The 69,483-nt window shown below is 46.0% G+C and overlaps 4 protein-coding genes across 16 annotated transcripts; 3 read left to right on the top strand and 1 right to left on the bottom strand.

Moving 5' to 3' along the window:
• Positions 1–21,210: 21,210 nt before the first annotated feature.
• On the top strand, positions 21,211–28,100 carry atp1b1b (ATPase Na+/K+ transporting subunit beta 1b). Its single transcript, XM_026159337.1, has 6 exons — positions 21,211–21,454; positions 23,292–23,420; positions 24,756–24,911; positions 26,169–26,353; positions 26,493–26,576; positions 26,666–28,100. The coding sequence occupies exons 1-6, from the start codon at positions 21,361–21,363 to the stop codon at positions 26,924–26,926; spliced, it is 909 nt and encodes a 302-aa protein (XP_026015122.1). The 5' UTR covers positions 21,211–21,360; the 3' UTR covers positions 26,927–28,100.
• A 1,495-nt stretch (positions 28,101–29,595) lies between these two features.
• LOC113016762 (cyclic nucleotide-gated channel cone photoreceptor subunit alpha-like) lies at positions 29,596–41,034 on the top strand. Of its 8 annotated transcripts, XM_026159856.1 has the most exons (10): positions 29,596–29,851; positions 30,847–30,942; positions 31,693–31,776; positions 32,034–32,273; positions 35,055–35,141; positions 35,715–35,771; positions 36,620–36,814; positions 38,359–38,460; positions 38,540–38,646; positions 38,741–41,034. In XM_026159856.1, exons 5-10 carry the CDS (start codon positions 35,068–35,070, stop codon positions 40,093–40,095), a joined length of 1,890 nt encoding a protein of 629 aa, XP_026015641.1. In that variant the 5' UTR covers positions 29,596–29,851; positions 30,847–30,942; positions 31,693–31,776; positions 32,034–32,273; positions 35,055–35,067; the 3' UTR covers positions 40,096–41,034. The 8 variants fall into 8 exon arrangements, with proteins under 8 accessions (XP_026015641.1, XP_026015647.1, XP_026015644.1 ...); XM_026159862.1 differs by lacking the exon at positions 30,847–30,942 and having other exon boundaries at positions 29,596–29,760; XM_026159859.1 differs by lacking the exon at positions 30,847–30,942.
• Positions 41,035–42,633: 1,599 nt separating this feature from the next.
• Positions 42,634–54,966, bottom strand: LOC113016196 (ubiquitin-protein ligase E3A). 2 transcript variants are annotated; one of them, XM_026158834.1, is made up of 11 exons: positions 54,643–54,966; positions 53,995–54,039; positions 52,977–53,281; positions 51,648–52,897; positions 51,353–51,497; positions 50,414–50,619; positions 50,088–50,252; positions 48,968–49,123; positions 48,813–48,886; positions 46,243–46,386; positions 42,634–45,663 (listed from the first exon to the last, which is right to left on the bottom strand). In XM_026158834.1, exons 1-11 carry the CDS (start codon positions 54,717–54,719, stop codon positions 45,543–45,545), a joined length of 2,688 nt encoding a protein of 895 aa, XP_026014619.1. In that variant the 5' UTR covers positions 54,720–54,966; the 3' UTR covers positions 42,634–45,542. The 2 variants fall into 2 exon arrangements, with proteins under 2 accessions (XP_026014619.1, XP_026014620.1); XM_026158835.1 differs by having other exon boundaries at positions 54,695–54,809.
• Positions 54,967–60,754: 5,788 nt separating this feature from the next.
• On the top strand, positions 60,755–68,731 carry ddx4 (DEAD (Asp-Glu-Ala-Asp) box polypeptide 4). 5 transcript variants are annotated; one of them, XM_026159395.1, is made up of 23 exons: positions 60,755–60,816; positions 61,438–61,468; positions 61,557–61,608; positions 61,725–61,772; positions 61,853–61,906; positions 63,048–63,068; positions 63,147–63,206; positions 63,464–63,508; positions 63,589–63,618; positions 63,701–63,745; positions 64,076–64,111; positions 64,187–64,222; positions 64,309–64,350; positions 64,434–64,576; positions 66,312–66,464; positions 66,540–66,694; positions 66,785–66,914; positions 66,994–67,160; positions 67,252–67,397; positions 67,499–67,598; positions 67,929–68,199; positions 68,294–68,401; positions 68,475–68,731. In XM_026159395.1, the coding sequence occupies exons 2-23, from the start codon at positions 61,448–61,450 to the stop codon at positions 68,559–68,561; spliced, it is 1,950 nt and encodes a 649-aa protein (XP_026015180.1). In that variant the 5' UTR covers positions 60,755–60,816; positions 61,438–61,447; the 3' UTR covers positions 68,562–68,731. The 5 variants fall into 5 exon arrangements, with proteins under 5 accessions (XP_026015180.1, XP_026015177.1, XP_026015181.1 ...); XM_026159392.1 differs by having other exon boundaries at positions 63,147–63,212; XM_026159394.1 differs by lacking the exon at positions 60,755–60,816 and adding an exon at positions 60,848–60,954 and having other exon boundaries at positions 63,147–63,212.
• The last annotated feature ends 752 nt before the right edge of the window (positions 68,732–69,483 follow it).

Below are 69,483 nucleotides of genomic sequence, written 5' to 3'. Positions count from 1 at the left end.
TGGAGAAGGCATTCGACCGTGTCCCTCGGGGCGTCCTGTGGGAGGTGTTGCGCGAGTATGGGGTGTCTGGCCCATTGCTACGGGCCATTCAATCCCTATACAACCGTTGCAAGAGCTTGGTTCGCATTGCCGGCAATAAGTCGGACTCGTTCCCGGTGGGTGATGGGCTCCGCCAGGGCTGCCCTTTGTCTCCGGTTCTGTTCATAATTTTTATGGACAGGATTTCTAGGCGCAGCCAAGTGGCGGAGGGCTTTCGCTTTGGTGGCCTCAGAATCTCATCTCTGATTTTTGCGGATGATGTGGTTCTGTTGGCTTCATCGGGTGAGGGCCTCCAGCTCGCACTGGAGCGGTTCGCAGCCGAGTGTAACGCAGCGGGAATGAGGATCAGCACCTCCAAATCTGAGGCCATGGTTCTCAGCCGGAAAAGGGTGGAGTGCCCACTCCGGGTCGGGGATGAGTTCCTGCCCCAAGTGGAGGAGTTCAAGTATCTCGGGGTCTTGTTCGCGAGTGATGGGAGAAGGGAGCTGGAGATCGACAGACGGATTGGGGCTGCGGCTGCAGTAATGCGGACGCTGCACCGGTCCGTCGTGGTGAAGAGGGAGCTGAGTGTAAAAGCGAAGCTCTCAATTTACCGGTCGATCTACGTCCCTACCCTCACCTATGGCCACGAGCTGTGGGTAGTGACCGAAAGAACGAGATCGCGGATACAAGCGGCGGAAATGAGCTTCCTCCGAAGGGTGGCTGGCCTCTCCCTTAGAGATAGGGTGAGAAGTTCGGCCATCCGGGAGGGGCTTAGAGTAGAGCAGCTGCTGCTCCACATCGAAAGGAGCCAGCTGAGGTGGTTCGGGCATCTGGCAAGGATGCCCCCTGGGCGCCTCCTGGGCGAGGTGTTCCAGGCATGTCCCACCGGGAGGAGGCCCCGGGGCAGACCCAGGACACGCTGGAGAGATTATATCTCTCGGCTGGCCTGGGAACGCCTTGGTATTCCCCCGGACAAGCTGGAGGAGGTGGCTGGGGAGAGGGAGGTCTGGACCTCTTTGCTTAGGCTGCTACCCCCGCGACCCGACCTCGGATAAGCGGATGAAGATGGATGGATGGATGGATGGATTTTTAAAAAAAAATATTACTCATGATATAACATTGTGCAGACATGCCTGGTAAGGACATGAGGAGGAAACAGCAGGAGCTGTGTGAGGCTACTAAAGGCAGGGCTATAACATTTTTCTGTCATCATTTAGATTAAGTGCTGGAGTTGTTAGGTGTGGATAATTAGATTATAGTTTATTGCAATAGCAAGTTGTGCCTTGTTCTCAGATAGACAGCAAGTGGAGAGTGATATATGAAATGATGGGATGGAAGGAAGAAGAGAAGCAAAGAGTGATTCACAGGCAGAGCCTAAATTATTTCTCACAGTTTTTTGTTGCCTTATGGTTCCAAGTGCTGTCACCAATCTTTGCATTTTGTTATTATCTCATGACACTTGTGTAATCAGCTACCATCTCTCCTGTGGACTTTTTAATGTCTACAGTCTCAGATCAGCACAGCCCTGCCCTTCCCATATTAGATTCTTGATGAATGTGTGTTGTTGTTATTCAGCCTGGTTCAATGTGCCCCTTTTTAACTTTGAGCACCCGCCCCTTTAAACCTCTCTGCACGGCCCTGGTTAGTGTGTAGTTAGTGTGTAGTCAGTGTGTAGTCAGTGTGTAGTTAGTGTGTAGTCAGTGTGTAGTTAGTGTGTAGTTAGTGTGTAGTCAGTGTGTAGTCAGTGTGTAGTTAGTGTGTAGTTAGTGTGTAGTCAGTGTGTAGTTAGTGTGTAGTTAGTGTGTAGTCAGTGTGTAGTCAGTGTGTAGTTAGTGTGTAGTTAGTGTGTAGTCAGTGTGTAGTCAGTGTGTAGTTAGTGTGTAGTTAGTGTGTAGTCAGTGTGTAGTTAGTGTGTAGTTAGTGTGTAGTCAGTGTGTAGTCAGTGTGTAGTTAGTGTGTAGTTAGTGTGTAGTCAGTGTGTAGTTAGTGTGTAGTTAGTGTGTAGTCAGTGTGTAGTTAGTGTGTAGTTAGTGTGTAGTCAGTGTGTAGTCAGTGTGTAGTTAGTGTGTAGTCAGTGTGTAGTCAGTGTGTAGTTAGTGTGTAGTTAGTGTGTAGTCAGTGTGTAGTCAGTGTGTAGTCAGTGTGTAGTTAGTGTGTAGTTAGTGTGTAGTCAGTGTGTAGTTAGTGTGTAGTCAGTGTGTAGTCAGTGTGTAGTTAGTGTGTAGTCAGTGTGTAGTTAGTGTGTAGTTAGTGTGTAGTCAGTGTGTAGTTAGTGTGTAGTTAGTGTGTAGTCAGTGTGTAGTTAGTGTGTAGTCAGTGTGTAGTCAGTGTGTAGTCAGTGTGTAGTCAGTGTGTAGTTAGTGTGTAGTCAGTGTGTAGTTAGTGTGTAGTCAGTGTGTAGTTAGTGTGTAGTCAGTGTGTAGTCAGTGTGTAGTTAGTGTGTAGTCAGTGTGTAGTCAGTGTGTAGTCGTTTTGTAGTCAGTGTGTAGTTAGTGTGTAGTTAGTGTGTAGTCAGTGTGTAGTTAGTGTGTAGTCAGTGTGTAGTTAGTGTGTAGTCAGTGTGTAGTCAGTGTGTAGTTAGTGTGTAGTCAGTGTGTAGTTAGTGTGTAGTTAGTGTGTAGTCAGTGTGCTAGTAGTTAGTGTGTAGTCAGTGTGTAGTCAGTGTGTAGTTAGTGTGTAGTCAGTGTGTAGTCAGTGTGTAGTTAGTGTGTAGTTAGTGTGTAGTCAGTGTGTAGTTAGTGTGTAGTCAGTGTGTAGTCAGTGTGTAGTTAGTGTGTAGTCAGTGTGTAGTTAGTGTGTAGTTAGTGTGTAGTCAGTGTGTAGTTAGTGTGTAGTTAGTGTGTAGTCAGTGTGTAGTTAGTGTGTAGTTAGTGTGTAGTCAGTGTGTAGTCAGTGTTAGTAGTGTGTAGTAGTGTGTAGTCAGTGTAGTGTGTAGTCAGTGTGTAGTTAGTGTGTAGTTAGTGTGTAGTTAGTGTGTAGTCAGTGTGTAGTTAGTGTGTAGTCAGTGTGTAGTTAGTGTGTAGTCAGTGTGTAGTCAGTGTGTAGTCAGTGTGTAGTGAGTGTGTAGTGAGCGTGTAGTTAGTGCGTAGTTAGTGCGTAGTCAGTGTGTAGTTAGTGTGTAGTTAGTGTGTAGTTAGTGTGTAGTCAGTGTGTAGTTAGTGTGTAGTTAGTGTGTAGTCAGTGTGTAGTTAGTGTGTAGTTAGTGTGTAGTTAGTGTGTAGTCAGTGTGTAGTTAGTGTGTAGTTAGTGTGTAGTCAGTGTGTAGTTAGTGTGTAGTTAGTGTGTAGTCAGTGTGTAGTCAGTGTGTAGTTAGTGTGTAGTTAGTGTGTAGTCAGTGTGTAGTCAGTGTGTAGTTAGTGTGTAGTCAGTGTGTAGTCAGTGTGTAGTTAGTGTGTAGTTAGTGTGTAGTCAGTGTGTAGTTAGTGTGTAGTCAGTGTGTAGTCAGTGTGTAGTTAGTGTGTAGTCAGTGTGTAGTCAGTGTGTAGTCAGTGTGTAGTTAGTGTGTAGTTAGTGTGTAGTCAGTGTGTAGTTAGTGTGTAGTCAGTGTGTAGTCAGTGTGTAGTTAGTGTGTAGTTAGTGTGTAGTGAGCGTGTAGTTAGTGTGTAGTTAGTGTGTAGTCAGTGTGTAGTCAGTGTGTAGTTAGTGTGTAGTCAGTGTGTAGTTAGTGTGTAGTCAGTGTGTAGTCAGTGTGTAGTTAGTGTGTAGTTAGTGTGTAGTCAGTGTGTAGTCAGTGTGTAGTTAGTGTGTAGTCAGTGTGTAGTCAGTGTGTAGTTAGTGTGTAGTTAGTGTGTAGTCAGTGTGTAGTTAGTGTGTAGTCAGTGTGTAGTCAGTGTGTAGTTAGTGTGTAGTCAGTGTGTAGTCAGTGTGTAGTCAGTGTGTAGTTAGTGTGTAGTCAGTGTGTAGTTAGTGTGTAGTCAGTGTGTAGTCAGTGTGTAGTTAGTGTGTAGTTAGTGTGTAGTGAGCGTGTAGTTAGTGTGTAGTTAGTGTGTAGTCAGTGTGTAGTTAGTGTGTAGTTAGTGTGTAGTTAGTGTGTAGTCAGTGTGTAGTTAGTGTGTAGTTAGTGTGTAGTCAGTGTGTAGTTAGTGTGTAGTTAGTGTGTAGTCAGTGTGTAGTTAGTGTGTAGTCAGTGTGTAGTCAGTGTGTAGTCAGTAGTGTTGTTGTGTGTCAGAACAATGAGGCGCCTGCTGAGTGTTACAGGTGTTACAGCAGTGACACATCTGCTGCTGTCAGGCCTGCAGGTATCAGGCTGTTGTTCTCCTTCATCTCATAGTGGACACAAATTATTTTTGGAGCGGCACAAATAATTTGTGTGGCATCAGATTAGATGCAGAACAGCTGATTGTTCTGTAAATAGTTTGAAATCTTTATTTAAAAAAACACCTTGGCTGCATTTTTAGGTAAACAGCTGCAAAACTTTGTTGTTTGCAAAACTCAGTTACTTTTCTGAAGAAGTAACTATATCATTAACTGCCCAACATTGGTCATTATTTACTGTATTTGCAGACAGAGTTACAGACTCTCTCCCAGACCACAGACTCATCATACAGTCAGAGCTTTATTTAAAAAATAAAGAAAGTTGTGTTTTCAAAATTGGAGTTGAAGTTATTTTTACTTCCAACAGTGTTAACATGCTGCAGGTCAGGAACAAGATTCTTTTTAATTTTCATTGTAAATGGGCTAAAGCAGTTAATTAAAAGTAGTCTAACATAAATGCTGTAATTTGATTATTTTAATAAACATGTGACTTGTGTGTGTTTTAGGGGTGAATGGTAAATAATTTCGATGAACAAACCTTTCTTGTTTAAACGTGTGTGGTCTCTGTTTACTTGTGACTTGTGTACTCAGTGCTTCTCTGATGAGAGGTGAAACGTCTTCAAGCAACTTAAAGAAGTCCAGACGCTTTTCTTTGCAAGCTCCTTTGACTACGATGACCTGGATGACTGTGAACCTTCACAGACATACTCAGTGCTGAGGTGAGGGGACGGTCTCCTTGTGGCATCATCTCCTTGAAGCCCACCTCATGGCCTGTCTCTGACATCCTCTGTTATATGTGTCACAGAACACCACACTGAAGTTGTCCTGTGGTACGTGCCCCAAGCATGTGTCAGACACATACTACACACTACTGACTGCTGCAGCAGGGTCCATGCTCACAGATGATGCTGATCAGGTACCTGACTGTCAGCACCTGGTGTCACAGGATACTGTTTCATGGTGTAATCAACCTGCCACTGATTGTCCACAAATAGCTCTTCTAATTTATATATTAATGCTTGAAAACGAAACTGCTATAAAATGTTTTGCTGCTAAAAAGCGTGTTTAGGAACCTGCATTTCTTCCTGATGCTCATCTTCCTGTCTACACACAGAGCTCAGAGACGAGGCTGATTCTGAAGACTTGATTGGTCAGTGGATGGTGAATCCATTCCTGCATTTGTTGATCTGTCACAGCAGAAGGTTAGCAAAAGTCACATGTTAGAAGACAGCCAATTAAAAAGCTGGGTGACTTGTGTGTTTATTCTTCAGTGCTTAGAGCAAAACTTCAAAAACTTCAATACTTCTCAGCCGGACTGAAATACACACACACACACACACACACACACACACACACACACACACACACACACACACACACACATTCATGCCTACATGATGTTTTAGAGTACAGTGAGGAAGCGTTTTACATACAAGCATGGGTGCTAAAACATAGGAAGTGCATTTTGGTTCTACACAAGCATTTATATGAAGCTCCTGGTACTGAAAACTGCGCTGTGGTCGGATTAAACCAGCCTGCAGCACCTCGGCAGCAGCTGTACAGGTGTAACATGCAGAGCCTGCTGATCACCACTAGGTGGCAGAAACACTGCGGACTAGATCACTTTGAAGGCACACATGCACGCACACATGCACGCACACATGCACACACACATGCACACAAGCAGCCCTTGCTTATCTGATGAACTGTCGGTAATAAAGTGCACCTGAAAGCATCATCATCTACTATTGGACTGGTTGCTCGAGTCACACCTGGAAACTGAGATTGTGGAAACATTGTGGCCTTTGATTGTGTTACACAATCAGTCCACAGGCTCTGTTGTAGACCTTGAAATGAAGAAGCCTTCAGCTTTTATGATGAGTGAAGGTTGCAGACGGAGGAGACTCGAGTGCTGATAGGTCTCTGTGAATCCCTCCCTGACAGCTGATACTGGACTGTGTCTCTAGTATTTGGTGCAGAGAGCTGTCACAATTCAATAAAGAAATATTTTACCCACTGTTATCAAGAAGCAGTCATACACTGCACTGATGAACAGTTGTGTAAATGGGAGGTTTCTGAGCCTCTGGATTCTTGACATTCCCCTGTGAGAGTTCAGCTCTATCTGATGGGACCAAAACCCTGGTTAACCAGCACAAACTGAGAGGTGTGGGTGCTGAGTATGGACTCTTCAGATGTTCACTTTAGACTGAACCAGTTTGACATGAGCAGTTTTGGTTCTTCTCCAGGGAAGCTCTGCTAAACAACCTTGACAATGTCACTGTGATGTTAGCAGCTCAGCTCTGCTTCAGACCACAACACACAGTCTGTGTGGACGTGACAACAGAAAGACTTGGCCAGTGTGAGCTGCATGATGAGAGCTGTAGCATCGTGGAGGATGTCTGAATCACAGTGCTTGCAGTTTAATTAAAGCGATGTCTCAGGAGAGACAAATGGTCCTGGTGCGTTTGATGAGACGGCGCCTCCAGCGTGACTGAAGGAACAAGCCTGCAAACACAGCGCCGGGTACACAGCAGCTGAAACACTGTCAGCACTTTTTCCTCTGGGCAGAGAGAGCAGAGAACAGGAGAGCAGATAGCAAAGTGAAATGAGGACAGGTTCATCGTTTAATCCCTTCTCCCGCAGAAGGATGTGAGGCTCGGCCGGGCGCGACTCTACTTTTCCATCGCCGGTGACATCTGGAGGGCACATCCTCTTTCTTGAACGCCCACTGCAATGTGATATTGTGTCTCTTACCTGCCTTAGCACTGTGTGTGCTCCATCTGTACACGGAAATGTTTTGTTGCTACTAACAACACTGCTGATGCTGGTAAAAAATGGCCCGTGTGTGTCTTTACTACAGTGATTACACTGATAGTACACACTGTACTCAGACTTAATGCCACAGCAGATGATGAATTTCACTCCACTGCGTTGTGCTCTGTGCTCTCTCTCAGTTGTGCGTCTGCTCGCACACAAACAACACTGCGTTTGGCAGAGAATCGACCTATCAGACGCTCTCCTGTGATCTGCAAAGAATGTCGTGTCACAGAGCTGAGACGATCTAAAGTTGAAGGTGATGGAAGGACACTTGACTTGCTGCAGTCTTTATTTCCTGTTTCACTGCTCAGGTGATCTGAGGGGGCGGGGTTTACTGCAGCTCCACTTCTGGTAAGACCGGCAGGGAAAAGTGGCTCGTGGCTGATGTTCCACGGTACGTCTAACCTCCAGAGGTCAGTGCAACCTACATGGAAAGTGCTGAGCCAAGAGGAGTTGAGCCAGTCAGCAGACGGTGCAGGTGTAGCAGCTCTGTGTGTGCGTGATGTAACAAGGAGGTAGTAGTAAGAAGGGGCCGGACAGAGAGAGACAGGAAGAGGAAGACAGGAAGAGATGCAATGTCCTGCAGGCCCAAGGTGACTCCTGTGCAGCACGGGTTACTATGAGGAAACACCACCTCAGTCAGAGGGCGTGCTCACACTACGCTTTATTTAGCTGTGAGAAAACACTGCAGAGCACCAAATCAGATTAATCCCATGCTCACACAGTGGGAATGAGCGGAGTTACAGACAGGCCGGGAAGGTCAGAAATCCACCAAGGATGTCATTACCTTTGGATTCAAGGGCAAAGTTAGCACAGTTTAGCATAAAGACCAAGGAGACTGAGCGGGTCCAAAGTTCAAAAGTGAACCTAAAGAAGTTTGCTGATTAACACGCTGTGATTAAGTGTACGCGGAGCCTTTGTGGTGTTTCTGAATTCTGGACACACACAGAGCCCAGCAGCCTCGCACAGCTGGGCTAAGCAGACACTCACTGGCTTGATGCACATTCATGACTTCCACTTCTGACTGAGCAGACAGAAACAAATAATAGAAGAAGAAGAATCCTTTAATTGTCCCACAAGGGGAAATTTGGTTGTAACAGCAGCCAGAAAGACACATATACAACAAACAGGACACAGGACAGAAACATACACAACCTTTCTTACATATTTACATCAAGGACAGTGGCTACTATATACAGAGAGTACTGTACAGTTATTCAATTACATAGAAATAGCTACAGATAAGAGGCAAAGCAGGTTGTAGTGCGAATCGAATCGAATGGGACTATTTGCATTCACTCAAAAACACACTTTGCATTTCTCATGTCTCCCATGAATAACAGAGCTGTGGGCAGCTAAAGGAAAGAGTCCAGAGGCGCCGATGTGATGCTTTAGCACTGAACGGAGGATCACCTGCTGTGATGTGGATGCAGCTGCGTGTCCTGTCACTGACAGGTGTTACAAACCGAAGCAACACAAGTTGCTCAGATAACACACAGCTGTGATGACACATTTGTGTAGGCCTGCAGTCTCACTTACTGTTAGCGCTGCAGAGAGCTGCTGAACCGCCTGCTGTAGTTTTCCTTTTAAATGCAATGGCACAGACTTATGCATGAGCAGGCGGCCACAGCTGGGGTCACTGACTCACTAACCAGAGCAGTCTGCTGGAAAGCAGTAACACAACCTGCCAAACACAGTTCTCACTGCGAGGTGAAGCACGAGCAGTGAAAATGACAAATAAAAGCATCAATAAAAAGCTGAGCAGTAAAGGCTCTTCATGAGCTTCACTCAGTGGAAGCACAGACTAAACTTTAAACTCCTGCCTCTCCAACAGACCTCTGATATATATGCTCTGTGCATTTTGCTCATTTCAAGCTGGTAGGTCCAAACTTGGAGGCAGACAGTCCTGTGTCTGTTTCTGCTGTGTCGTATCACTCAGTGTCACGCTGCCTCTCGAGCACAGGCTCGAGGCTGAAGGTTGCTGCAGTGTGATGGAGAAATCTGCACACAGTATGAAGACTGTTATGTATGTGTGGTGCATGTGTAGACTAACGCAAACATCTCCGTCGGTCGCACTCTGCAAGGTTTTGCAGAGACGGCTGACCCTCTGATGTGTGTCAGTATTCTGCCGACTGCTGCAGCACATTGTTGTGTTGGCGTGCTGTAACTAACGGGTCGTCCAGCCTCATGTTGCGTATTTGTTTACAGCCTAGCAGTGTGCTGTGGACTGCACGTGTTCCACATGCTGATGGATGCTCTAACTGAAGACAGCATCCAGTTGCATTATGGGAGATGATAAATTCGTGCTTTTTGACCTCACGCCAGGTAACAGACGTTATGACATCGCAGCCTCTGCGACGTCTTTTATTGGTTTCTATTTAAATCCCTAAATAGCATCTTGTCCTCATGCAGCACAGCCTATTAAAGTCCCACAATCATTATCGGACCTGAACAGGACAGCATGTAAGTGGCTGCTGCTGCCTGCTCTAGTGCAAACGCAGCCAAGATGTCTGCACTGGAGCAAACTGCACCTGAACACTACAGAGCATTTAAGGCATTGATCAGTGCTCATGACAAACTGGATATTAACGATCAAGAAAGAGACCTCCCAGCCCAGTGTTCCTTCAGTGGGCTGGTGTCAGTCATGTTTATGAGGTTGGAAAGCTGCAGTCAGCTGAGGCTGAAGACGTCACCTGATGATGACGAAACGTTTCTCCCACTGAAAACGTCCTGATGAACAGAATCAGCCTTCTGGGATTTAAAGCCGACGTAGTAAATTATACTGATATCGATCCATCGTTTAGAGATGAACATTGAAGCAGGAGAGTGTTTGAACCCTTGTGCAGCAATGAGTGCAGCAGCGTTTCAGTCCTGCACCTTACAGGGAGGACGTCAGAGCATCCGCTGATGGGCGGAGCTCCGCTGGATCATTAACTTTACTGTTCTATCGAATTTTGCATTTTCCTCCTTTTGTTTGTGTAAAATAATTCTGAATTCGTTTCTCTGAAGGCTGCAGTAAAAAGACCGAACCACTGTGCCCGTCTAAGGCTTCTGAGCGTCCCGCGGGTGAAGGGCAGGCCGCAGCCAGATTGTCCACCTCTAAAAACACTCTTTGTTGACACTATGTGCGACTGAGTTGTGATCCGTGACAGTGAGTTTGTTGTCGTCACAATAGAAACTGATGACGTCTGCGTCGCCTCTGATTCATGTTGCAGTCCTCTGTTGGTCAAACAGATCCAGCGCGTGCTACATTTCATCATCGCTGTTGGAGTTTATAAAGTGGATAAAAACCACGTCCCGTTCTTGGGACTTGACTTTGACAGGATCACACTGCTATGGAAGGAAATCCTCGCAACCTGTTCTTCCCTGAGCTAAATAGCAGTGAGTCGGTAAAATGAGTAAACTGGTGCCAGAGTGATTTACAGCATAATCTTCCTTATCAAGCCGCCGGGCAGTCTGTTAATGGTTGTGTGTTTTATATGACTGCAGCTCGGAGCAGGGTGTGCTGTGTTAGTTCACCTTTCTCTTCAAGGGCATTATGGCTTCACTCGCTGCTTCCTTGTTTGGCCGGATATTCTGTGCCTTTCAGCAGGTGTTAATCTGAGGCCGCAGCGCTCACAGGTGGAGCCTTTACCTGTGTGCGAGGAAACGAGCAATGAGCTTAGGACACGTGAGCGCGCTCAGCCCTCTCGCTTCTTTATGCGTCGGCCCACACGTGCAGCTCTCGGTCCTCAGTCACACATTACCATTTATAGGCTGTTTGTCAGTTAGTTATGGCGGTGTGGCCACAGGAAGAAAGTTAGCAGAGTGGAGAGTTTAATAAGCTCTCTGATTCTGAACTTTAATGGAGATCTGAAAAGTCTGCACATTTTTTACTCTAATGCACTTTAAGAAGTTCTGTTTAGTTGAGAACAACTTATTTTTCAGCACGTCTCAGCCTGTCGAGGGAACAAACATTAGAAGGTGGAGATGAAACCTGACAAACACTATCAGGATGCTTCCTGCAGGAGCTCCTGTCTGTGCTAATCCACAGTTAGGGGACATTAGACCAGATCGCATGCATGCAGATTTTCCAAAATGCTGCAGCGTTCCTTGAAAACCAGCACTGAGCTGAGGTTAAGCATAACTTCTGTATGTGCCTGCTTAACGCTGAATTGTTCCCAGCTCAAAGAGCTACAGTCTAATTCTGGACATCAGGTTATCTATTCGGCTCAAATATTAACCAGCTCATGAATTATTGGAAGGAATGAGAGCTAAACTTTGTACTGGGGTAAGCAGCAACTAAATATTGTGAGACGTAGATTAATTTGTAACCAGTTCAAAGTTTCGCAAGAGTGTATGTTTCACCACGGCGTCTAAAGAGTGGTTGGGAAGGGACAGAGGGGAACGCAATCAAAGTTTAATGGAGAGGGTGTTTGTTACACAGCAGCTCCTTTATGGGCAGCACTAACTGACTTCTTGATGGCAGTGTTTGCATACGCAGTCGTTGCTCCACATCTCATTTGTTTCCAAGTATCCTTAAAATAGTGAACCGAAGGAACCAGTGAAACGTAAGCAGCCATATCCAATTCCCACCTCCGCTATGTCGTGACATCATTTCCTGGTTTGAAGGGATTGGGTATCAAAGTCGCACAAAGTAAAACATTGACTCGACTCCACTCAGAGAGCACAGTGCTGTTACTGAGAGGCTCACACGTTTGGAGCAGTCCAGTACTGCTTCATCAGTCCAGTCAAAATACTTTTTTACGCTGTTTTGATGGATAAGGCACAAACAGACCTGTTTTAATCACAACATGTGAGATAAACAGAACAATATCTGATGCAGTGTCCTTAACAAAGAGCCCAGTGCCTAAATAAAACGTGTGTTTGTAGGGAGGCATCGTCTGTGCTACAGTGTACATTGATGACATATTTCAGCCAAGGCTGCTTACAGCCTAACTGAAAGTCACATAAGTGTGTTTCTGAACAAACTGAGCATGTCGAAGCTCCAAACATGATCGACTTGCAGGGGTGGGATGAAAGTGAAGGTTATTTTCTCAGCACTTGTGAAAAGCAGCCTCTTAAAAGTGACAGAGCAGCCTAAAACCCTGGTTTCCCCCGTGCTAACAGAGTCACAGGTGTCTCTATTTTAAGACCGCACAGCAGGTTGGCCCTGCTCCTGCCCCTGCCCCTGCTCCTGCCCCTGCTCCTGCTCCTGCCCCTGCCCCTGCCCCTGCCCCTGCTCCTGCTCCTGCTCCTGCTCCTGCCCTGCCCTCTCCTGCCCTGCCCCTGCCTGCCCTGCCCTGCCCCTGCCCCTGCTCCTGCCCCTGCCCCTGCCCCTGCCCCTGCTCCTGCTCCTGCCCTGCCCCTGCTCCTGCCCCTGCCCTGCCCCTGCTCCTGCCTGCCCCTGCCCTGCTCGCCCCTGCCCTGCCCCTGCCCCTGCTCCTGCTCCTGCCCCTGCCCCTGCTCCTGCCCCTGCCCCTGCCCCTGCCCCTGCCCCTGCCCCTGCCCCTGCCCCTGCCCCTGCCCCTGCTCCTGCTCCTGCTCCTGCCCCTGCCCCTGCTCCTGCCCCTGCCCCTGCCCCTGCCCCTGCCCCTGCCCCTGCTCCTGCTCCTGCCCCTGCCCCTGCTCCTGCCCCTGCTCCTGCCCCTGCCCCTGCCCCTGCCCTGCCCTGCTCCTGCTCCTGCTCCTGCTCCTGCCCCTGCTCCTGCCCTGCCCCTGCTCCTGCCCCTGCCCCTGCCCTGCTCCTGCCCCTGCCCCTGCTCCTGCTCCTGCTCCTGCTCCTGCCCCTGCTCCTGCCCTGCCCCTGCCCCTGCTCCTGCCCCTGCCCCTGCCCCTGCCCCTGCCCCTGCCCCTGCTCCTGCCCTGCCCCTGCTCCTGCCCCTGCTCCTGCCCCTGCTCCTGCTCCTGCTCCTGCCCCTGCTCCTGCTCCTGCTCCTGCCCCTGCCCCTGCCCCTGCCCCTGCCCCTGCTCCTGCCGGGCTCAGACTGGGTCCTATGACAAGCAGAAGCAGCAGCAGCTTCACCCCCAGCCTGAGGTGTCCTTCATGCGTCCTGTGAGCGTGGACCTTAAGTAGAGAATCGTAGCAATCCAACATCGAGCCAAGAGAGATTTCTGATGTGCAGATTTCTGATGTGCAGATTTCTGATGTGCAGATTTCTGATGTGCGTTCCAAACCAGACCTTGCAGATGGTTTAACAGAGACAGGACACTTCCAAACACAAACAGGTGTAAAACACACGAGCGTGGGCATCTGGTTTCACCGTGGTTACTGATGTGTTTACCAACAGAAAAAATCAAATACTGCACACATTATGTTTTTATTTATTGTGTACTCTGTGTGCGACGAGCCAACGTGCAGTATGACCACACGGGTGCTTGTTAACCTGCCACCAGGGATCGTTTCACCAGCAGCATCTCAGCTTCAGCCTCTCTCAGTGAAAAGCATCAGAGTTGCAGGTTTTACTGAACCTCACGCACAAACGTGCCACATCCACAGCAGTGCTTTGTAGTCCTACACTTTCATTATTCCCACCATCTCGTATCCCTTTCCTGTTATTCCAGTGTTATATAGCTTCGGCTAAACCAGCAGTTTCACATTCCCAGGAAGCAGCACTCGGTGCACTGACATTTGCATGGGAATGTTCTCAGAAGTGCAGAACTGGGTTTATGGATGGTGAGAGCATAGCTGCTGAGGATGAACAAGTGAGACCTAACTGCAGGTTCTTTTTACAACGCTCCACCACACATTAACCCAGAGGACGTTTAAACTTTCCACTATGATCCTCTGTCAATTATTGACCTCTGAACCATAACTGTGTGGCCTTGGGTGGTGACTAACAAAAGGACCACAGACATGGCAAAGTTAAGGAGAAGCACAGCGAGGTTTACCATCACATCTCACCCCGCTGCACACGCAGCCAGTGACACTCACACATACACATCCAGATTACTTCCACTTCCTGTTACAGGGAAAAGCATCTAATGTGTAGATTTAGCATCAAATCACAGCAACAATCAGTGCTTTGTGTTGTAGGATACAGACCCTACAATGACACAGAGAAACCCATCAATCAGACGAGTCCCTCTGAGCATGCACTTGGCGACAGTGGAAAGGAAAAACCTCCAGCAGAGCCGGGCTGAGGGAGGGGCGGCCATCTGCGTAAAAGGATGCGAGAAACACCGTCCCTTTAAGTGGTTGGAAACTAAAAAGTAATCACACTGATATTGCAGCTGTAGGTCAGGAGATAGAGCAGGTAGAACATCTGTTAATCAGAAGGTTGGTGGTTTGATCGCTCGCCGCTCCGATCTGTGTGCAAACGTGTCCGTAAGCAACAAACTAAACCCCAAGTTGTTCCACAAAAAGCACGTAGGCACAGAGAAAGTGCTTGTGTGAAAGAGGCATGTTGCACCAACCCTCCGATGCAGCGTGGTCACTGGAGCGGACGGCTGCTACAACGTACATATCTCTTTAAGAACCGTGAGGGAACTGTTGTTGTGATTTGGTGCTATGCTAATAAAAGCGCACTGAATAAAATGCTCAGTAGGACAGTAAGAACTAGCTTCCATCATATTTCATCAAGAATCTTTGCTACTGTGCTACACTTGCCTTTAACGTGAAATGCATTCAGTGATCGTGCTGCAGTATCTACCATATAAACTGACCGTCTTACTCAACTAAGCCAAAGAAGTTTAAATAAGTCACTGTGAGCTTTATAAAAACAAATTCTACGTTTGTGTGACATTCTGTTCAAAGGAGGACAAAAGCTATGAAAAGGAGTTTATACTGTTAGACTGAGAATGAGTCAACTCCAGGATATTAGACAGCGAAGAGAAAAACACAGGAGGGCTATTATCTGACTCCCTGCAGTCCATCAAGTCCTGTACTTAAACCTTTGTCATTTCAAACCCACATCAGCTTCATATGAAAATGCAAAACAATGATGTCCTTTTTCAGATATAATTTAGCCAAACCAGAACAGCTGCTCATCGACAGAACAATAGCCTTTGTTCTGTTCTGCTGTCTGAACACAATACCCTTTCAGCGGCAGGCTCTGGTGTAGTTATCGAAGGTGTGTGAGGTTGTGACACGACTTCTTTAAGCAAGTATAGATATTAGATTAAATCAGATTAACTGAGATACAAGGATTCTCAGATGAGTGTTGTACTGCAACTTACAAGGTAGAACACAATAGTGCAGCACTGTCAGGGACTTCCATGCTCCAGTTAACTGAAAACACTGTGAGTAAATCCAGTTCCATACGGTGAATGAAAGTAAAGAGAGAAAGGAACATTCCTGTCAGTGTTTGGCCTGTAAACAGCAGCATAGTGCGATCAAGGTCAGGAGCTCTGCCTATGGACAGTGATGGCCTGAAACACCGTTAGTGCGCTCGTTAGTATCTGCTCTGCATCAGCGTACGGCAGAAACGAAAGACCGAGGCGCCGGGAGACAGCTCAGCAGTTCAGTTTTACTTATACAGCGCCAAACAAGTCGCCTCAAGGCGAGGCGAGGCTGCCATATCGCGCCATCGGCCCCTCTGACCACCACCAGTAATGTGCTTGTATTTCCTGTCTTACTGATGAGGTGCATAGTAACTATACTTGCCTTATACACTCACAGATAATGTAGTCCTCCCACAAGCCCCCGAGGAGAGCCACACAAGAGAGGACAGAAAGGGCCCAGGCAAGGTTCAACTTTATATGTTGTTGCTGCGAGCGCTAACCCCTGCAGCACCACCCTGTCCTGAAACACGGTTACTTCCTGCCGTGTTCCTCAGAACAGGACACATTATGCCGATGAAGGTGCCACTGCAAACAGGGAACGCTGCCGCTGTGATTGACAGGGTCTGTGAGGAACATCGTCCTGAGCGCAGAGCGACGCTCTGTGTAGCAGCAAAGTGTTCACGTTGTGCTGCAGCTAATCTCCGTTGGCTGCAAGGAGGCCTTTGCTCCCTCGGGGAGCCTTGACCCTTGACCCTCACACCAGTTTGCCAGCTGTCCTGCATATTTTCAACCTCTGCTCTCATCCAAATATATTCATACCTTTAACAGGCGCCATGGTAACATGTGGTATTGATCTCATGTTGTGGGTATTTCTGTGTTGCCACAGCATAGATTTGGTTTTATTTTGGAGGTGGTTGGTGTGCTGTTGTCTGTGGTCTGGTCAGTCACACATCAGCACCCTTTGGTTCCGTGCTTGCAGTTTGGTTTGTTTGTGAAGTTACTGTGACCTCTGACCTTTTGGGACCAGAGCCTCACAGATGTTTTGTAAAATATTCTTTCTTATTTGGGGGTAAATAAAGCCCACACTGCCTGCAGCTCGGCCCCTCACAGAGACTAGAACAAACATATTCCCACTGCTTCTGAAGCTGACTAATTATTATTTTGTATCCTGGTGGTAAGATCCACTTTCAGACACAAATGAAGCTAAAACAAGAAGCTGTTGCTTTTAGAAGTATCTGTCTGCCCAGGACGTCTGCAGCTCCGGCAGCATTTAACTGCTAATTATTGAGAAGGAGACCGACTTCTGCCTCGTCACACTCTACCTCAGTCAGTCCCACTCCTTTCATTTGCTTATGAAACACGAAGAAGGCAGGAGTAGAAAACACAGACAGCAGTAATCCACAGCGCTGACTCAACGAGTCAGTAATGAACCTCTCTGAGCATGTCAGGCAAAGCAACAGGTCATATTTGGCCTCATATCCGACATTCACTGCCTTAATCTTCTCGTGTATGTAGGAAGCCTTCATGCGTCATTACTGTTTGGATGTGCTGAGCAGTCGCAGGTAACTACAACTACGTTATAAGCATGACAGACAGCAGACAGGATCATGTGTGAGGCTTTCAGGTGAATCCTACAAAATCACGCCTGACAACGACGGTGTCTGTTTGTCCTCCGTTAGGCTTCACGATGAACAACAATCACCAACACATTTTCTTTGTTTTTACTTTGTCATTTAAAACTTTAGCCTCAGCAAATAAGCTGAGGACATGCTCATAATTTGCTCGACAGTGATGCTCATTTCCTGTGTTTATGCGGTGGAGCTGGTGTGTGAGTGAGGCTGAAATCAGAGAAGCCGGGCTTGGCGGTTTTCTAATGATGGAGCCTGCTGTCTGACAGCGACCACGCCTAGATGTCAGCTTGTGTACACAGTAAACATGTGGTGTAGTAGTCGGAAGGGTGGAATCAAGGTGAAGCGAGTCTTTCCGACTCGAGCCCACACTGGTCCCGTTTCTGTGATATGCATGAAAGCACCATAAGACGTGAGGCACCTGCTACATGTCAAACCTACACATGTGAACTCGTTTCCATGATCAGACTAAGAGGTTCGGGTCAGGGTTCAGATGAAGCACGTAAAGCAGGATTCAGGAGGACCTGATGTCATGATAGCACGCTGCACAAATACCAGCTTCAAGCCCAACGACATTTCCACCTCCTCCTTTGTTTGGACTCTTGTGTTCGTTGCTGCTTTCTGTTAATCTGAGGGGATGTGGACGTGTCGGCTTTCTTTTAGATTGTTCTGACTTCTTCCTGCTTAGCTCTCAGCTGTCATAAAGACGTTCGCTGTGCTCACTCTTAAACAGCCAGCAACACGTCGCACCAAAGTCTCGACCGCAGTCATACTGAGACGAACCAGGTAACGTTTGTTTGGCTTCCGCCACCACTCAAGTCCACACATGAATGAATAGGCCTGCACGGGACGTGACTGGGTGTGTCTCTCGTGCACCTTGTGGTGCCCGGCTTACTGTGCCCAGTGTGAACATCACATGTGCCTTCAGCTCATGGTCACCCAAAATCACCAAAGGCTTTTACAGTGGTGCAAAAAGGTGTAACCGGAGTAAACACAAAAAGCAGTTTAAATGATGATTTATTGATAAAGGGAGAAAAGCTCAGCAAATCATGAATGAACTGTTGGAAGGCTGATATCAGCAGATATTGACACTTGAGAGCCATAATTCACAAATGGGGAAAACTTGGAACAGTGGTGAACCTTCCCAGGATTGGCCGACCTACCAAAATGACTCCAAGAGCACATCAATCACTCACCCAGGAGGTCAAGAAAAAGCCCAGAACAGCATCTAAAGAAGTGCAGGTTCACATGTAAAGGTCAGAGGTCATGATTGAACAATAAGAAAGAGACTGGGCAAAAATAACCTCAAGGAGAAACCACTGCTGACCAAAAGGCTTTTCTCACATTCTAGATGATCCCCAAAACAAGAATATTCTGTGAGGTGACGACACAGAGGCTCATCAGCCTGACTCAGCCCCCACCTCCCTCCCCCACTGGCACCAGAGCCCCACAGGCTGCGTTCTCAGCCCCTACTTTACACCCTGAACACACATGACTGTACACCAACCCATGCAACCAACATCATCGCCAAGCCCATAGCTCCACCGTGGTCGGGCTCATCTGTGATGGAGATGAAACAGAGCAGAGGTGGAGAACTTGTCCCACTGGACCTGAAGTTGAACGTTCTTAAAACAAGAGACCTCATGACGGACTTCAGGAGGCACAGACAGCTCCACTCCCCTCTTTTTATAAGTGGAAAAGGCTGGAATCTGTCTCCACCTTCAGGTTTCTGGGCACCCAGATCTCCATCAATCTCACCTGGACCCACAACACCGTCCTGGGAAAGAGGGCACAGCAGTTACTGCACTTCCTCTGTGTCCTGAGGAAGAACAACCTTTACCGGCAGCAGCTGCTGGCTTTCTACCGCTCCTCAGTGGAGAGCGGCTCTCCTTCTGCCCGGGTGTTTGGTATGCAGGCGCCACTGCTGAGAACAGGAAGGCTGCACAGAGGGTAATTTGCCATCCCTGGAGGCCATCGCCAGATCCTCCATTCTCAGAAAAACCAGGACCATCCGAGCTGACCCCTTGATCCGCTGCCCTCTGGTTGCCCTCTCAGATCAGTTAGGTCCCACACCTCCAGACTCACTGACAGCTTCTTCCCCTGGACCATTCGGACTGTCAACAAACACTCCACAACCCCACCCACCTCACCAGTGTGAGCCACGGTCTGAGTAACCCTCATCACACAGACTCTGTACCCAGGCCAAGTCCTTTTGCACATGCAAGCTTTTAGTAGCTTTTCCCTTACAAATAGAACCTGGCTGGTGCAGCACATTGGTAACATCTCCTCCTGATGGCTCCCTGCACATCTGCTAAATGTTTCATACAATTATGACATACAAATCTGGGACCGAGATGTCCTCATAGCAGCATCAAAGATCTGTTGTTCTATAACGTTACAGTGTCCGTGCAGTCTGTGACTCCACATCAATCTGATAATCACTGCACAGAAAAAACGTCGAGCTTTAGACACACGAGACTGATTAAAAGCAAATATTTTTCTTCTTGTCTTGTGACAGGATGCACTGAAGCAACTCTTTCACTAGCTAGCATCATGCACTGTCACCAAGTGCACACTAATTGTTGGTGTTTCTCTGTATTATTGTAGAGTCTTTTATAAATACACAAGGTAATGACTGATAATTAAAATTGAAGTCCTACTTTTTAGGACTGGCTCATATTGTTTATACATATTTGTCAGCGAGCATCACCAGTTCCTGCCAGGTTACAGCTGATTGAGCAGATTTTAAAAACAAATCTAATATAAGGAGGAGTCCAGCAAGACTGTGGCTTTATCATCTCTTAAGGAAAATAGGCTAAATGATGAAAGAGTTAGATAGCAACGACTTCTTTCTCCACTCCTCTTAAGATAAATATCACGCTCAGCATTGGCAGGCATTCAGATTTCTTTGCTCCAGTGGACTCAGACCAAAGCTCTCCTCTTCCCATATTTCCTTGATCCATTGATCGTGGCTTTTTATTAGTTTGTATTATTGTTTCAGAGGTGGTTGAACTCTGAACTCTGATTACTTTGGGTTTTCTACATCAAAGTTTAGGCTTAAAGCCAGAGTTTGTTAAAGCCCTGATCATCTCTGTACGCGGTGGTTAGCATTGATTAACCATGAGGAGGTTTTGTTGTCCAAAGCAGGCTTACCTCCCCATCAGCCCTCCATAAACATCAGTGTGTGGGCAGGGTGATAGTGTCGGGACAAGGAGAAAGAGTAAGGGACCTGACTTTGAGCAAGAGGTCAGGCAGGTCTTTCCATCATGATAGTGTCACAGAGCCGGACAGTGTTGGTGGCTCAGTATGACTCATCTTGTCCTTGAGGTGATATTTAAAGGTCAAAACCAGCATGTGCACAATCCTGACCAATCATACCTACACACAAATGTTTATATTCAAACAAATGCACATAGCTGAAGAAAGCCAGAGGGCAGCACACTGCTGAGTGATTTCACACACAAACAACATAAATGTGCAGAAGGCTGGTGAGCTGATGGTTTCAGGTTCCAACGGACTCGTGTTTTTATTGTTTCCTAACTGAATTCACATCCATGCTGTATTATTCTAAAAGGTCTGAAATGAATGCTTCATACTTTGATCTTAGGTAGAACATCAGCTTACTATGACCCTGGCTCTGAAACGCCCTTGAAGGCAGCCTCAGAGGAGGGACACGGGCTCTAGAAGGCAGGATATGGTATGTACTAAGTTACTAGAGCCTATTATCCCCGAGGTGTGTGTGAGAAGGGGTTCACTGCACACAGCAGCACAGGACACCCACCAAGTTAAAGTGGGAACAGGTCTGAGAGCGAGGCCCACAAGCTTCCCCTGAATGCGCTCTGTTTCACTGGTGAAGGGGATGAAATGACTGTATTGTTTGCACCATAATGACTGTTTAGAGGAGCCGGCGTGTTTGAGAATTGCAGGTTGCTGCACTGTAATCTCGCATTAAGGATGTGACTTGTTCCCATGCAGTGACTTCATGTGAACACGGTGAAATCCTCAGAACATCGCTGAAGTGTTGAGTGTGTGTGTGTGTGTGTGTGTGTGTGTGTGTGTGTGTGTGTGTGTGTGTGTGTGTGTGTGTGTGTGTGTGTGTGTGTGTGTGTGTGAGGGAGGGGCTAAGCAGGCTATGGTTTTTGTAGAGTATGTACAGAACTATATGTCCACTTTTTTTAACTTTGAGCCCACTTGCGCCGCTTTCTGTCGGTCTGTCTCACGTCAGAGTTACGCACGCTCGGTGTGCGGCCTTTAATTGGTCAGCGCTGCTCCTCCCTCCTCCTAGGTGAACTGCTGGAGTTTCGGGCGGAGTCAGGGGCGAACGCTTATATTGGGGAGCCTGAGGGAGGACTGCGCTGGGTGCCTCTCGGACAGGCTGGGAATTGGTTACAGCACGCGGAGTGTTCTTCCCCGGGACGACTAAAGGAACTATAGCAACATGCCCTCCGATAAGAAGGACGATGGTGGATGGAAGAAGTTCCTGTGGAATTCGGAGACAGGGGAGCTGCTCGGCCGTACCGGGGGCAGCTGGTGTGAGTATTGGGCAGACTGGGCAAACGCGCGTTCACGGCCGTCTGTGTTTCCAAGCACCTGTTTGAGCCGACTTTCTCTGGGTGTCTGTAACTAACACACGACACACAACTCCCGAGCTGCCGCTGAGCTCGTTCAGTGAAGCAGGCTCGTGATGTTTGTGCTCGTGCTGTCCGTGCAGGGAGCGCGTGCGCGCTGCAGTGCGAAGAGCCGGTGCTGCGCGCGCTGATTGGAGCTTAGAGTCGTCCGCGCTGGCTGATTGTTGTCGGGTAAAACGGTCAAGGTGTCTTTCGGCAGGTGCGAAGCGGGCAGGCAAAGGGTTAAAACTGCATCAGAGTCCAAGGTGAGCCAAGGTGAAGGAGCCAGGCTCAGGTGTCGCTGTAGTCCGAGGAACAATGCGGTCATTAAGTTGCTCGACCTTCTCCCGTTTCTCGGCAGTGCGCATGTCCTTGCCCCTCGTGTGAATGTCACCGCTTCATCTCTGTGGACTCCCGGTTCAGTCCGGCGTGTGCTCGGTTTGGACCCGAGCTGAGCGGGGACTACGGTTCGCCCTTCTCAGGTCATCGCAAAGTGCAGATGCGTTTCAGTGTGTCATGCGCAGTGCTGCGATAGCGGTACACGTGAGCGTGCACGTGAGCGTGCACGCTTTAATTAAGGAGTTTAAATCGCTAGAATCAGTTTTCCTGTGTGTGTGTGTGTGTGTGGTAACTGAAGTGTGTGTCCTACAGATGTCCTGGCACTGTGAGGGCCGTAGTGCCCGGGGGATGCTGGAGTTTAAGATGCCCTTGCCGGTAACGACTTCCGGTAAAATGTCACATAACTGGTTCAGGTGACCTTGTGACACCGTGAGGACAGGCGCGTGCACCTACACCCTGCAAGCAGCGAGGTGAATCGTGGCTGTGGGGTTTGGATGACTTTGAGCTGCTGGGAATAAACTTCACAGTAGCATAACCGGATTCATTCGGGGTTTGAGTTGCAGTGTGCTGATGAGAAGGCTGAAGTCCTGTGAGGACCGACTTTACAGGATCGTGTTTCTGTGTTACTGATACAGGGATGTAGTTGGGAGTCTTTTGTGAGCCTCATTCCGAGTTCACTCAAACTCCTTAAAAGTGTGTTTTCCACTGTTTCTATAGAAGTGTTGGCATGTCAGGTTTAAAGCACTCATGGCTGGGAAGTGTTTCCCCCTCAGAGTGACGCATGGCTCTGCAGTCATTTTGTCTGCTCTGTGCACACACAGCAGCTCCAGCCACTCATTAATCTAAATGAATCTGGAGACTCTATTATCAGCCGGCTCCGTCAGGTCAAAGGTGCGCTTGAAGCTGAGGTTCTGCTGTCACTCGGCTTAACTGAGTTTTTTATAACGGCTAATTTTCGTGAAGTCTTGTGAAAGTCTCCTTAGGAGACGGAGACAAAGTGTCTAACGCAGTAGCTCTGCTGTTACCACGTGACAGTGAGGCGTTGGCGCGCTGTCTTACTGTGACCTTCCTCACAGCACTCGTCTGTCCTGCAGGTTTGAGGCTGTTCTTGTTGTGTTGCTTATTCATTATGTGCAGCGTCTCATTCGTTCTACCAACCGTGGAAACCAGTCGCCTGTGCTGACTCAGCTTCTGACCTTTTCCTTTTTGGCGACCTTGTTTCTGTTTCCTCATTAGCGCTGTAGTTTCATTCTGAGTCACAGCTGTACGGTCCATATGATTAGTCTGAAGATCATGTAACATATCATCTGCACCACCTCTAAAATATTGATTCCAGTCAGCAGTAACTAACACCATTTCCTCCATGTTCTCAGCAGTTTTAACTTTCTCTGTGCTGACACACTCTTTCCTTTTCCCCCCACAGTCAAAATTACGCTGTTCTATGTTATATTCTACGGCTGCCTGGCTGGGATCTTCATTGGCACCATCCAAGCAATGCTGCTCACTCTGAGTGAATACAAGCCCACCTGGCAGGACAGAGTTGCACCCCCTGGTAAGAGATGGAAGTCTGCTGATCTTCTTCACAGGATGGCCAGTTAATCTTTATTAGGGGTCACATGATAAACTGGGACTGTTGTGGAGGCAGCAGCAATGAGCTGAACTCGCTGTCTTTATAAAGTGCTGCTGGTAAGAGGAGATGTTACAGTTTGCACAGTAAGAACGCCAACATTTTATCACGATTTAGTCAACATTCCCAAAAACCCTTTGACAAAATTCCCACTTATTATTCCAACATTTCAGGGTTTAACTTTGAATAGAGAGATTGTTATGTTGCTTGTAGTTTAATGACGTCATCTGAAGTTTTTCAGTTGTTTTCTTGATCAGCGAGCGATATCTAGGGCGTCTGAGGTGCAGACGTGAAGCACATTCACATACAGTAACCACAAAGCTGGGCATCACACATAAAAAGACTTTTCCAAACCTGAAAGTAGCCTTTAAAGCACCTGTGCTCAGTCTGGCCTGCCTGACGTTGTTGTGGAGAAGAACTCGCCGTATAATGGCCCCGCTGCCTCTGCTGTGTACACACCACGGCTCTGTTTCCATGACAGAGGGCCGGCTGTGTGTGAGACTGACAGACTGAAGGCTGGGGGCAGTTGGCGTCTTTGCATCCTCATCTGTCTTCAGCTAAAGTCGTGTAGCGATCGTTAATGTTACACACGAAGCACACACTGCAGTGCGGCCCTGTTTATCTTTAAAGTCACTTATCAGCTTTCATATCCAGTCATCATCGCTTTCATCCGAGTCCCAGTTCAGACTGTATTCGGCCCATCTTAGCACAATGACTGAAAGCCGAGGGAAAAGTGTATCTGTCCCTCGGATGCTGCCGTGAGATCGATGTTGCACTGATTCTGCACGTTGGCAGCAGTGTGTGTTTTCACTGTAACTCTGAATGTCTGGTAGCTTTAAAGGTGGGGCTACTGCCAGGATGCCTGTGAGCTTCTGTGACAGGACTGTCTGTATAACAAGAGTTTATTGTGTTGGTAGATCTGGTGTTGATGATGAGCGGCACTGAAAGTGCCAAACTGCAGTTCCTTCAATGGCCACCTGAGGCTGTAAAAGCAAGTCAGTGCTATAAACATGTACAGTCTGTGCACACAGTCTCATACAGCAGTGGAGGCACCAGGCAGGGCAGCTTTGGCTTCAGTGCCATTAGTCCGGTTAGACAGCTCCACCTGTTGAGCCACTCGTCTCCGCACTCACCTGATCTAAGTATTATGCAAATATGGCGTCTGCCTCCAAAATGATTGGATTTGAAAACCGTACTGGGTGACATCACAATAGTTGTTAATGTTGGCGATAACAAAGGGCTGTGATTGTGCACCTGCAGGCCTCACACACACCCCACGGTCAGATAAAGCTGAGATGGCCTTCAACCCCCGAGCCGTGGAGACCTTCCTGCCTCACACGAAGGCTCTGAGGGAGTTCCTGGACAAGTACGATGAGAGTAAACAGAAAGACCAGATGAAGTTTGAAGACTGTGGAGGTAAGCATCACTTGAACTAGTTTCTACTGGAAAATAACAGAAATGTGATTGCAAACAGGAAGTGCTGTTGTCCGACACATCTGTGCATTACCGCTCCGCTCGGCTGAGCTTGTACGTGATGGTTTGGGATAGAGCTGGGCGATATATCGAGTTTTTAAAACATATCGATATATTTTTATACGAGATATAAGATGTGACAATATCCTTTATATCGATATAGTCTATGTTACGTTATAATTATACTTGTGGAGCCGCAAGTTTGCCTCTCTTTCGTCCACTTTTGTCTCTACGTTACTCGGCCTCGCCTCTCCTTCACTGAAGACAACTCCCCCTCCTCCCCCATCGCTTCACCTGCAGGAAGCGACAAGATGGACACGGCAAATCTCCGTTAACGAGTTACTGCGCATCGCCCCGTGCGTGGGGCTGGACGGCGTCAACGTGCTAACGAGCTAACCACGCTAACGCCATGCAGCCCAGAGGTGCTGCATGGACTAAAATCCTTGCATTCTCTCAAAAGTTGACAGCGCGCCTTATGTATGAATTCTGGTTGTGCTTGATGGCCGCGAACCGATTTTATGTGGAACACGGCGCTCAGCAATCTGTCAAAAATGTTTGAGTACGACTTTGGTAAGCTACAGAGCTGCACCGCTTGATGGATTGTCGGAGCATTACGGCTGAGCCTCGCGGAGTGATACGTACTGTGCTTCAACGTAATATTACCCTACTGTGTATAAGGACCATAAATGGCACCAAGAGACGTGGTTATGAAGCGGATTTCAAACTCCAGGCTGTCAGTCACGCAGTACAAGTTGGGAACAGAGCAGCTGTGAAATCTGTCTTTGTTATAGTGCTCGTCTTTTACTTTACATTTTGACTGCACAATTGTGAGCTCTTTGTTATGCACAAAAACAACATTGTTTTCTTTTATTTATGGAGCATTATTATTTAATAAATGCTCATAATTTATTTTTGAGTAAATTTTATGTACATCTGCTCTATGTTAATAAAAGTGCCTGTGTGACATCTGGGACACAGCTTTGACTAAGAACTCTCTTTTTGTTCTTACTTTATGGCTTTAAAAATATATATCGAGATACATATCTTATATCGCCATCCAGCTAAAAAATATCGAGATATGAATTTTGGATCATATCGCCCAGCCCTAGTTTGGGATCCTTTCCATCACTATGATAGATGCCATGTTGGACCTGGAAGAACCCAACTTTAGGAAACGTAACCCTTTACTTGTTCCTCTAGATCAACCTGCAGACTACAAGAACAGGGGTGACTTGGACAGTGATGTGGGTGTCCGAAAGGCCTGTCGCTTCTCCAGGGCCTTGCTGGGACCCTGCTCTGGCTTGGAGGACACGGAGTTTGGTTTCAAGGAGGGCAAACCCTGTCTGATTGTGAAGCTGAACAGAATTGTCAACTACCGCCCGCGGGTAACTTTAGCCTTCTTTTGTTTACTTGGAGACCAAAGCAGTGCAATGCTTGGTAGAAAATGAAAATGTCACCTTAGTTGTTAAAGCCCAGCAGCAGTCGGCGCTCATACGGTTTGGCTAACTCGTCTTCTTTCTTTAGCCTCCTACCTCTAATGAGAGTATTCCTGAGGAGGCTCAACCCAAGGTGCAGCCCAACGTGATCCCCATTTACTGCACCAGCAAGGTACGCACAGCCCGCACGCAGCATGTAGCATGGCCTCGCTCCCGCTGTCCTCTGACAACGAATTCATGTATGCACGTTCTCTCTTCCAGAAAGAGGAGGACGCTGATAAGATCGGAGAGATTAAGTACTACGGCATCGGTGAAGGGTTCCCCCTGCAGTATTACCCCTATTACGGCAAGAAGCTGCACCCGCAGTACCTGCAGCCGCTGGTGGCGCTGCAGTTCACCAACCTGACCCGGAACACTGACCTCCGCATCGAGTGCAAAGTGTTCGGAGATAACATCGACTACAGCGAGAAGGACCGCTACCAGGGACGCTTTGAGATCAAGATCCAGGTTGAAGAATCATGACCGCCATCAGGCCCATAGCACTCCCCCGCCCCACCCCCCTGTAGTATCAGTCAGTTGTATGAGATGAGAGGGGCAAGGCTGTAGCTATTAGCTCGTGTTGGCTGAGTGAAGGGGAAACGCTGTTAGGGACTGTTGTGTAATCTGCTTTCATCACTTGCTTCTGTATTTCTGTCTTAGCCTTAGAATCAAATTTAGGGGAACGTAGCAATAGGGCCAATGATAATATTTAGTGTGCTGTAAATGATACCTCTAAACAAGCCATGGGACACTTCCACGGAGTCTGTGTGCGCGGCATAGCGAGCTGTCTGTCCCCTCTGTATCGCTGCCTGTGTGGTTTTAGCAGCTAGTTCTTTGGAGTGTACAGATCGGGTCCTTCAACCTCATCTTACTGTATGAGCAAGCTTCAGCAGTGCCAGCCATGAGCCTCAGACATGTCCTTAATAATAACATTAATAATAAAATGGTTCCTCGCTGTGATCTATGTAAGGAAAACGCTGCACTCCAGGAAACCTCTCCTCTTTATTTCTTTTACAGCTGATCGTGGGAGACCTCCTTAAATCGTTCAATTGTGTGATTGGGTTTTATTTGTTTCATGCCTTTAACTTTTGATTCTGCCTTGAATGTAGACTCGTGTCCAGTGTGTTAGACCCTGGCCTGTTATAAGGGCGACGGTGCTAACTAAAGGGTTTGTTTTTGTTTTGTTGGCAACTCTCTGAATGTTTGCAACCATGAAACATGTTGGAAGACTTTTATATTTATGCAGTTGTACATTTTATTTCTTTGCAAAATATTGTAATGTATAATGCAATACCAAAGTGATGAGTGTAAGAGAGTCTTTATCAGAAGCAATGCAGTACTCCTTTGTAGGCTGTCAGCGTCTTGCCTTGCGACCTTTAACGGTTAACTCTGAGTTTATGTTCTGGCCGTGAATGTAGGCGAGTGTGTAACGAAGAGCTGACAGGCGGCTAACTTCCACAGGCCTGATGTCCATGCATTTGTCCAAAAACACGGAGTTCACGCAGAGCTCTGTGGCTTAGATGAATGACGATGTTGGCTTTAATATTCTGTAGGATCTCATGTTGATGTAAAACATTCGACCATAAATTTACCTCCAGTCAACTTTTCATCTGTTCATTTAATCAGATAGAAACCAATAAAGTCCGACTGGACCTTCCTCTGGTGTCGTGCTCTTTTTGTCTGTTCTCGTGTCGGCGTCACATTTGCATCATGTGTTTGCCCGCCATCCCCAACGAGGGGCTCCGTCCTTCCTGCCTGGAGTCCACATCCTGCAGCTCAGTATAAAACCCTTTATACTTCGTGTCATGCTCGTAATGCAGTAGAGCGTTTACATACTACAGGGGACAGACTGATAGTTAATGATTAAACAGAGTGAAGGAGAAACACCCAGTGCATCATGGGATGCAGAGCTATTGCAGCTAGCTAAGAGAGGATCCAGGGTCGCCTGGTCCAGCTCGAGCTATAGGCTCTATAAAACAGGAAACTCTGTTATTCACTTCAACTCTGCGTCTAAGTAGACATTCGGCACTGGTGAACTGGGAGCCATCCTGTTTTCAGAGTGCATGTGTGCAGGACCTTTCATGTGCAGTCACATGACAAAAAGACTACAAAGGAAGCTTTAAGCGTGCTTGTGTACATCCAGGCTGAACTTCATGTTTAACTCCTTTTCGAGCTCTTTCAGAGCTTCCAGATGCTCACACAGCTTCATCTCACGCTTCATGGAAACAGGTCTGAAGCTGCTTTCAGTGGAACAAAGTCTTTCTCAACACTGAAAGTAGAGTGTCTGCTAACTCTGTCGGCTCTCCTGTCTGTGTGACAGAGGACAGGGCCCTCCCCCTCGTCCCGTTTGGCCTCAGTGATGAATGAACTGTTGTTGGCTGAGGGCAGGGCACCGTGACTGGACGATTTCTGTTCCTGTTCAGTTATTGAGTGTCCAGTGTTGAGTTTCTGTAATTACAGGAGGAAGCTGCTGTGTGCAGCTAACACAGAGATGTTGTTTCAGGCGCCGGGGGGCAAAGCACCCGTTACTTGAGGCTTTTTTTGTTTTAATGTGTGTGTGTAAAATTATTCATCACCACTTCTCCTTAATGAAACGATCTGGCTTTCATGCGTCACATGATGACCGTTAACCAGCGATCGCCCGTGACGCCACAGCGCGCTGGCTATGAGCAGGAACGAGCTCGCCAGGGGGACAAGCAGCTTTTGCACTAAAAGCATCACTAAAAGTGATCTGTTATGCATATCTGCATGAATATGGATTATTACAATATTAAAAAACCTCACTGTATTTTAAAGAAAATCTATTAAGAAACAGACTCTATTAGAGATTATTCCAAATATGATGAGATGATGTATATAAGAAAGGCTGATTATACAGCAGCAAAATGATTGTATCTACAGTGTGTGACTGGGTGTGTAAAGCGCTGTGCACTGGCCCAAAGAAAAGAAAGAAATGATTTTCTCTTTATGTAGAGGATGAGATGATTTTTAACAGGACATGTTTATAACAGCTGCTTCAAACTGAGGTCCTCTTGGCCCCTGGACACGTGTGTCCTGGTTTCACTGTTCATCTTTACATGTTCTCTGCCGCTTGGTTTTCCTTGTTAATCAGCTCACTTTCCTTCTGCATAAATCAACCTGCTCGCCTGTCACCGCATGCAGGTAGATACGATCTGTTTGCATCAGCACACCTGTGTGCCAAACAAAAAGAATCAATCCACAGCAACAAGCAAGGCCCACCAGCCAACACCAGTGAGCAGGTGTCTTACTACAGGAGGGGCATTGATGCATGTGTGGAAAACACCGAAGCACGTTTGGTAAATGCACCGTGCTTTTCTTCTCTCTCCGAGCAGCCAAGGGTTCATACACGAGTCACACTCCAATAAAGACATCAGGAGAAACCCAGGGGTTCGTATCGTGCTCACAGTCTAAATAATAAGTAATAATGGTGGGCCTAATGCAGACCTTCCCAAAGTGTGGGGCCCGCCCCTACGGGGCCGCAGAGCCATGGCAGGGGGGGCACGGTATGAAAAGGAAAAAAACAAAGCTTGGACACGGCTAGCAGGGCGCCCACACAAACGCACAGCAGGAGATGAAGCATCGCTGAATATGTTTCCAAACCAACTTCATTCTAAGCCAAAGACTAGAAAGTATTGTGAAGCAAATCTGCCCTTTGGCTTCACCTGCACGGGTGCCGAGGTAGGTCTCCCTGCAGGGTTGGTTTTCCTTCGTCAGGAGCAGCGCTGGGCTCTTCAAATCACGGACTAACAGGATCCCACAGCTGTTTATGTTTTTGAACCCATTTTGCACAGAGAGGCATTTTTGAAAAATGTATTGACAGCATGCTTAGGCTGCTGCCCCCGCGACCGGGCCTCGGATAAAGCGGATGAAGATGGATGGATGGTATTGACAGCAATGTTGAGGAAAAAACAACTACATGTAAAATGACGCCTCTGCCTTTGTTAATGGAGGGACAGTAACTGCGTGTAAAGCTGCAGACAGTCATTTTTCTTGTAAAACAAAGGGGGGGGGGCAGCAAACAGTTTGGGAACCACTGATGTATTGCTGATTATTTCTGAACACAAGAGGGCAGCAGCGCTCCGTGAGTCCGTGCCTGTGACGCGCTGGTACATAATCAGGAAGATTCACACATAAAAGCATCAACACAGATTCAGTCTGCGCCGACAAATAACTGATGTGTGCAAAGACTTCAGCAGCTACAGGAAACAGAAGACTCAGGACTCGATCAGTGGGGTTTTTGTCTGTTAACGCTACAGGAGAACTTGGCTGATTATTTAAAGGAGTGCTCTGGGAACCAGGTTGAACCTGTGTTCTTGGCAGCACAGACTGTGTGTGTTCAGCTGTGCTGATTATTTAGACTATGTTTTCTTGTTTCTGTAAAGCTGGAAGGTCTCGTATGAAGGCACATGATGATGCTGCAGGATGCTCCTCTGGGGACGCAGGTAGAGCTGCCACTGAGGCTGTAATGAATTTAATTGGTGAGTGAGATGAGTGGCTGTCAGCAGCTTGTTAACACATCAGCAGGTCTGGGAATTAGCAGAGAGATGACAGTGAGCCCTGTCTGCTTGTACAAACCAGCTGTTGATAGTTGCACCAGGCCTCACACTTAGTTTCATTTGAGCTGCAGCGCTTTGTTTATTGGTACCCAGCACATCAGTGTGCATATGGCACAGACACGGCCTCTATAGCAGTGTGTCGTGGTGAGCTGTTGGTCGGCCATGAAGCGTTTTCTGCCTGAGCTTTTACAGATTTTGTTCCGCACTAGACACATGAACTCTGATCATCACTTCTTCTTCTTCGTCTGCCAGAAGGCATCAACAGCTTAACTCCAATCTCATTTACAGCTCCTAATCTGAGTGGCTGCAGCTAAGCACACACACACACACACGAGCACGTCTTTCAGTGACAGCTGCATCTCCTCATGTGAAGCCACAGACACAGCCACTACCTCACTGATGGAGACCTCAGTCAGATGATGACTGACTGTCCTGTGCAGCCGTCACATCCACTCTGCAGCTGCTCTCACAGAGCAGCACAGACGGTGAGCGAGCTCGCGGTCCAGCTCAAATTAGAGCAGGCTGCAGGAGGTCCTGCTCCTCCGTCGGCTGCAGGTGGAGTCTGATGTTTTACTTTAGCCGTCCACGCAGTAAGAGGATTTACTCAGACTGGAAGGGATAAAAATAAAGAGTAAGTCTTTATTTTGATATGCCTCTACTCTCTACCTGCAGGAAATGCTGTCAAAACATTTGAATGTATGAAGATTACACCAGCACAAGCTACAGTCACAGTGGGATTGGCTTCATAAGCAAACTGTAAGTACACACTGAAGCCTCCGCTGCACTAACACACACTGTTCATGTCACACTGCTGGAGTGACGCCTGTTCAAGGCTTTCAGTAAAACGATCAGTGCGAGTTCTGTGAAGTCAGGACTCACAAAGTCCACAAAAACGATGGTTTGTCACAGACGGTGTCGCCAGCTCTTTGTCTGGTGATTCTTGTATGCAGGGAAAACGACTCCTTCATGTCTCCCCTCCCTCCGCCTCCTCCCCCTCCCTCCGTCTTCTGCAGGGAGGTGGTGCGGAGTGCACAAGAAGCAGAAAGTCTCCCACACCACAGGAAAAGCTCATCCACCATAAAGCATGACTCTGGTTTTCTGCAGTGACTTGCATTAGAAGTATGTGAGCAGGTGTCCTCGGCTCGGTTCTTGAAGGAGAAAACAAACCTGAGCGACGTGGGATTTATTCCACGCTCATCTTCAATTCCCTTCACAGGTGGAAGCTGCTCAGCATCATCATCTCTCACATTCAGGTAAGTTTACACAATAAGAAGTGGCTGTGATCGCACAAAGACAACTGCAGAACTGCCCAGAGTTAGAGCTTAAATGTCAGGTTGAAACTCTAATTTTAGCTGCTGTGATCTGGGAGTGAAGGGATTTGAGTCAACGGTGCTAAAGAAGAACCATGCAGAGCCAACGAGGCTAAATAAAGAGAGGAGCTCTTTATCTGCTGCTCCTAAACTAAACGCAGACTCTGGTCACAACATTGTTGCTGAATCCTCTTCTGATTTCATGTGAATGCAACAGATTTTCTACAGGAAAAAGGATGAAATGAAATATGTAGAAGCCCAGGCTGCAAATGTTTCTGTTTATCAGACCTTTTTGTGTGTCATCAGCCACAGACTTCATCACCATGCTCTCTAATAACTGCAGGCACAGAGTAGCTTCTAGAGCTGAGGTCAGATGTGTTCGGACGTTTCTGCTTCTTAGGTTTGAAATGAAACAATGAAACTACGCCACAGTTTATAATTTCACATTTCAACATTTGGTTCAGTTTTATTTATATACCACTACTTACATAATCGTTATTATTAGTCTGTGAGTCTTTTCCACAGGCTGTCTTTAGCTGTCCTGTAAATCACAGCACAGAGAAAACCCCAACAATCGGACAGCTTCCTTTTGAGCAAGCACTTGGTTACAGTGAGAAGAAAAAACATTTTTAACAGGAAATAACATCCAACCATTTGCTTTGACACGTTTGGGGCGGTGGATACAGAATAGATAGAAAACATTATTTATAGTTTCCAGACAGAAACAAGTCACATAAAACAGAATATGCTGCTGAACATCCTTGGCAACAGGTACTGGCTATGGATGATTTGTATCACAGCATGCCTCATTTACCCATTCACACACATATCTTCCACTTATTCATCCTCAAACCTCTGTGGTGACTTTGGTGGTGTGATTGGGATCACTGCCCTGCTGTGGGAGTTGTGGTGCATTTATCTCTTTATGCAGTTTGTACTCATTTCTCCCAGAAGTTGATTCTGTTCATCTGGATGTTTTCAGTGGGAGAAACGTTTCGTCATCATCAGGTGACGTCTTCAGTCTCAGCTGACTGCAGGTTTCAATATTATAAACAGGACATTTGCATAATGACTGAAACCAGCCCACTGAAGCAACAATGGGCTGGGAGGTCAGCTCCTTCATCATAATTGCGCAAATTCTCATGACCATTGAGCAACAATCACTGATCAATAACCATGAGTCCCATTCACAGAGAGGTGGGGAATGGCTGCAATCACAGCATTGTAAGATGGTGACAGATGTACCCTTAGGCCCCTCCTCCATTCAGAGATGGTCTTTTCCTTTTCACGTAAATGGACTCCTTGACTCCGCCCTCAAACCAGCGTTCCTCCCTGTCCAGGATGTTACATCCTCATCATTGAAAGAGTCCACTGGCCTGTAGGTGTAGATAGACTGCAGAGTCCAGGCCTGACGAGGTGGCTCTGCTGTGTTGGTCCATCCTCTCAGCCAGAGCTTGTTTGGTTTCCTCGATGTATAAATCCTGGCACTCCTCCTGCACTTAACAGCGTACACTGTGTTACTCTGTTTGTGTCGGGGACCCGATCCTTGGGCTGGACCAGTTTTTGGCGCAGCGTGTTTTGGGGTTTAAAAGCCACAGAGACCCGGTGTTTAGAGAAAATGTGTCTCAGCTGCTCCGATATAATTTCTGTCTGTTTGACATGTTTAGTACACAAGTCCACATTTGTTTTTACAACGCATGATTTAATGTTGAAAGAAGCACATTCAACTGAAGAGTATGAAATACACTTACTGCTAACTGTAACCACTAACTACTAACTATGTGACTCTTAGAAAGACCCCAAAACCAAGCAATCTCTATGCAATCACCACCACGTCTGTGCTGCAGTCATATCAAACTGCATTTGAAAATCACATAAAATCACATCACACACCTAACTAAGGCCCCATCTTATCTTAATGACCTTGTAGTACCATATCACCCTATTAGAGCACTTCGCTCTCGCTCTGCAGGCCTACTTGTTGTTCCTAGAGTATTTAAAAGTAGAATGGGAGGCAGAGCCTTCAGTTTTCAGGCCCCTCTTCTGTGGAACCAGCTTCCAGTTTGGATTCAGGAGACAGACACTATCTCTACTTTCAAGATTAGGCTTCAAACTTTCCTTTTTGCTAAAGCATATAGTTAGGGCTGGACCAGCTGACCCTGAATCCTCCCTTAGTGATGCTGCAATAGGTGTAGGCTGCTGGGGGATTCCCATGATGCACTGGGAGTTTCTTCTTCAGTCACTATGTGTTAATAGACCTCTCTGCACTGAATCATTAGTTTTTATTGGTTCTGCCGGAGGTTTCTTCCTGTTAAAAGAGAGTTTTTCCTTCCCACTGTTGCCAAAGTGCTGCTCATAGGGGGTCACATGATTGTTGGGGTTTTCTGTGTGTGTGTTATTGTAGGGTCTACCTTACAATATAAAGCGCCTTGAGGTGACTGTTGTTGGGATTTGGCGCTGTGTGAATAAAATGAACTGAATTGAATTCAATCACACTACCAAGCCCAACGAGTGCTGTGAATGTGGGACTTTGGCTTCAAAAAGTACAAAGTTATTTACTTCTATTTAAAGTGCTCATTGTGCTCACACTTTAATTACGACAGCACATGAGCAAAGTGTCCTTTGACCTCAGAGCCTGTATGCAGCTTTGGACCCGGTGAAACAGGCTCAGTGCAGGTCGTGTTTTCCTGTAATCCAGTATGTCACTTGGATTTTTCATTCGAGGTAGTCTTCAAGGATGCACTTTGGAAGAAGCAGCGTCGGCCCTGCGGAGCCCGTCCTCAGCAGACGAGACGGCGCCGTGGGGAACAGGTGAGCTTTCAACCCGAAGCTGCAACAGAACATTATTATACTGAATGGACTCAACATCAATATGCTGTTTTCAAAAGTGATAAAAACACAACTAGCTTCAGTTGTTTGACAATTAGATTTCCACGTACTCAGTCAGACACAGCCAACACAGCAGAGGACGAAGGAATCTGATTCCAGGCTCTGACACAACAAAGCTGAATAAAACGAAGCAGCGTGGAGCAGAGTGTGAAGGAATTAGTGGAGCTGTCCCAGTGAAGAGCACATGCAATACAAAAGAGAAGAGAGCAGGGTGGCACTGCTACCGTCTTTATGTCAGGAAACACAAGTGAAGTGGTTTCCTGTGTTGTGCCACTCATGTACCCACTGTGGACACGCTGACACGTGTTGCATGTATTTACAGATGATCTTGTATTATTCACATGTGTTCAAACCCCAGTTACAGTCTCATAATTAACCTGTGTGTGTGATGTGTTTATCTTCTCATGGTTGGTTTCCTGCTGCCCGTAATGACCGCGCTTATTCTTAAATTGTTCCTTGGTCGCAAATCCATGCAATGATTTATCGATCTTGCAGCGATGTTCAACGGGTCCTCGCCGCAAAGAACACAAACAACTGCAACAACAATGACGGGTAAGATGACGTCCTCTCACACGTCTTTATTCTCATCTCACTGATGAGTCAGACATTCTCCACGTCCGTGTACAGATTCTACAGCTGTCCACAAACCTTTCAGTTCAGGCAGCTGAATCAGTGCTGTGTCAAACCTGTGGTTCAGATGAGGGTCTGATTTGGGGCTGAGCAATCAGTGAGCAGAGGTCTCATCGCTAAACGTATCGTCGCCATCGAAGGCAGCGTAGGATGTTTGTGACAGAGATGTGTGTTATTCTTGAGTTAGACTAGAGGCCGCCCTCAGGTGGAGTGTAAGGGCTGAGTTTAGGACTTTATTTAGAGAGATCAAACAAACTAAATGTGGGACAAAAACTAGAAGTGTGTCAAGAAGCATTTAGCATGTCAATGTGACCTTCTCAGCTCCCTCGTTAATGACATTTACTCTCAATATACTGAGACTGTATTAAAGGAGCTCAGTTGAATTTAATGCTCTTTTATTCTCATGCATTGACTTTTTATACTAGTAGACTTTCAAACCGTTAACTGTCATTCAGGCGTCATTTTGTCTGGTGATCACTGGGGTTAAAGACAGGACGCATCCCTCGACAAGCACATCATTTCTGAGCTAGAGCTTGTAAAAATGAAAGTCTTGCGATCCACCTTCTAGCAGCTTCCGCCAGTTATTAGAAGCTTTTTGGGCTACTGTGTCAACAGTCACCCAAGTGCCACAACTGTTGTTGTGATTTGATGCTATATAAATAAGGTTGAAGAGGATGATTCTGACACAGGAGGAGATAGAAGATGATGAAAATGTCAGGAATACAGAGGATATTAAGAGTACATCCCCTACCTGTTTATGAACATTACAGAAAGAAGGATGACAAAAAGGATGAAAAGAAGGACGACAAAAAGGATGAAAAGAAGGACGACAAAAAGGATGAAAAGAAGGACGACAAAAAGGACGACAAAAAGGACGACAAAAAGGACGAAAAGAAGGACGAAAAGAAGGATGAAAAGAAGGATGATAAAAAGGACGCCAAAAAGGATGATAAAAAGGAAGAACTGTAAGTACACCATACTTTTTAGGGATGTAACAAACAGGAATATTGTGAATTTCATAATATTACGCCTGAAATAATTAAATCTCTATTAGAGAAAAGGTTGTGTGGATATGAGCAAAGGTTATCCACGTAAGAGTTTGCAGAGTCCACCAATGGTTCAATATACAGTTTACAAAAAAAGAGACTACCGCTCATGATACCATTTTAATCATACTGCTCAAAACTTAATGTTATGTTAAAGGAACATCCAGACAATTTTATCTTTGCTTTTGGGTGTAATTTCAAATCTAGCATTCAAAAAGTTTATCTATTTATTTTATTTTATGTACAGATTTTGAAGAATGGTGCACAAAATGGAAACAGAGGCTGTTTGCCTTCAAAGTAAAGTTTTGTCTTTTAGACCCCATTCCTACAAAACTGCTCAAAGAAGTCCTGCCATTAATTAATGCTTCAATCTTAAATATGATCAACCTATCTCTAATGATCGGCTATGTACCACAGGCCTTCAAGCTGGCTGTAGTTACACCTTTACTCAAAAAGCATCTCTAGACCCAGCAGTCTTAGCTAATTATAGGCCAATCTCCAACCTTCCTTTATATCAAACATCCTTGAAAGAGTAGTTGTCAAACAGCTAACAGATCATCTGCAGAGGTTTATTTGAAGAGTTTCAGTCAGGTTTCAGAGCTCATCACAGCACAGAAACAGCTTTAGTGAAGGTTACAAATGATCTTCTTATGGCCTCTGACAGTGGACTCATCTCTGTGCTTGTCCCTTAGACCTCAGTGCAGCGTTCGATACTGTCGACCATAATATCCTATTAGAGCGATTAGAACATGCTGTAGGTATTACAGGTACTGCACTGCAGTGGTTTGTATCATATCTATCTAATAGACTCCAGTTTGTTCATGTAAATGGAGAGTCCTCTTCACACACTGAGGTTAATTATGGAGTTCCACAGGGTTCAGTGCTAGGACCAATTCTGTTTACATTATACATGCTTCCCTTAGGCAGCATCATTAGAAGACATAGCATACATTTACACTGCTATGCTGATGACACCCAGCTCTATCTGTCCATGAAGCCAGATAACACACACCAATGAGTTAAACTGCAGGAATGTCTTAAAGACATAAAGACCTGGATGGCCGCTAACTTTCTGCTTCTTAATTCAGATCAAACTGAGGTTATTGTACTCGGCCCTGAAAAGCCTAGAAATATGGTATCTAAGCAGATTCTTACTCTGGATGGCATTACCTTGGCCTCCAGTAACGCTGTGAGGAACCTTGGAGTCATTTTTGACCAGGACATGTCCTTCAACGCACATATTAAACAAATATGTAGGACTGCTTTTTTTGCATGTGCACATTACCTCCTTGAAACCTCCAGAAACTACTCTGCAATCAGTTAGGTAATATACACTTTATCCATGACCAGGCTGCAGATCGGCTGTGACTACTGCCAAAATTAAGCTCACATTGCATTTCTAACTTTTTTTAATTAAAAAAAAAATACATACTTTTATTAAAAGGGAACTTCTTCTCATTTAGGAAGGAGGTGTGGATCATGGACCCAGCCACGGATATGTATTACTACTGGTTGCTCACAATAGCTGTCCCAGTGTTCTACAATCTGATGTTCCTGGTGGCAAGGTTTGAATTCATGTATTTAGTATTTTCTCTTATCGTTGTTAGTGTTCATGGGTCTCAGTCATGGTTTGTTTCCATACAGAGCTTGTTTTAATGAGCTACAGTATCAAAATTCAACACTCTGGCTGGTTTTGGACTATGTGTCAGATGCCCTCTACTGCATGGACATCTTTGTGAGAGCCAGGACAGGTACTGATGGAAACCTAAGATTTTCAGTTTGTCATTATATAAAATCTTCAATACAGTATATGATAATGATTATCGTTTTCTTCTTTGTCAATAGGTTTTTTGGAGCAAGGACTTCTTGTAAAGGATGCAAAGATCCTGAAGGAAAAGTACATGAAGACACCCCAGTTCAAGTTAGACATGTTATCAGTGATTCCTACTGACATTGTTTTCTTCTATATTGGAATCAACAACCCAGAGTGGAGGTTCAACCGGCTGTTTAGGTTAGGCCGTCTCTTTGAGTTCTTCGACCGGACTGAAACGCGAACCAATTTTCCAAACATCTTCCGAATCGCTAATCTTGTACTTTACATCATCATCATCATCCACTGGAATGGGTGCCTGTACTTTGCCATCTCAAAAATACTTGGTTTTGGGTCAGACACATGGGTCTACCCCGGGCCGAAAAAACCAGAGTTTTCTCAGCTGTCCAGACAGTACATTTATTCCTTTTACTGGTCCACTCTTACCTTGACCACTATTGGTGAGACACCACCGCCGGTCCGAGACGTTGAATACTTTTTTGTCGTGGTTGACTTTCTTACTGGGGTTTTGATCTTTGCAACAATTGTTGGAAATGTTGGAGCCATGATCTCCAACATGAATGCTGCACGTGTAGAGTTCCAGGCGAAGATTGACTCTATCAAGCAGTACATGCAATTTCGAAAGGTCACTAAAGACTTGGAGGCGAGGGTGGTGAAGTGGTTTGACTACCTGTGGACTGAGGGGAAAACCTGCGATGAAAAGCAAGTGTTAAAAAATCTGCCAGACAAGCTGAAGGCAGAGATAGCCATTAACGTACATCTGGAAACCCTAAGAAAAGTGCGCATCTTTCAAGACTGTGAAGCTGGTTTGCTTATTGAGTTGGTCCTGAAGCTTCAGCCTCAAGTTTTCAGTCCTGGGGATTACATCTGTAAGAAAGGGGATATTGGTAGGGAAATGTATATCATCAAAGAAGGAAAGCTCGCTGTAGTAGCAGATGATGGTGTTACCCAGTTTGTGGTCCTTAGTGACGGAGCTTATTTTGGAGAAATCAGCATCCTTGGGATCAAAGGTAGTAAGGCAGGTAACCGAAGAACAGCTAACATTCGAAGCGTGGGCTATTCTGATCTCTTTGCCCTGTCCAAAGATGATCTCATGGAGGCACTAACAGAGTATCCTGATGCTAAGAATGCTCTGGAGGAGAAAGGAAGGGCCATTCTGATGAAAGACAATCTCATAGATGAGTCGCTTGTCGCTGCTACCGATGCTAAAGACTTGGAGAACAAAGTCGATCAGATTGAAGCCAGTTTCGAAATCATGTCAGCAAAATTTCGAAAGCTGACAAATCAATACGATTCCTCTCAGCGTAAACTCAAGCAGCGCCTCAGTAATTTATCAAACCAGTTCAGAAGCCTCAGAGTAGATGAGTAGAGGTTGGCCATCAGTACTACATAGGGAGTGTCTTCTTTACAGGGACTAGTACACTGCATCCGCTCAGTACTTCCAAAGATGCAAAAATAATAAGACTGCCCTCAAACAATGTTTCCACACATAGACAACAACAACGGGTCGTACCACCATGTGGATCATTATGTCTTTTCTTGTGTTAGTGATAACAATAACAGGCTGCACGCGATGATCAGAAACATGTGGAGGGACAAACCTGGAATAAAAGCAAAGACAAAGCTGCCACCAATCAACAGCAGCAGTCAAGCAGGTTCTAAAGGAGCACTACTTTAGCATCGGTGTGAGCATCCAACCAATACTGGTGGGAAACGTTTTCTTTACTACTCTGCCCAGAATCCCAGAGCGGCTCGTTCAGCAACGACACCATGACCTGGGCTTTGCACATACAGGACCTTCTCCTTTTATTGTGATCAGAATAACTCTTCTGAAGGACGCAATTAGTCAAAAGAATTCTAAAAAGGACCTTTTATGAATATTTTCTACATTCATTTAGAAGAACAGGACCACACCGACAAGTTTCAGTTCTGGTCATCAAAGTGAGAGAGAGAGATTTGAAACTGCAACCAGATCTGGAGATTTAACAGCTGCTCTTTGTTGCTGCTTCGCCTCTGCGTGTTCTGAGATGACTGACAGTTTTATGCCAGACGCAACCTTGAACGGATTCGTGTCTGCAGCTGGAATCAAACTAGTAACGGTTTTCTTGCTCTTAACTGACCGCCTCATCCTTCAGCACAGCTGCAAACTGCTGTGCTGATATTTTTGACAACAGTTTTTTTCTAAAGCTCAGGCAGTCTTTACCATGATGAACATAGATCAGGAGGTTCCACTGGAACATATCTGCTGAATGGGCCTCTGTACACCTACACAAATATTATAAAAGCATTTCAAAATATGTATCATCAAATTTTTATTTTAAATATAAAGAAATGTGCTTTCTGTAAATAAATTTAAAAATAATAAAGTGACAATAAACTCTTGAAAAGTGGTGTATCCTTTCCCCTGAAACATGCTCTAAAGCCTCAATCCGAGCAGAGACTTCAATTTCACCATGTTAGCAGAAGTAGGGCCATGCAGACTGCAGATGTTGGTACATCTGCCCTAACTTTAAGCCTCAACAACAAACAATAGACACCAAAACTGTTTTTTACAAGTCATTTTCACATCTGAAATTTGAGTCTGTGGGGAATGACTACAGGAACTGCAGTTGTTGGCACTTCCACGCAGGCTTCGGTTTGAAGTCCAGGGTTTATGATTTCCATTTCTGCTTTTACATTCAACATTTGATCAGTTAGGCTCCTGTGAACGATCTTAGTCAGCATGAAGGAACACGAATGTGCACGAGGCAGTGAAAGCTTAGATTCCAGAGCTCTGCAGGTGTCACTGAGGAAGCATCTACTGCAAGCATGAGCAATTTTAGTTTAGTAAGCAAAAAGAGTTTGCACGCTTTATTTCAAAGAAAATAAGTTGTGTTGTTCCAAAATATTAAAGTGCAAAACAAAGAATTATTTCTTTTAATGTCGTATGTATGATTAACAGTGTTGACATTAGTTGACATGGATGCCTCCTGGGTGAGGTGTTCGGGGCAGGAGGAGGCCCCGGGGCAGACCCAGGACACGCTGGAGAGATTATATCTCAGCTGGCCTGGGAACGCCTCGGTGTTCCCCCGGATAAGCTGGAGGAGGTGGCTGTGGAGAGGGAGGCCTGGGCTTCTCTGCTTAGGCTGCTGCCCCCACGACCCGGCCCCGGATAAGCAGAAGAAGATGGATGGATGGACATTAGTCATGTGAGATCTTTAGCTGTCTGCTGATGGATTTCCTCATTCTCTTGAGAATTGTATTCTTTTGTTTTTCCTACTATAAAAAAAATTAACTCATAATAAAGGAACTGAATATGATGAGCTTGCCACAGTTCTTCTGCTGGCTGTGTCATCATCTTCTGGCTCTTCATGTCATCCTGATTCTTCTCTGAACTTTTTGGAGTGAGGAATAAAGTCATACTTACACATGCAGTCTTTTAAATCGATGCCAGTCTATACAAACAACTACAGCTGGCATTTATTTGTAATAATTACAAGAATGTTACTGCTGTCTGCCTGCTTCTTGTTTCCAAACACAGTCCAGCACACAGCGCGAATAAGCTTTCAAAAGAATGCAACAAGCACATTTCTGTGTATAACCCATCATTAGAACCAACCAAAATGACCATTTCATTGACCCACCCAAATTTAAGAATGTCCACCCTTCAACGTCACCCAGAGAGCAGCTCAGGAGGTACAAATATCCTTGGACAAGATCCTTACCCCGAGTCTCCGATCCACGTGAGCAGGCGAACGAGGCATGTCGCATCGAGTGCCACAGGAAACATTACCTAACAGGATCCACGTCCTGCTCATCGAAAGTAAAAAAGATTTTATCCCACACACTTTGCCTTATTGCATCTGTGGCGTGATGTTTGGGCCTGCTCTGAAATCGGGACACCAAGAAACCTGTGGAGTCAAATCAGGCTTGTTGGAAAAAAGCAGTCGTCTTTATTTAGCATGTTTCACAACAATGAATACTTTGAGCCTTTCACCTGTTTCTATGTGGGAGAATTTAACTGTTGATTGAACCAATTGAGGAAATCTGCCTCCCGTTCCCAGACAGGTCCACCCCTTAACCTTGAGTCGGCTCACGTGTGCAGCAAGCAGCATCTTCAGCATTCAAACATGGAGGTACGGGTAAGGTTACACAGCTGAAACTACACCTGGCTGTACTGCTTAGCCTTCCACATGAGTGAGCACTACTGCAGTACGTAGAACAATGCACGCACACTGTGCACTGTAGTGACTTCCCAGCACAGTCCAGTGCTGTCCACATTTTTAGGCACTACTAGTACTGTGACTCAGACGAAGGCTAAACTAGTGTTAGGAGTAGCTGATGAGGGAGGAGAAAAAGAAGAGGAGATAAAGACTGGCTCAGGTTGGTGGATGGCAGTGCTGAGCACTGTGCTCTCAGTGGTATGTTGTGGGCATCGTGGCGCTCCACGCGCTCCTCTATAAGGTACGTCAGCCATGCAGCAACGACTTCAGCGTCTCAGGGACAAACCACTGACCCCCCACCTCCAGCCAACCGCCACAAACGTACACGTTTGCTCTGAACGGCTTTACCAGACTGCAGGTACAGTCACATGACACAAGGCAGGGTTATATGACGTTAAGAGCTCTCTGTTCAAAGATGGTTTCTGGCAATAGCCGTGATGCAGTCCACACACTCGGGTCCATGTTCCGTGACCTCTTCCATGCCATCATCTGTTCTCAGACCTTTAACCACAGCGACTGGAGGAGTGAGGTCACGTTACACGCCACAAACGGTCTCTGTACACAGAACGATACCACCCAGTACCTCATAAGGAAGTACGCACGTGGACACCTGAGCCTGCTGCGTGTAGGAGCTGTGAGGTCACACAAAGGAAAGCTTTCAATGACAGCAAGCTTCACGTGCATGTTTATGTCCAGTTTGTCCAAATGATCACAACCACTCATTTGTAAGTAAGACATCCAGGTAGTTTGCAGGTTTAGCAACTCCTTCGCCCTCTCTCCATGTTCCTACAGACATGGATATAGATGCAGGGGAGCGTATCTCAGTGTCTTCCAACAGCCACAGGCTCGTGTTCCATTTTACAAATGCAACTCGATGACCATCAAGCATTTAAAACAACTGTCTGCTGATGGAGCAGCTATTTTACATGGTACCCTTATTACCATGGTTACATGAGCTGTTGCCAAAGTGGCGTTTTCACTTCCAAGTGAGTGATGTCAGCGATTTGGGCAAAGCGTTGCTGTAAGCCTGCCTCTGTGTGACGGCCGTGCTGCCTGACCCGAGGACGTCTGCCGACTGTGTCAGAGGATGGATATTGCAGACTACACAACAGCAGCGGGATGTTTAAAAAGACAACCGAACTTTGAAGCAGCGAGACGATTCTGTGTCCGAGAACATTACGCAGCCTATTGACCGATGAGGAGGAAAAGCATTCAAAACAGGACGCGTTGCCTGTTGTGAGGGGAAATGATTTCACAGTCCTTATTAGAGACAAAGCACTTTTTCAACAGTGGTTACACCTGTTTCACTGATCAGGTCACAGCGACGTGTCCACACAGTCACAGCAGACACACCTGTGTTATCTGTGCTGTAAACAGAGAGGTATGAAGGTCCACAGCAAGTCAGGCCAAGCTTACAAAACAAAGCGGCAGCAGGCGCACGGCGAGCACGGCGAGCACGGCCTCTTTCACCCTCAGAGACACAAACTGAGGAGAGCTCGCCTCACGGCTCCTGGATGCAAACGAGAAGACATATTAGGGAGATGTTTCATCAGCGGGAGATGACCAGATCAAAGTCCAGCTTTACACTCCAACGGCAAAGGAAACTACTCACGTCACCATGAACTAGGATGGTCTCGTTAGGTTCCAGGTGTAACCACAGCAACAGACAAAGCTTTATCAGGTCTGCAGACGGGGGGGGGGGCTATGCAGCGTGAGCGGTTTCTACGAGACTGAACCCAAAGCAGACGACACAGAGTACGTGCTGGGCTTCTACCTGTCCGCTGTACAGGTTGGCACAAGGAGAGCATCTGAGACTCAGTCTACATGTGTACATCCTCCACAGCGTGGGTACGGTATGCACTGATATATAAACACTGATTTTATTTAGAATCCTCAACACAGGCAGACAAGGAAATAAAACGAACAATAATGGCAACCTGTGACCAAAGAACAAACATTCTGAAAATGTCTAAGTGCACTTACACATCTCTGCATGTCCCCCAAAGGAAGAAGGCCCGAAACTGAGAAGGAGAACAAGCTATGTGATGTGCCGTCCTGGACCCAATCTCTTTCCACGCGCTCACCTCAAAACAGACTGGGTGGAAACAACAAGCAATGACTACGCTAGAGTGGAATGGTCAGTGGGGAATACGATGCAGTAGCGAACACTAAACTAAATCTCTGTGGGAGCTGTGGGCAAGAGTTCAGGGGTACTTTGTCGCCGAGTTTATCGAGTTGGAAACGCATCGTCCCGTATTTGCATTATTTCTTTTACATTTATCACAACAGGCAGGCATGAAAAACGTGAACCTTCAAATAAATAACGAGGAAAATGATCCTTTCTGTACACAGAAAGCACATTCACATGTGTGGATGTGGGAGCGGGTACTCGAGGAGGTCTCTACGTTTACACTGACTGATGTGTGATGATGCAGGCACAGCAGCGGATCTATTAGAGAGATTTATTAGAACCACGTATCCACTTTCATTATTCACTTGCTTTTCCTCGAACATACTCTGGCCTGTCTGGTCACCTTTGAGATTGTGTCTGATACAGGAAGGGCAGGGCAGGGTTTATGGGCTTTCTGAGAAGGAGTCTGTTGGGAGCAGGGGTTCAGAGCATGCCAAACCCTTTGGCATAGGTGATGGCTTTCAGCAGTCTCTCCCTCAGCTTCTCCTTGCTGTTGTACTCGGGCAGCAGCAGCACGTTAAAGCAAGTGTGAGAAGTCGGTAACCTGTCGAGAAACCACACATCACACAGACAACACGTCAGGAACAAAGCAAATCGTCACACAGCAACACCGAGTGTATGCAGAGACAAAATGCATGAAGTATACAGGCCGACAGCTCCACAAAGGGCTGTGATGCCTGCTGCTGTCACAATCGGTCTCCTTTATGTCCAACAAAAACAGACTGGCTTTAACTGGTTCATCCTTCCAGTGTTCACACTTCATAACAGTCATGCCAGTTTCTCGAGATACCTGCACTGGTGTGATGACTGATCAGTTTCCTCATCGTTTTTACAACATGTGATGAAGAAAAAGGATATTGTTGGATAAATAAGCTGAATTTAAAGACAACGCTACCACTCGTAATAAGCCACGTTCTCTCATGTCTACTTACTGATAAGCACGTACATTTTAAACACTGTGTACTGGACTCCTTAATGTTTGCTAAGAGCGTGCTGCTGAAACAAGGACACAGTCAGCTGTGCATAAAGACTTTCGAGCTTCAGTCACTAGCAGGAAGCAGAGCGCACGCAGCCCGTGCACCACAACAGAAGAGGGACAGGAAACGGAACGGCTGTGGCTCACCTGTCTGTGTCGGGGCCGTTCTTGGCGATGATCATCTTCAGCTTGCCCAGCCCACCCACAGGCGCTCTGTCGGTGCCGGTGGTGAACTGTAGGAAGAGGCATTTCTGCTCCTCGCCAAATGAGTGCAACGTCTCCCAAAACTCCCTACGACACAAACACGAGGAAACGCCTTCATCAAATATATATGAATTCAGTTTCAAAACATAGCCAGTGGATGCACAGACGTATGTGCTCCGTTTAAACATACAAGTTAACGGTGAGCGAGGTTTCAGTCTTTGCATATTTTTGGTCTTCCAAAGTAAACTCTCATGGTTTCTCAGGTGGAGTCTGTGCCTGGTGACGAGGCTGCAGCTGCACAGTGAGGAGGAGGCAGTGCTGATGTCAGGCGCTGAGGCCCAGTGAGTGTCAGGAACGTCACACACGGACCGCGCTCGCACCGCGCCCGCTGCACTCCTCCTCGTTTGGATATATTTCTCATGTTTGTCATTTCTTCCTGCATCTACTATTCATACTTTTTATAACTGCACAGTTGGTGTGGAGCACTCACATCATCGTTGCACATGTACAGTGACAATAAAGGCCTATTCTGGTCTGTTCGCAGTCTCGGGTGCAGGAGTGCATGCAGAGGAAATGCACCTGCAGACTGGGCCGAGCTGTGTAGCACTGACTGGAGCTGATAATGGGCCAACATGGCATACTGTTTCCTCCTCCTTCATCAACTTCACAATAATAACTGTCAATTAACACGTTCCCACTTGCCCAGTTGCATGCTGGGAATTGCTAGTTATGGTCTGTTAAAAGCTGAGAGGCTGTGTAGCTGCACTCTGTGCAGGAACAGAGACGAGCAGCGTGATGGAGACGAACTTTGAGCAAAGCAGGAAACATGTTGTGATCACATCAGCTCACGCTTCTGCCGTCTCACCTGCTCCAGGTGTTTGTTGGGGCTCTCCTGGGAGCTCCTCCACAGTCAGCCACAGATACACAGCCTCAGTGAACCCAGCTAACACTTTACTGAAGCTAACGTGTTACTGAAATATTGATTCTTATGTTCTACAATTGGTTCTCAGATTAAAGTATCGACATCTGTAGTCCATCATTAACAGGAACACAGTGGACTTTATCGTTAGGATCATATAAATGACTGGTAGGAACTACTTCTTCTTCCGCCTGTCACAGTGACATGCAAATTATGGCTGTAAAAATGCATCACGCCTCACGTGTGCTCGCTCGCTCAGTGGATGTTCGTAAGCAGAGTCATGTGTGGCGAGGCCACAAACCTTGTCAAACACAAAAGTCAATTATAACACAGAATAAGATGATGAGTTTATGATGAGGCGAACTGAAGGAGCAGCGGGACGGGTGTTGCTAGGGCGAGACAAACGCTGCCCCTGGCGTCCTTCGGTGCTGCAGGTGTGGCGCTGGTGGCAACCTGCAGCACTGCTGCTGAATTTAGGACAGTGACTTACATTTAGGCTCAGCTGTTTGTGTTGATGTTTGAGAGGAATTCACAGCAGCCTTAAAACTACACAATCCCATTTATCGGATCGGCGAGGAAACAAGCGGCCTCACACGTCACTACTGGAAGAACCATTCCAAGCAGAGCTGGTTTTGAAGGTTTAAATCCACACACGCAGTGTGGGGAGCTTTTCCCCACACTGCAGTCCTGTGAAGTGGGGCTGGGTTTTGATTATCGATGAAAATAGATTCTGGCTTAGATAACGTGATATCGATTCATCAAAATCCTGAATCGATATTTAAATATAAATTTATTTTGGCTGAAACGCCAGAATCTCAGGTTAAACCTCACAAAATTTCTACAACCACCAAACAGCTGAAACAGTGAATGAGAGCAGGAACACGGACTCTGCACGGAGACGTAAACACAAAGCGCTGTTACGCACCAGTCTACCGTTGTTTGCAGCCTGTCGGACGCTGTTTTTCCTTTTACTTACTTCTGAAAAGAAAGCCTCATTTCTGCTGTTCAATACTGAACAAATTAAAACTTTTTAAAATTATGCAAAATTGAGAAACGCTGTGTTTCTAATCAAACCTCTGCAACTTTGCGCTGCTTCACTTCAGCAGCATCAGGTCATGTTCATATGTTGATTAATGGTTTTCTTTCGTTTTTGATCTACTGCAGAATATTTGTATAAAATCCAGGCCAGGAAAATCTCCTTCATGTTTTTCTGTGTTTTATCTTCAGCTACTTTGACACAAAGGCCTCTGCTGTGATGCTCACACCTTTGATAAAGTCTCACAAGTGTCAGTTTTCTTTTTATAGATATAAAAATATGGAAATGTACTGATAAATGATAAGAATTATAATATTTCTGACTGCGGCAAAAGTTCCCCGATTCAAATGGAATCAGTGAGGATACCCAGCCCTACTGTGAAGCACTGAGTAACCGTCTGCTGGGGGGCCACATGGTGAGAACTGGTCTCCACTGCTTTTGATTGTGGGCCGTGACGTTATGATGATATAAAAATGCCTTTGATTAGTGTGGACTTTGAGCTGGGTTATAAAAATTAGACACAGCGCGCTGAGCTTGGTTTTCAGGTCAGATTCTTACTTGATTATCCGAGAATCTCTGTTATAACCTCCGTCGTATTCTGTTGTTTCTTCAAGTGCTAGGAAGTCCAGGTTCTACAGTGGGAGACAAAACATGAATGAATGACTGAATGACATCACTAGCATATACAAACATCCATTAAAAAAAACTCTCACCCTGCTTCCACAAATCAGGAGCTCGATCTCCTCTGGTCTGAACAGGTACTTGAGCGGAGACTCGTTGGTGACCATGTGGAAGCCTCTCCTGAACGCCTTGAACTGCTTCTCCACGCTTTTGTTCAGAATGTACTCTGAATACTGTGCAACAAACTCCTATATGAACACACATCAATGAGAACATTTAACAAGCGCGAGCCCTGAGGGGCGGCCGGCCTTGAACACCATGTCATCCCTTATATTTGTGTTACTTTTAACATTTCCATTTTTACCAATAACAAACCACCAGCAGCTGGAAACAACAAGAAGTACAGTGTTGTAATCAATGAGAGCTGGATAGTGCGCAGTCAATATTTTATAAGGACATGGCAACACCGTGCACCCCGAGTCCCCATCGCCTCGGCAACCTCCATTGTTGTGTTGCGTTTGTGCCGCATACAATGGGACTTTTAGCCGTGTTGCTGTAACTAGCCCATGCACGCTGAGGAGCTACTCAATTTGAATGGAAGACATCCAGATGGAGTCTAGCTGAGTGGGAACCAGTGAAAAGAGGCATCAAGCTTTACCAGAAAGCACCGATGACAGCTGTAAATAGTAAACATTAAACAGCATCAGTGCCATCAAATCTCTTCCAATCAGATTTTGAGAAGCTATGACGGTTTGTGACAGTGAGCTGAAAGTCAGCTTACCTTCGAGTGGTGGCAGCGAAGCAGCTTTCCTCAGGTTCTCTTCTAATATTGAAAATGTGGCCAAACTTCAGGTTTAGAAGGCTGAAAAAATGTCACTGCCATCTTTTTACAGGCTGACATAGACAGAAACTTCATTGATCCCAGGAGGAGTCCAGACGTAAACATGGTGCAGCCATGTCTGGGAGACTGCTCCTAACTGGGACTGTGCACTAACCAGCTCAATAACTTCCCATGGTAACAGTTTCAGGACCTGCACACAATGACCTGCCCAGGTGCTACCACAGGATCATGCAACCCTAAAGCTCCGCCCTCTTAATAAATCACAATCAGCAGAAAGGTTTGGGTCAGATAAGCTGAATGAAGTGGAAAAGCACACTTTGCCTGTGTGTATCGTAGGAGGACAAACGGCTCCACGGTTCTCTTCAGCTCACCTTTCTGTTTTCATTGGTGACGGGAATCTTGTCCCCATTTTCCCTTAAATCGTACATAAGTGCATTCCCAAACAGGTCCGTATGAGAAATCTGGAACGTGATCATCATGTCCTCCTCCACGCTGCCCTCATACTCCAGGAGCTCCTTCAGACTCTGGTATAAAACCTGTCCAGCGGTTCAGGACAATCAACACGTTATAATTAGCATAACATCAGCATTAGCATACATCATATGACAGACATGGCTGCTTTTCCTCCCAAACTAAATCAATTAGACAGAAAAAACAACAAAAACACAGCACAAACAGCTGCTTAGGTGATGCTTACCGGGTTGGCATCAGCCAAGTCCCTGAAAGTTCCTTTCTTGCCCATTAACTTCCTGTAGACCACCATGGGAAAGTGGACATCCAGGATACAGTTGTTATAGATGGCCAAACCGAGAACGATGCCAATCAGTGTGTACTGGCCCTCATTTTCAAACGACGACGGGTTGAACCAGAACAGTTTGGTGTGCTCATCATACGTGAACATGCCTGCAGCAAGAAAAACAGAGCACACGCCCGTGAATCCTGGGATACGAAGCAGCCACGCGAGAGACGCTCCATGTGCACACGGAAAAAGCAACACATCGGTTTTCCCTGCTCTCTATCACTGTGTTTGTCTGTTGTCAAGTTAGCTAAAAACTACTCAGCTCGTTTCCATTAGACCTCACTGGGAACATGAGAACCCTCTCAGGTCTGGAAGGACGTCTTTCAGACAACTTTGACCAGAGACAGTTCGATAACATGACAGCTGACACACTTTAGGTGGAAGAAAGCAGGACGCAAAACCCCCACAAACTTTACTTTCCAGTTTCCTAAAACTAGGCTTTGAAAAGCCAGTCAGAGATCCGGATTCAGTTAGCAGTGCAGCAGCGATATCTATGAAATCCTGAAAGGGGGGCTGACCGGAAACAATTCTAAGAAAGACCAGATCACGCCGACCAAGGATCTGAATGGATTCTGATGGGCCGACAGTGAACGCTCTCAAATCCAGCCCTGCATGCTGTGTTAGTGCCACGCTGCTGTGTATCGCCCACAGAGCTGGACCGTGACAGCAGCTGGACTGAACTGTGGTAAAGTCCAAACAGCAGACACGTACTGCCGCAGCTTCACACTCAGGTCCAAGTTCAAGGTGAATTATTAAGCCAGCATCAGCAGTTCAACGTGTATGTGCGACGCTTGTTTAAAGCCATCTGAAACTAAACTGCTCGCGATGCTTTCTTACCAATATCTGGGTTGAAGATCTCCTCCACCACCAGCTGAAAGAATTCTTTGGAAACACCTCCTTCATCGACACCTTGCTCTCCTTCAAACTCCACATACAGCTGCTTCTTCAAGTCTGCAGGATTTTCCATTGCTATCATTTCCAGCTGCAGACACACACAGAAGAAACGTTCACAAACATTAGCGCCTTGAGGCGACTGTAGTTGTGATTTGGTGCTATATAAATAAAATTGAATTGAACCCATCCAAAACCCAACTAATCAAAGGGACACTGAAGTCGGTTTGAATGCACATACCCTGACCAGAGCATCGTCAATGATGTGGTCTCTGCGCACTTTGAGCCTCAGGTAAGGGTTGAGCTGCTGACCCTGCACCAAGCTGTAGAGCACCGTGATCCGCCGCTCGCTGTACATGCGGATGCGGTTGTCGTAGTACAGACCCAGGTTCTTGGTGACGGCGTTCAGGATGAACGGACAGGTCATGAAGGAGAATTTGTTTTCAGTTTCAACTTTAAAGAAAGTATAGTCCTTGTCCATCTCTAACACCTCGTTCAGAGGCTCGTTGACAAACTCCTCAAAGGGAATGAGCGGCCGCCGGCAATCGCTTGTACGGATTCCCAACTCTGTCTCCAGCGGGTCTACTCGAGGGCCCTTTTTGTTCCTGCGCTCTTCACCCAGGAGCTCCTGCAGGGTGAGGTCACTGGACTCTGGAATGGGCTCCTCGTCTTCTTCCTCGTTGTGCTCCATGTCAAGGTCGCCACCCAGCACATTTGCATAATAGACGATCTTCAAGCACTTAGTGGCCGCCACCACAGCGTCGTCGTCGTTGACCAGGTTGCGGCTGTTGAACTCGTTACTGATCACCTTGTAGGTAATGAGCTGCTGGAAGGTCTCCACCATGCGCCGGATCTGCTCAGCGCTGTAATGCGACCACAAACGCGCCAGCTTGGCCTGAGCTGCCAGCGGGAGTTTGCTCATGGCCTTACAGAACTGTGGGAGAGCGATCTCAAGGTACTCGGGGCTGTGGAGGTTGCTGTTTTCCATCACTATTACAAAAAGGTTCAGGTAGTTTGGGTCTCGTGAATACACGTTATGGTACGTCAGGTCACACTCCACATTAGGCGAGAGGTAGACCAGCGCATTCAAGAAGGCGGCTTCGATTTTATCATTGGACAGGAGGCGCTCGTAGACCCTTCGCACAGCTTCGATATCGACCGAAACCTCATCGGGAGCCAGCTTTTGGACGTCGTTTTCTCCCGACGAGCACTCGCCGAGCCTCGATGATGAGGAGGTGGGGGAATCCTCCTCCATAGCTGTAGTTGAACTCGCAGCTGCCTCCTTTTCATCTTCATCCTTGTCCTCGTCCTTACCTTGGAGAGACTTGAGCTCCTCCTTGGTGTGCGGTTTGGACCTCCGAAAGCTCTGCACCAGTCCCTCAGCACTGGAGAAAACTCGGCCTATCACTCGGATGAGAGGGGAGTAATCCTCCTTTTCACCACAGGTGTCCAGGATCTCATACACCTTCTCCTCTGTCAGGTAATTTACATCTACACACAGACACAAATGTTGTTACCAGAGAAAAACAAAAACACAAACTGCACGAGTGAAACAGCGCAATCTGCTCACCTTTAAAATTGTCTCGCACAGAGTGGATGTCCTTATGGTTCATCTTCTTGTTGCTGCACGCAGAGTTGCTGTGAGCGCTGCTCTCCTGGTAGGTGGAAGCGGTGCCTTTCTTTGAAGGGTGTGGGTCGCATAGCTTGGCATTGACTTTGTAGAGCTCCAGGGCTTTGACCGCTGCCTCGTTGTTATCCATGCGGCTGAAGCCAACTGATGAGGCACACCACGAGTTGGAGCAAGACTCATTCCCACAGCCCTCCGTTAACTGGTGGTAATAGCGCTCTATTAGATGCTTGGCAGCTGCTCGCTTCCTGTGATCAGAGGTAAAACACAAGGCGGTAAAAGCACTGCGCGAATCCACTGTGATCCTCATAAAGCACTGAGTGCAATGTGAAATAATGGGAGACGCGAGATTGACTGCAATGCTTTTCCCACTTGAGAATCACTAAGAGTTTCTGTCAACAGACAACACAAGAGCTGAGCTTGGTCTCAGGCTGGATGCTGAGCTCGGGCTTATGGAGCTTTGGACGTGTTGCATTTCCAGCCACTTTCAGGTCAAGTGTCACGACAGATTTATTATCAGTGTTTAGAATAAATTCAAACTTGACAAAAACCTTCTGATTCTGCTAACTACACCACTGTCCAGAAGACAGCAGCATTCCAGCTGCAGTCGTATTGGTAAACACTGAAGCAATACTAATAGAACAGCAGTATTATTCATTCACAGGTACAGATACAACTGATAATGTAAACTCAAAGCTCCATAAATTCCATGCATAATTAAAGCACTTTAACCTGAAGTACTTTAATTATGTTTTATTTAAGCCAACGGTCCTTCAAATGTTCACATCATGAGCAAACAGTGTGACAGCTGCTGAGATGAACTGGGTGTGTATCACACTAACAATACAGCTGACAACATTTAGTCAAGGCACAAGATGAAGACAAGAAAGAAAGAAGCGAGGACAGACCCTAACACCAAGCTCCTGAACTGCACACATGGAAGGTAATGAGTTTGACTTACATTCGGCTTGCTTCTGGGTTTTCTATTTCAGGCTCCTCGTGTTCTCTAAATGAACAACAAACAAGGATAAGAACCACGGCACAGGTCATGATGACTACACTGACATTTCAGAGTACTGCTGGCTCTGCTGTGGGGTAACAAAGTCAGAGTCCTGCTCAGGAAATTGGTCGAGCTGTGTAGAAGAGGACAACAGTCTAACCAGCAAACCCACATTCGCTCTTTTTAAAGCTAAGCACTGGCTTCCACTTAGTGACCGGGGTCGCAGCAAATGTAATCATCTATGTAGAGAATTCATTTTATCCCTTTTGTAAAATGTAGCATTAACCTAAACCCTGTAGTCCAGTCTGGACGGGCTGGTAAAGCCCAAAAATGTTGCCACTGGGACAATCTGTCGCTCACTTTAGCAAGCTAACACAGCAAATGCTAGTTAGCCTACTTTGTTACTCATACAAAAGTAATGTCTTCAAAGTGACCCGCGGGCAGATTTCTTTCGTTTTCATTTAACCAGTGCTTGCTATAAACTTTGCCCCAATATGTTGCCTGAAACAAAGGAGCACTGACGTCCACACAGCCTCCAACAACAGCTAACTAGCCCCCGCTCTGATTGATCGTCCTAGCATCCCGAGCCTTTCCTCTGAGCATCCCCACCTATCGGCTCCTCCGGCGGAGCTCGTCTCGGCCTGTGGTGGCGCACACTCACAGTCCTCCTTCTCGTCGGAATTCATACGAGACTTTATGCCAGCAGTTTGTTATCCTGTTGCTGTTTGTGGGTGTTGTAGGTCCTGCGCGGCTTCTCTCCAACGTAAACAGCACACTGCTTTAAGTCCGATCGGACACCGACGAAGGATTTTCTATAGAAAACTTCATTCACGGCCTTCCTACTACAGGCTCTCTCCTCTGCCTGAGCTTCGCAGCCATCTTGACTTCACCATCATACTACGTCCCACAATGCACTGCGTTCTAGCTCCAAGAGCTACTGGAATGGATCACAAGGAACTGGACTGCATCATTATTATATTATATACAAGTGTTGTTGTTTTTATAAAGTAATAATAAGTAAAAAGAGTAAACACCTAGAAGCACTTGTAGAAAGGTAAAGGGAGGGCAGAGAGGAAAAACAGGAGTTCCCTCATCAACTCTCAGCCTCCATCCACAGTTACAGCTTCAGCTTTCATGAAAATGGACAGTTTGAAGCTTCATTTTAAAAGGTCAAGGCAGTACGCCTAAAACAAAACCCACCGGAGAGCTGATTTTCCAGGAGAGCACTCTGACAGCTAAAGGCTTTACCGCCCATTCTACTTTTGAAAAACCGCCTGCAGCCTGACAGCAAAGCCCTCTATTTAATTCATTTTGTAATTAAGGTATTTATGAAGGTTGGTTTTGAGGTTTCTGCATGTAAGGCAAAGCTTTTGAAATCTTGGTTTGGCTTTAACAAGAAACCAGAGAAGAAATGCTAATAAGAGAAACATGACTCTTCCCAGTCCCCATCAGTGTACTCTCTGCAGTATTTTGAATCAGCTGGAGGCTTTTCAGACACCTATGGGGACATTCTAATAAGTAATTACAGTTGTCTGTGCTGGAAGTGAGGCCACCTATGGCCACGAGCTGTGGGTAGTGACCGAAAGAACGAGATCGCGGATACAAGCGGCAGAAATGAGCTTCCTCCGAAGGGTGGCTGGCCTCTCCCTTAGAGATAGGGTGAGAAGTTCGGCCATCCGGGAGGGGCTCAGAGTAGAGCAGCTGCTGCTCCACATCGAAAGGAGCCAGCTGAGGTGGTTCGGGCATCTGACAAGGATGCCCCCTGGGCGCCTCCTGGGTGAGGTGTTCCAGGCATGTCCCACCGGGAGGAGGCCCCGGGGCAGACCCAGGACACGCTGGAGAGATTATATCTCTCGGCTGGCCTGGGAACGCCTTGGTATTCCCCCGGATAAGCTGGAGGAGGTGGCTGGGGAGAGGGAGGTCTGGGCCTCTTTGCTTAGGCTGCTGCCCCCGCGACCCGGCCCCGGACAAAGCGGATGAAGATGGATGGATGGATGGATGTGCTGGAAGTAACAAAGACAAGGATTTTCAGGTCAACCTGACTTCAAAGTACAGGGTGGACCATTTATATGGATACACTGTAATAACATGGGAATGGTTGGTGATATTAAAGTCCTGTTTGTGGCACATTAGTATATGTGAGGGGCAAACTCCTCAAGATGGGTGGTGACCATGGTGGCCATTTAGGAGTCGGCCATCTTGGATACCGCTTTTGTTTTTCCAACAGGAAGAGGGTCATGTGACACATCAAACTTATTGGTAATGTCACAAGAAAAACAATGGTGTGCTTGGTTTCAACGTAACTTTATTCTTTCATGAGTTATTTACAAGTTTCTGATCACTTATAAAATGTGTGCAATGTGCTGCCCATTGTTTTGGATTGTCAATGCAACCCTCTTCTCCCACTCTTCACACACTGATAGCAACACCGCAGGAGAAATGCCAGCACAGGCATCCAGTATCCGTAGTTCCAGGTGCTGCACATCTCGTATCTTCACACCAGAGACAATTGCCTTCAGATGACCCCAAAGATAAAAGTCTAAGGGGGTCAGATCGGGAGACCTTGGGGGGCCATTCAACTGGCCCACGATGACCAATCCACTTTCCAGGAAACTATTCATCTAGGAATGCTTGGACCTGCACCCATAATGTGGTGGTGCACCATCTTGCAGGAAACACTCAGGGAACGTGCCAGCTTCAGTGCATAAAGAGGAAACACATCATCATGTAGCCATTTCAAATATCCAGTGGCCTTGAGGTTTCCATTGATGAAGAATGGACCCACTATCGTTGTTCCCCATATACCACACCCAACCATCACTGTTTCATCTGGGTTGGATAATAAAGAGCGTCAGCTGCAGTGGAAATTTACGCTTCTAACAGTTCTGGATACGATCACTGGTCATTTTCTAAATCTTGACCAAAAACACAAACATTCAAAATATAGTCGTGCACATACAGTCACATAAAGGTTTCACAAGAGTCTTGATGCTCTGGTCACTCAAAATTTGGAGTCTGTTTAGTGTTTATTAACTGAACGTCAGCCACTTGGTATATTGTCTAGATTCTTTCTGTATTTAGTTATTGTGATTGCAATTTTTACCTTTTATTGTATTTGATTTAGATTGAGCTTTTATTTTATTATTGTATGTTTTTTCTGTTTAATGGTCCTCCTTTCCTTTCTTATTTATAGAACAATGCATTTATTTGGCTTTATTGAACATAACCCTAACCCTCGTTCCTGGTAGGTGTTGGACTCCATCAGGGCTGCCCTTTATCACCGATTGTGTTCATAATTTGTATGCACGAGGGCTTCTACTTGGGTGGTCCAGAATCTCATCTTTGCTTTTCACAGATCATCATCATCATCATCATCATCATCGTTTATTTGTATAGCACTTTAAGAACACACCAGGCAGACCAAAGTGCTGAACAACACAGATCAAAACAACAACCAAATTAAAAATACCATAAAATCATTACACACAATAAAATAAATAAGAAGGTGTCAGTTTCCTACAGAGTTAAAAGCCAGGGAATAAAAATAAGTTTTCAATCTGGACTTAAAGACCTGCACTGATGACGCTTGTCTAATTTGGAGGGGAAGGTTATTCCAGAGCATCGGAGCCGCAATTGAAAAGGCACGGTCTCCTCTGCATTTCAGCCGCGACTTAGGGACCGACAGCAGCAGCTGCTCAGCTGAACGGAGCGAGCGAGGAGGAACATGTGGCTTCAGCAAGTCAGATAAGATGATGTGGATTTGTTGGCTTCATCCTATGGTGGACTCCAGCTCATACTGGAGTGGTTTGCAGCCGAGTGTGAAGTGGTGGGAATGACAGTCAGCACCTCCAAGTCTGAGGCCATGGTCCTCAGCTGGAAAAGGGGTGGAGTGCCCACTCTGGGTTTAAGTATGTCAGGGTCTTTTTCATGAGTGATGGGAGAGGCGAGCAGAAGATTGACAGATGGTACTGTGGCTGCAGTGATGAGGATGCTGTACCAGTCTAAAAGCGAAGCTCTCCATTTACTGGTCAGGACATCCCCGCCCTCACTTATGTTTACAAGCTCAAGGTGTCCAAAAGAATGACATCATAGCAGTGGACAGAAGCTCTCTTGGAAGGGTGGCTGGCCTCTTTCAGGAAGCCCTCCTGGGCATTTCCTGGGAGAGGCATCCTTGTCAGATACCCAAACCACCCCAGCTGGCTCCTTTCAATGTGGTGGAGTAGCTGCTCTACTCTGAGCCCCTCATCCTATCTCTAAGGGCATGTCCCACTGGGACGAGGCGCTGGGGGAGACCCGCGACACACTGGAGAGATTATATCTCTCGGCTGGCCTGGGAACAAGCTAGACGTGATGCCTATGGAGAGGGAAGTCTGGGCTTAGGCTGTTGCTCCTGCAACTCGGCCCTGGATGAGCGGACAAAATGGATTAATGGATGGATAACCCATTTTGTTATTGCTTGTGTCAAACAATTTGGAAAAAAGATATATTATATTATAAATATAGATTATATCATTTTATCTTATTGCTTAAGTACATGGATCAAGGAGTTTAAGTTGAAAGATCTTAGCATATATAAAGAATATATAAGTGTTAAGGACAAGGCATAGCATATAAAAGATGGCTTACATAAACTGCTTCAGCTAGCTCACACAGATGACAAGTATAAGTGTACATTAGTCTATAGATCTGTTTATAGTCACGCAGTTCTGATGTATTTGATGTGACATCTGGAGCTAACTAATTGAGTCTCCCTCCTCAGTGAAGCATTTTCCTTTTTGCCAGTCTTTGTACTCCCATCTCTCCTTGACTGTTTCAACCTCTTCCTTTAAATACTTTCCTTTACGCTGTCATTTCACCAACAAGTGTCCTTGTCCTCTTTCCTTAGTCCAGAGGATACACCAAACACCTTCCTGACAGGTTCCTCACTAATTCAGCTGTAGTTTCCCAGCTGGTAACTCTTCCCTAGCATCTCAACTCCCTCTTGAACTCTGTGCGACGTTCCTCCTTCTTCAGCTCCCATCATTTAATCCTTGGCTCTGCCTTCACTTGATTACTCTTCTTGATGTCCAAAGCCATCCTACAGACTACCATCTGATGCTCCCTACCTACATCCTCCCCTGCCACCACCTTACAGTCTCCTACCACTTTCATGTTGCATTTTCAGCACGAGTCCACCTGTGTTCGCTTTCTTCAATTCTGACGTCCTCCTATCTGCCTCCCCCTTCTTAAAGTTCATGTTCACCACAGCCATTTCCATTCATTTCAGAAAATCTACACCATCTGACGCTCTGCATTTCTCTCCTTAACACCATGCCTCCTAAACACCTCCCCATCGCCTCTGCAGCCTTCACCTACATCCCCCTCACAATGCTCTCCACCCTGGGGAGACCCTCCTCCACTTCATCTAGCTCTCTTCTAGCTAACATCCGCCCATTGGACATACACGCTGACAACATTGCACATCACTCCTTTGATTTGCAGCTTCAAACTCAACCCTGTCTGACCCTCTCTTCACCTGCACAACACTATTCCCATACTCTTCCTGTCCACTACTCTATTTTTCCTTCTCCATGGTAGAATAGTTTGAATCCACCTCCAGTGCTCCTGGCTTTGCTTCCCTTCCACCTGGTCTCCTGTACACACACAAACACACTATATCTGCCTTCCTTCTCTACATACCATCTGCCATCTCCCTTTATCAGTCATAGTCCCACCTCTCACCTCCACACTCCTGCTTTTTTGTCACCCTCACTGCCTCCTAACACACCTTCCCCCCCTTCCCCTTGTCTTGTCAGCAGGCTGTAGCTCAGGTAGACCAGCTCATCTGCTAGTTGGAGGGTTGGCAGTTCAGCCGCTGGCTGCTTCAGCACACATAAAATAGTGAACAATGAGCTGCTCTCCAATACAATCATCAGAGAGTCAGTGTTTGATAAGTGTTGTTAACTTGGGTCCCAACTGATATGGAAATCTCATTCCTAATAATCTGCATTTTTGATCTGGCACTGATTTTACACTGTTCTGTCCTCAGCATTTGTCTTGGGGAGCTTGGGAACAATAATAGGAATACACAGCAATTATTATTTGCTCTATTTTTTATTTTTGCCTCGTCAAAGTTATATCAATACAAGTATGAGCGTGTGCAATGTTACAATCACATTTAGCAGTGAACGTGCAATTGTATAGGTTTCCAGCAGATGGCAGTGCAGACTCTATGCGCAACGAGATTGAGCAGGTGAATGGTTTCTAATTTATTGTGAATGGTATTATTTGGAGATAGAAAATCGGTAAACACTATCAGATGTATTTTATTGCACTGAAAATAATAGCCAATAGGTTGAATTTAGAGTAAAGGATTTAGTGGTAGTTTAATAAAGCTTTTATATATCACATCCACAGTAAAGGGTTACTTTTTACACAGCTTTTTAAACTTTTCGAACCAACAACTTTTTAAAAAGTTTTTAATATTCTTTTATAATAATAAAAGAATATTAAAAACTGAAAGAAAGCAGAATGACATTTTCCAGTAGTTGTGCAACAGCCTTCAAGTTCTACAATTTTGCCAACAGAACTATATTTAAAAATGTTCTATTAGAAGCTATTTACAGGGGGAAAGTTTATAATTCTTCGTATTTATTTCTTGTATTTTCAAAAATCCAGTTGGGCGGGAAAATGGCGGAAGTTGCAAGTTTGCGGGTTGTGCGCTGTGCATGCGCGCGCCCCATTCTGTGAGCGCACGAGCAGGCTGCACCTCGAGGAAGAATCTCACCTGTGAAGACACTCAAAGTACGGTTATTCTACCTGGGCTAGTTTTACTACATTACTGTCACTTGTGAAACCAATTTTCGAAGAACAAGATGTAGTTATTATCAGTTTTATTAATCCCGTCGTGCTGTTTTTAGTTAGCGCTTCCAATGCTAACAGGTATCGCCTTTGACGTCCACTTGTAGTTTTTTTTGGTTTTGAGTGTATTCTCGAAACAGCGCTTTAAAAATGACTAATTTTAACTGTGCAAACACATGACTTAAAGCGTTATTTCGTGTTTGCGTCTAAATTGAGGGCGGAAGTTAGCCGCCGCCCTGCTCCCGCGTGCTCGATGTGTCTTGATTAGCTAGAAGAAGCGCGAAGTCATTTTCTGTACTTCAGAGTGAGCATTTAGAGCCACATTTGCTTTGCAACAGTCGACGTTTTGATTAAAGACACTTGCGCATTGTAAGTGTTTGTTAAAACAATTGTATTGTTTTAAGTGCATTTCACTTCTCGCGTGGTAGTCGTCACGTGCCAGATTCTCAGGAAAAGTTTAGCTTTTAATGTAGGAATGAAAGCGACAAAAAAAAAAAGGGGGGGGGGGGTGTCTTTGTTATCGTACGTGATTTACAAAATTTCTTGTGGTACTTTTTTCCTCAGGTGAGCAAGAATGGACGAGTGGGAAGAACAGGTAAGCTAGTGTAATATCCGAAGGCCACACATACGCACTTCGCTGAGCCAGTCAGGCAGCGTCCGACTGAAATTGCCCATGTTTACAGGAAACCGCTACCTCTGGTACTTGTGCACTCACCAGCCACACCTCAAATGCAGGTATGTTCCACTTCAGATTGTCTGCTTTAATTCTTTCTTCCAAGGGTTAAAATAAAGATTGGAGGCAGGTTAAGATTTATTTTGGTTTTATTCTGTATTTTAAAACATGTTTTTAGGTACACAAGGAGATTTCTGGAGCTCTGATCGTGGTGAATTTCAAAGAGGTGAGTGTAGAAAGACGATGGAGCCCTTACAGGAAGCGTCTTGCGTGACACTGAGGAGTGATTTAAATGTGTTCTTCCAGGTCGTGGTGGACGGGGCAGAGGAAGAGGAGGATTTAAAAACTCATCCTTCTCAGGTGCGCATTTAACACTCTGTTTAAGAAGTAGTATAATTGTCCTTTGAGCAAGTAAACGTATGAAAATTAGCATTATGTATGAGCTGTGAGGTGAAAAGCCAGTAGGCGTGTGTGTATGCCCGTCATTTGGCAAGCAATCATAGCTTTAAATAAAAAATATCCACCAACCTCTGGAGTTTCACCTGCAGCAATTAAGTTTCTTTTTTTGGTGACTGGTGAAGACCCATGTGAGCAAGGGAAACTGGATATGACATGCAAGGGCTGCATCTAAACACTGAAACTGACACTGTTTGGCATTTTAGTGGTGAAATTGTCCTGGATAATCCTCATTTCTGGATGACAAATTAGAGTAGATTTGATGTGGAAGAATGCTTTTTGGGATTGCATACAGCAGGGGTGTCCAATTTCAGGCCTCTAGTGCCTGTGCCCTGCAGGTTTTAGATCTCACCTTGGGTCAACACACCTGAATCAAATGATTAGTTCCTTAGCAGGCTTCTGGAGGACATGTTCAGGATGTAATTTATCCATTCAAATCAGCTGTGCTGGATCATGGACACATCTAAGACCTGCAGGACACCGGCCCATACAGTGTAAAAGATGAAAAGTGGAGGCAGTGTAATAGTGCATTAAACCTGTTTATCAGCCTCCATGGGGTTAAAGCTGTTGTTGCACAGACAGTCCTGAGCTCAGAAAATACTTTTCCTGATGAACTTTTGGAGGTTTTCCTGATGACTTCATGGCCCTAATGTCTCAATTTGGCTCACTACTGAATAAAACGTGTCCGTTCTTGTTCATTTTGATCATTCTGTGTCAGATTTATGCACTGTGCTCAAGACATTACTCCATCAGTGTGTGCTTTCAGTCAGACCCAGCTCTTATTTCAAAATGACAATGTTTGCAGCTAGAACAGTTGCCCCCCGCTGCTCGTTTAAAGAATGTTGCGTTATGGCACTTGGCTCTAGTTTTCACACCACAAGGTTTGCTTGATACTGTCACACACAGTACTTATCACGGAGGTGCCAATGGAGGAGCATGCAGGTGGTGGGAGAAATGGTTATCACGTTGTAGTAGGTGCATTTAGACGATTGTCGAAGGTATCTAATTTTAGTTATCTGATTTTTTTTTTTGATTTTTTTTTAAGGTGCTGAGGACAGTGCAAACGGTAAGCATGAAGAGTATTACATGAGCTGTTGTAGTTATCCTCATTGTGTTTCCTGAGCGTTGCGTTTCTTCCTTTCAGATGGTGACAGCCAGAATAATACAGCAGAAAGGAGTAGCTTCAGCCGAAGAGGAGGCCGTGGTGGGGGTGTGTGTGTGTGGGGGGGGTATATACTGTTGGTCATCTCAGTGGAATGTTAGGCATTTGTAATACAGTTTCACAGATTATGAAAACTCTTCAAATTACAAATGCTGAAAGAAAAACCCTCAACTAGCAGTGTGAAAGAGGATTAACAAGCTCGTTCAGTCAGTAAAGCAGTGGTAATGCTGTGCCAGTATGCATGTTTATGCTGTAGTGAATAGAGCTGTTGATGGATGTAATATAAGTTGTGTTATCAGGGCGTGGCAGAGGATTCGGCAGAACGGATCACGGTGATTTTGACGGTAATAACTGGAATATTGACGTGTACGTCTGTTTGGCTTTGAGCTGGAACGCGTCTGACTTGATGTTCTTATTTTTACAGCCAATGAAGAGAATGGTGACCATACAAATGGTAGTGTTAATATTCCCATTAAGACACAAAAGTAGACTGAAAGAAATGCTTGTTTACAGTGTGAGCATTTTCTGCTTTTCAGTGTCGAGAGGAAGAAGAGGGGGCAGAGGAGGAAGCTATAGGCAAGGTACGAGTCTGATTCCACTCGTGGTGGGTTTTTTCCACTGCATGCAAATGCCACATTGACTCGTACTTGTTAGTGCTTTTTTACTACAAGCCTTAATCACACATTCACATGCATTCATACATGTATTGTTTTTCCTATGGCCTAAGCACTGTGTAAACTAAATGTTCACACACTCGCACTCCAGTGGGTGCACGTCGGGCTTCACCTGGGTTGGAAAAGCTGAGGGTCGATTAGTAGACTGCTGTGGCTCTGCAGACCTCCTGATAAATTTGATTGCAGTCAGTGTGGATTTTGAGTAAGAATAGCAGTTAATTGACTTGTGTTTTAAAGGTGGTGAGCAGGGTGGCAGAGGCGGCTTTGGAGGAGGTGAGTGAACGAGCAGTTCTGATCATGTGCAAATCTGTCAGAGGTGTCAGAAGTGTAATTTGTGTTGTGCTGCAGGCTACCGTGGGAAAGATGAAGAGGTCTTTGCTCAAGGTTGTTTTTCATTATTGACCTCAATGATTCAGTGCACATAGGTTTGAAAGATTTACTGATGTGGCTGGAATCTGTGTGTAACACAGGGAACCAGGATACACCTGCAGAGAAGACAGATGAGAGTGATAGTAAGTTAAACTTCCTGTTCACAGATCTGCAGCATGCCAGCTTTATCTTCCATTATGTGCAGCATTTCTGTTTCTCACTGCAGGACCCAGGGTTACCTACGTTCCCCCACCACCCTCTGAAGATGAGGAGTCCATTTTTTCCCATTATGAGTCCGGTGTCAACTTTGACAAGTACGATGAGATCTTGGTGGATGTCAGTGGAACCAACCCACCACCAGCTATAATGGTAAGAAATGTTAGGGGGCAATCCAGTAGGTACACAAATCTGTTATCAGCAGTTCTTTGCTGGCTTGGTACAAAACTGGTTACATCAGTGTCACACACTGATGTATGCATGCAGTACAGGTGCATGCATACATCAGTGTGTGACACTGATGTATGCAAAGTGAACATTTTCATGCCTGTCTGAGGAAAGTGTGTAGTGAGGGGTTTTACAGCATTAAAACATCTATAATAATTGTAAAAGAAATAAAGTTGGGTACTTCGGATTTCACCTATCGCAGGTTATTTTTAGAACGTAACTACCGCGATAAACGAGGGATCGCTGTATACCATAAGGAAATGGAGCTGGCGTGTAATTTCTTTTCAAGTGGTCAGATCAGCTGTTCATGAAAGATTTTGTGTAACTAGTTCAGTCTACTGGAAAAAACCTGTTAAGATCTTCTTTTTAAAGCCAAAGGAGCACACGTTGTGATTGCGATTCCATCACTTATTTCTCCTTGGCTCCGCTTTGAAAGTAAGCAGCTTATCAAAGACGTTATGTTTGTGTGAATGTAATTGCCTGCTGTGGCATGTTAGAGCCTGCATTTACTCAAGAAAAATAACGTATTATTTTTAATGTTAAACCAAGATGGCTGCCAAGTGGTGAGACTGTCTTGTAGAATTGAGTTTTATTATTTGAAGTTGATGTTTGTATGCATTTCAGGGACAGCTGTGAGCCATTTAACGATGCAAACGTTGAGTTGACAGAAAGGCGAGACTTTCTGCAGCCTGTAAGATGGCTGTTAACTTGTAGGACGGCACACAGGAGCAAGTTAATACACAAGACTTGCAACACTTGCGTTAGTTTCTAGTAGGGCTGTGCGATATGACAAAAATCTCATATCAGATAGAAGACATTTATCGTCCTGACAACGATATAAATCACAAAAATGTAACATTTTCTGTAAATTCTGTGAATCTCGGGCAGCTCGACTTGCGTTTAGTGTTTCCAGCTGCGCGTCCTTTACCTGAATTCAAGTATTTTAACCGATGCATGAAACGATACATTTTTAGACATAAGCTGTAACGGCCGCCGTTTTCTCTCAAACTTTGAGTCTAAGCTTTATTTTTTAGCACCTGACGGCTCTTTTTTTGCTTCTCATCCGTAAACTCTGCATACTCTTTGATGTGATTCAGTTTATTTTGAAAAGTCTCAACAGGATCTTGAGCTTTATTGTGAAAGGTTTACGTGGAAAACAAACAAGCGGACAGCAGAGCCACGCGATGATTTTACCGTTGCTAACAAAAACATATAAAAACAGGCGCTATTCGTCTGTAGTGTGGTTACATTAAATATAAGAGAAAGAGAGAACTGTAAGAAATTAATACAACCACTACAGTGACCATCAAAACCATGAAAAAATATTGCTGTAAACAGTTTATTTTACGACACCACGAAACAAACGACAGCATAATAGGAAACGACAGACGGTTTTATATCGTCATCTGATATATGTGGTTATAGTGAACAGCCCTAGTTTCTAGTATAACCGTGCAGATGGACACCATTCTGGTCAGATTTCTGGTGACTTCCCGCACTGGTTGAAGGAGCCGGCTCTGTTATAGTTGGAGCTGTTTGGAAGCAGCTCTAAGGCTGAGTTCAAACAGCTGCGTGAAACCTGAAGTAATTTAAAGCATGGTGTCACAGCAATATTGACTTGCCCTCCATGCTGGTGTACATTTCTTCTGCTTTCTCTCAGACATTTGATGAAGCAGCGCTGTGCGAGTCCCTAAAGAGAAACGTCAGCAAGTCTGGTTATGTGAAGCCCACCCCTGTGCAGAAGCACGGCATCCCCATCGTTTCTGCTGGCAGGGATCTCATGGCCTGCGCCCAGACTGGCTCTGGTAAAACGGTACGGTTTGGGAGAGTTGAACCTGGGTGTAGACCTGCTTGTGGACAGAGGTTAAATGTGGTCTCCCTCCACCAGGCTGCCTTCCTGCTACCAATCCTTCAACAGCTGATGGCAGATGGCGCGGCGGCCAGTTGCTTCAGTGAGACGCAGGAGCCTGAAGCCATCATTGTGGCGCCAACTAGGGAGCTCATCAACCAGATTTACCTGGAGGCCAGGAAGTTTGCCTATGGGTGTGTTTCTTTGTCAAAGCCAAAGAATAAGTGAACTCCACCAACATGTAGATAGAAGGTAAATTCAAGATGTTTGTCTCCACTCTGCAGCACATGTGTGCGACCTGTTGTAGTGTATGGTGGGGTCAGCACTGGACACCAAATAAGAGACCTCTCCAGGGGCTGCAATGTGTTGTGTGGAACACCAGGACGACTGCTGGACATGATTGGAAGAGGAAAGGTAAGGCCGTTTAAAGGTACCATCGATTGGATGACAAAATTGTGCAGCGCTTTCAGATGCTAATAAATGTGTGTTCCAGGTTGGCTTGACCAAAGTGCGTTACTTGGTGCTGGATGAGGCTGACCGCATGTTGGATATGGGCTTTGAGCCTGACATGCGCCGCCTGGTGGGCTCTCCTGGGATGCCATCGAAAGAGAACCGTCAGACTCTGATGTTCAGTGCTACTTTCCCCGAGGACATCCAGAGGTCTGCTGCCAGTTTGTACTCCTGACATACAACCAGGTCTGAATGCCTGCCAGCTCATCTCAGTGTGTGTGTGTGTGTGTGTGTGATATAGGCTGGCAGCTGACTTTCTAAAGACTGACTATTTGTTCTTGGCCGTGGGAATTGTGGGTGGAGCCTGCAGTGATGTGGAGCAGACATTTGTGCAGGTCACCAAGTTCGCTAAGAGGGATCAGCTTTTAGACCTCCTGAAATCAACAGGTATTTCAAGCTTCTGGGTTTCCAGTGTTGAGAAGAACTAAAGGTCAAAACAAACGATAGCTCAGTGTAACCGAACTGTGTGTTGTGGGTTTGTGCTGCAGGATCGGCGCGCACCATGGTGTTTGTAGAGACCAAGAGACAGGCTGATTTTATTGCCGTAATCTTGTGTCAGGAGAAGTTTCCAACTACCAGCATTCACGGGTAAGTGGTGTTTGTGTGTTTACTGTGGCTTTCATGGAGATGGTTGTCCTTTGTGTGACGTACTCACACATGCACTGATAACACAGTTCCACCCCCACACTTGCCTCTGTAAACTACCACTGTGCTATACTTAATTTTGTGCAATAACCCAAACTGTAAATAAATTGTGTGTATATATGTATATACATAGTTTTCTTTGTTCTAAATACTGTTCATATGTATATAGTGCTGCAGAAACTGTGCACCTCACCTTTCTTCCCCCACATGTCTGGAGATGCTCTAGATCTCACTGTACATCTATTCTATTCTATGTGCTGTGCTGGCTGCCAGTGACCGTGAGCAGTGGCAGCGAGAGCAGGCCCTTGGAGACTTCCGCTCTGGCAAATGTCCTGTCCTGGTGGCAACCTCTGTAGGTGCCCGTGGACTCGATATTCCAGATGTGCAGCTCGTGGTGAACTTTGACCTACCAAACAATATCGACGAGTATGTCCATCGTATCGGTAGAACCGGCCGCTGTGGCAACACCGGGAGGGCAGTGTCCTTCTATGATCCAGAAGCTAACAGTGAGTTGGCTCAATCACTGGTCACAATCCTGTCCAAGGTGAGAACGCTGCACTACAACTGCACAATGTGCATCACCACAAGTGCGTAAGGTGAGACCTGAGTGCTTTAAGCGAGATGTTTGGGATTGGCAGGCCCAGCAGGAGGTTCCCTCGTGGTTAGAGGCGGCTGCGTTCAGCGGCCATGGCCCCTCTGGCTTTAACCCACCCAGGAAACATTTTGCCTCCACAGACTTGAGGAAGGTAACTGGTTCAAGTTGTTTTGCACTGAATTCTCTGAGATGTTGTAGTGTTTCACATTGTGGTCCTTCTTCAGGGTCCACAGGGAGGCCTTTTCCAGGACAGCAGTGTAACGAGCCAGCTGGCAGCACAGACGGCTGCTGACGATGAAGAATGGGAGTGAGAGCGGCGCAGTCGCACAGCAATGATCCCAATTTTCTAAATTGTTGAGCTTGTTGGTGTTTTTAGTTTTGTTGGAAGAATAGTTTGTCACAGGCCAGAGAGTTAAAATGTTAGTACAGATAAAGTACTGTCATCAATATGTTGCAAAGTCTGTTTGTTTTGGGGTTTTCTTAGTTGTTTTTTTTTAGTTTTTTTTTTTTAGTTTTTTTTTTTTTAGTATTATTACTTTTTTGGAGTTAAACAGTTTTTGTGTAAACAGCGTGTCTTACTCAAAGCCAATCTCATTGTAGTTCTGTTTCTTATCTGAATAAATGTTTAAAGCAACACTTTCATTTATTACAGCTAGCTCAGTAGGTCCTTCAGGAATGATTCAAACACACCTGGAAAACCCAGCTGCTGCCTGGAAATCGATTAAATTCATTCATTCACATTCAATCCATTTCCAGACAGGTGCCGAGTCCCAGTGCACAGTGGTCTGCTTCCAGTCCCAGAGATGGTTGATGTGGATCAGGAGGACCCAGCACCTCTCACGATGTATTCAATCACTGAGCACTGGGACCCAGAAGGGGCGTTTCCATGTAGGTTGCTGGGCTGAAGGCCTTTAATATCCACAGTATTCCTGAGTTCGTGCAATTACACCTGATTGAAAGCGGAAGATTAATTTTTTTTTTCCTGCTTGCACTGTTGATGCTTGCAGGGTTACACCTTCAGTGTTCATAAGTTTCTCTCACTGCAGTTTCTTTCACTTGGCTGAAATAGCAACACGTTGTGGATACACTAGGTATGTTTTAATAAGTGGCGAGGACAATACATTAGCAGTGCCTCACCCATCACCTCCCACGGACTGATGATGTAAAACTATGGCCCAGTGTTCTCTAGGTCAACATCAAGAGCACCAAGGTGTACAACTACCTGCAACAAAA

Source organism: Astatotilapia calliptera, chromosome 23, assembly GCF_900246225.1.
Source record: "Astatotilapia calliptera chromosome 23, fAstCal1.2, whole genome shotgun sequence".
NCBI lineage: Eukaryota > Metazoa > Chordata > Actinopteri > Cichliformes > Cichlidae > Astatotilapia > Astatotilapia calliptera.
This window is presented reverse-complemented; position numbering and strand designations above follow the sequence as displayed.

Coding starts and splice junctions, on each gene's coding strand:
- ddx4 (XM_026159392.1), top strand. CDS start 61,448: ATGGACGAGTGGGAAGAACAG. Junction 61,773..61,852: donor TCGTGGTGAATTTCAAAGAG/GTGAGTGTAGAA, acceptor GTGTTCTTCCAG/GTCGTGGTGGACGGGGCAGA. Junction 67,398..67,498: donor AGACCTCCTGAAATCAACAG/GTATTTCAAGCT, acceptor TTTGTGCTGCAG/GATCGGCGCGCACCATGGTG.
- LOC113016196 (XM_026158834.1), bottom strand. CDS start 54,719: ATGAATTCCGACGAGAAGGAGGACTGTGAGTGTGCGCCACCACAGGCC. Junction 53,282..53,994: donor AACCCAGAAGCAAGCCGAAT/GTAAGTCAAACT, acceptor CTCTGATCACAG/GAAGCGAGCAGCTGCCAAGC. Junction 46,387..48,812: donor AGAGATTCTCGGATAATCAA/GTAAGAATCTGA, acceptor TTTGTGTCGTAG/GGAGTTTTGGGAGACGTTGC.
- atp1b1b (XM_026159337.1), top strand. CDS start 21,361: ATGCCCTCCGATAAGAAGGACGATGGTGGATGGAAGAAGTTCCTGTGG. Junction 24,912..26,168: donor GAAGTTTGAAGACTGTGGAG/GTAAGCATCACT, acceptor TTGTTCCTCTAG/ATCAACCTGCAGACTACAAG. Junction 26,354..26,492: donor TTGTCAACTACCGCCCGCGG/GTAACTTTAGCC, acceptor TTCTTTCTTTAG/CCTCCTACCTCTAATGAGAG.
- LOC113016762 (XM_026159862.1), top strand. CDS start 35,068: ATGCACTTTGGAAGAAGCAGCGTCGGCCCTGCGGAGCCCGTCCTCAGC. Junction 35,772..36,619: donor AACTGCAACAACAATGACGG/GTAAGATGACGT, acceptor TGAACATTACAG/AAAGAAGGATGACAAAAAGG. Junction 36,815..38,358: donor GATGATAAAAAGGAAGAACT/GTAAGTACACCA, acceptor CTTCTCATTTAG/GAAGGAGGTGTGGATCATGG.